The sequence below is a fragment of the Pseudopodoces humilis genome, chromosome 10 (genome assembly GCF_049639895.1).
Source record: "Pseudopodoces humilis isolate 2021_Gansu_Grassland_sample_001 chromosome 10, ASM4963989v1, whole genome shotgun sequence".
Lineage (NCBI taxonomy): Eukaryota > Metazoa > Chordata > Aves > Passeriformes > Paridae > Pseudopodoces > Pseudopodoces humilis.
Window position 1 is genome coordinate 30,792,759 of NC_142209.1, and position 57,886 is coordinate 30,850,644.

Below are 57,886 nucleotides of genomic sequence, written 5' to 3' on the forward strand. Positions count from 1 at the left end.
TATTTGACTTGAATGCTGCCACAACAGGAGCTTAAAAAAAGGAAAAAAAGGGGTTTTGCTGCCGAGGTTTCCACATTCCTGCAGCTCCTCCCTGGCAGGTGATTCCCTGGAGGAGGAAAACCTGTCCCGGTGTTTCCTTGCAAAGCCCCGGGATTTGTTCGCACCCCCAGCTCCCGGTGCCAGGCTCCTCTTTAGTGACACAGGCAGGTGGCACAGGTGCCACCCTGGGACAGGAACATCCACACCCTCTGCTGCTGCTGGCACTGCCTGGGGCACCCAGCCCGAGCCCAGGGCTCTGGGGACAGTGGCACGGGGTCACTCTGTCCCCAGCCCTGCTGGGAGGGGAGGCTGGACCTGTTCTCCCACTCCTGGGATGCTCCAGCACGAGGCCACCCTGTCCCTGTCCCTGTGTCCAGCTCAGGGCTCAGCCCAGGCAGGTCCCAAAGAGGTGACACTGTCCCTGTGAGGCCACCCTGTCCCCAGCCCAGGCTCAGCCCAGGCAGGTCCCAAAGAGGCCACCCTGTCCCTGCCCCTACCCCTGTCCCCAGCTCAGGACTCAGCAAAGGCAGGTCTCAACAAGGCCACCCTGTCCCTGTTCCAACGAGGCCACCCTGTCCCTGTCCCTGTCCCCAGCCCAGGCCCAGCACAGGCAGCTCCCACCCTGTGCCCAGGGACATGACAGCAGCACCAGATTTATTTCTCCAAGCTCAGATTCAATCCAGACCCCTCTGGTCTCTCCCAGTGTCACCCCCAGCCCTGTCCCCACACCACACAGTGGGGGGGGGCTGGGGGGCACCTGGCCCTGCACACAAATTCTCATTTTTCTCCCCAAAGCAGCTTGGCCAAGGACAAGAGGGGCAGAGCAGTGATGGGGTCTCACCGTGGGCTTCTCCCAGCACCTGTGGGTGCAATGCTCTCACTTCTCCTTTTGTAAAAAATTCTCTGAGGGCAGAGTCTGTATTTCCCCCAAATTTTACAATCCCTGCTCCTTCTGGGGGTATTGATGGCAAAAAATGAAGTGCAAATGTAATCACTGCATTTTAAAAAAAATTAAATTGTATTTTGTATTTTAAAAATGATGAGTTTACCAAAAGTCTCTGGATTAAAATGCTGTCAGATTTGGGCAGTGGTGCTGGATCTCCACCCAGGATCCCACATCTGGATCAGCACCACAAGCTTTATTTAAGGGCAAACACCAAGAACATCCCTGCAGCCACACCAGGGAGCTGGGCTGGGGAACAGGGAGCTCAAACCAAACAAAAACTCCAGCTTCTTCCCAGATTCCTGGAAAAACAACAATCAACAGCACGAGGCTCCTTCCCTCCTCTCAGCCCTGCACTGAGCAATTAACAGAGCTCATTAATTCTCTCCAGGTGTGTGACAGACACAGACACAGCAGAAAAACAATCAGGGCAGAGCCACGTTGTTGGTTTTCTCCACTGCCACTAGAAAAATATTCTGATTACAAAAATAATTTGCACAACAAGCACGGGATAAGCAGCAGGTTTCTCTATCAGGCTGATTTTTGGAGCTCTGCCAAAGAGATTTGTTAAACAAAGTTGATTTTTTTTTATTTTTTTTTTTTTATCTATATCAAAAGTGGGTCTATAATTTCATACAGAAATGACAAATATGTAAATGTAAATGACAAGTGGTTCATAAATTCTGCAAATATCCTCCCAGAAATGTAGGGTTATGGCAGATCACTTCAGCTGCCTGCACAGAAGGACATTTGCAGCCAGCTGAAGTCAGGACTATTTCTGAACCCTTCAAAATTTACTGTTAATATATAAGGTTTATATATCTACACACACACACACAGAAAGACTTTTTTATTATGTGTATATATAAAATATATACTAGATGGATAGGCCCTCCAATTATAAATGCATAACCACAAGCTGGAGATAATTTGGCATTTTTCCTGTTTAAAAATGAATTATTTTTTTTTATAAAAACAAGTTCTGCCTCCCTGCACAGAACCCAGCTGGGGTTGGGAGTGAGGGCAGCGTTCCTCCAGCTCTGCCAGGGCACTTCCAGCCTCCTGTTCTGGCATTTCTTCCATGGCGTGTTTTATACTAACACAGGTTTTTTTTATTCAAGAAGAAAATGCAACAGAATCCAAGGTGGAAATTCTGCTTTTTCAACTCTTGGAAAGCAAGGAAAGCACCTCTGATTCCCAACTCTCATCCTTTCAAAGCCCTGGGAAGAGAGGCCAGCGGGAGGAAGGCTGAGGCACAGCTCCCTGGAGCTCCCCAGCAGCTGCTACAACCATTTGCAAGGTAGTTTTGGCTAGAAAATGCACTTTAAGCCTGCCTGGGCACAAACAGGTGCTGCCAGCACAGGCACAACCCCCCCACACCCCCCCAAAACAAAAAAAAAATTATCCATAATTTTAAAAAATGTAAACCCAGTGATTCCATCTCTACAACTTTGCTTTTTCTGCAAAGCTCAGGCAACTTTGGTCGTGATGGAGTTGGCAAATCGCCACCAGGACCCCTCCATGCAGAGAGGCCCTGGAGCCCATTCCCTCAGCCAGGAAAGGCAGGGATTGAGTCAGAAAGCTCCTGACAGAGACAGGGATGAGCAGGAATGCCTTGGGAAGCTCAGGGAATGGTGTGGACAGGGTCGGGGTGCAGGTACCTGGAGGAGCGGCGGCGCTCGGCCCGGCCCCGCTGGGCTGCAGGGGCTGGCCAGGAGGAGCTGCCCCTCTCCTATAACAAAATGCAGGTTTTCTTGTCCTTGAAAGGGTTCTCAGAAGCTGGAATTCCCATCAGCAGAGGGTCCTTCTTGGCGTGCTCCTCACAGTACAGCATGAGGTCTGCCGAGGCCTTGGACACCTGCGGGAGCAGGGGGAAAATGGGCACCAAAGGGGGTTTTCCATGGAAATGGGGATAAAATGCTGAGGGCTGGGAGGGAGCCAGGTGGGATGGGAGAGGTGCTGGGAGATGGACTCGTTCTCCAGGGATCTGCCTGCTGCTTTGATCCACGGGGAATGAAGGAAAGGATGGAGCCCACACCAGGCAAAGGCTCCACCTGGCTCCTACAGGAAACTGGAAACAAACAGGAGGGGCTTCAAAATAATTCCAGAGGAATTTTTATCTCTCCTGGAGTGACAGGACAAGGGGCAACTGCTTCCCTCTGCCAGAGGGCAGGGTTGGCTGGGATACTGGGCCACAAGAAGTGGATTTATTTGGATCTGTTGAGCTTTGAGAGGGGGAAGCACTGAGCTGTGTGTGCACAGAGACACAAAACACACACAACCACTCCGTTACCTCACTGTCCTACAGCCAGGAGGGGAAAAACAAGGACAAGGAGGGGGAAGGAGGCTGTGCCCTCACCTTTATCCTCTCGATGGAGGCCTCTATCCTGAGCTGCTGCACGGTCCTGCGGGCCTGGGCGATGTTGTTGGTCGTGGTGGCTGTTTTGCCAGACATTTTCAGTGGAGCAGGGAAGTTCTGCTTGGAAAGAAAGGGGGTTGTTATTCCAGAGGGCAGCACAGCACCCTGAACTGCTTTTACACAGAGGTGTCCACTACACACTGCAAAAAGGGGTTTTTAAAAATTATTATTATTATTACTATTATTATTATTATTATTATATCCAACAGGATCAAGCAGCTAAAAGCTTGGAGCTGCAGGTTTCTGGGCTTGTGGACCAGCTTTGGCCACTTGATGCCCCCCATCTCCAGCTTCCCCTGGGATTCCAGGGATCCCAGAGGATGCTGGAAAGCCACAACTTCCCTGTGAGCTGCCCCAAGGAAGGGGACAAGGTCCTGAGCCCACCAGAGAGTGAAAGCAAGGAGTGAACTGGGATGGAATCACACAATATTGAGGTTGGAAACGTTTTTTGAGACCATGGAGTCCAACCATTCCCAGCGCTGCCAAGGCCACCCCTGCCCCACGTCCCCAAGTGCCACATCCACAGGGATTTTAAACCTTTCCAGGGATGGGGATTTGTCACTGCCCTGGGCAGCTGGGCCAGGGCTGGAAACTCTTTCTGGGGAGAAATAAAATCCCTGGCACAGGCTGATCCCAGCATCCCTGGCTGAGTCCTCAGTGTCCAAGGTTTGGAGCAGCCTGGGACAGTGGGAGGTGTCCCTGCCATGGCTGGGGTGGGATTTTCTCTTTCCCAACCCAACCCAGTGTGGGATTCCAAATGATTCAGGTCTGCAGGGAGCCCAAGAGCCCAGCCCTGTCCCTGAGCTGTGTCCCAGTCTCCAGCAGGACCCTGCTTGTTCTGCACAGCTCCAGGAGGAGCTGCCTGCGGATCCCTCCTGCCCATGCCCTGAGCCCAAGGCAGCTCCGTGACCTTTCTGAGCAGCTCCTGCAGGATTCAGGTTTCCCTCAGCCAGCCTGGCAGCAGGGATGATTTCCAGCTGGTGCTCCTGCCAGCCCAGCCAGCTGGGAGCAGCGTTATCCTGCTCTGAGTCCTCACTTCCAGGGGAGATTCCTTGGAAAAGCTCTGGGCAGAGCAATTCCCAAGCGGCAGAAAACGCCTGTCCAGGCACAGGAGGGACATTCCCTCCTCAGGGCTGCTGTCACTAAAAACTGATTTCCTGGAATAAACAGCAAGAGAATCCTCTCCTGCAGATCCATGGATGCTCCAAACCCATCCAGCCTGGCCTTGGGCACTGCCAGGGATCCAGGGACAGCCCCAGCTGCTCTGGGAATTCTATTCCAGGGAACGATTCCTGCCCAAGATCCACCCAAACCTTCCCACTTTCACCTTACAGCCATTCCCTGTGTCCTGTCCCCTCCACCCCTTGTCCCCAGACCCTCTCCAGCCCTCCTGGAGCCCCTCTGGATGAAAAATGAATCTTCCAAGCAGGGAACTCCAGCAGGCACAGCCAGAGCTGCTGGGTTCAAACCCATCATCTCTGGAATATCAAGAGATGTTAGACAAAAGCACAGATCCACCATAAACTGAGCCCAAATTCCCAGTCCAGTCCCTGCAGTTTCCCCTCACAATATTCCAAACCCAACCCAAAGGAATTCATTTTTTATCCAGTAACGACTGCAGCTCTGAGAGGACAGTTCAGGAGTTGCTGATTTCTGTAATTTTAGTACTTTTTGGGGTTTTTTTAAGGGTTAAAAAAATTAAAAGATAAACCATTATCCTCTCATTTAACTGGGGAAAGGCCACGCTCAGTCTTGCCTGCCCCAGCCCCAAACCCCCCATTTGCCACTGGAGCTGTTGGATTCTCTGGATCCCTTCCCACCCTACATGGATTGACCTCCTTAGGAAAGTTCCAGTGCTTATTTTCCCAGCTGCTTAGCTTTGTTAATTAATGAGATGTTTGGAAAAAAACGAACCAAAACAACCCAAACCATAAGATTTGAAAATTAAATTGCTGCATTTGCCCATCTCCAAACAAACATGAGCTTTAATAGCCCTCCTAAGATTACTAAATCTCTTCTACAGGGAGATTTACAACAACTAGGTCAGCTCCCAATAAATCTGTTTTTCTTCCCAGTTCCTGGCAACGGATCCGAGCTGCTGCAGCCATGGGATTTCTCACAGGGCAGCCTGGACTTGACAAAACTCTCCAGATTTAAACTGGAGGTGTTGGAATTCTGCAGAACTTGGGGGTTCTGAACCCTGGGCAGGGTTTTCTGGGGTAGGGAAGAGGAAGAAGTTGCTTCTTCTCCATCAGTTGGAGAGGGAACAGCTCTGATTTCTAGGAAATGATCCCTGGTGCTCAGCCCTGAGAGCCTCCCTCATCCCAACACTTTCCCTTTGGGATCTCTCGTGTCCCAGAAGCTCCTCCTTCCAAAATGCACCAAAAATCCATTTTCAAGAAGTTTTTCCATTCAGCACCTCAAAGAAAACATGGCTGGTGAGCCAGGCAGGCTGGACAGGGCTTGGAGCAGCCTGGGACAGTGAGAGGTGTCCTGGCCATGGCAGGGGTGGCTCTGGATGGGATTTGAGGTCCTTTCCAGCCCAAAGCACCCCAGGATTTTCTGGTTCTGCTGCTCAGAGGGGGCTCCCTGGAGGAACACGTGGTGACAACCTCGGTCCCCTGGGTGTGACAAGGCACAGCAGGGTGGTGCTGACAGAGATTCCCAAAGCCCAGAGCAGCTGCAGGCAGGGCTGCAACTCTCCCTGGGGTCTGACTCAGCCTAAAACCACACAAAAGGGTCAGACCCAGAGCAGCCTCCCCTGGCACCCCCAGCCATGGCAGGGACAGCTCCCACTGTCCCAGGCTGCTCCAAACCCATCCAGCCTGGCCTTGGGCACTGCCAGGGATCCAGGGACTGCTCTGGGAATTCCATCCCAGCCCTTTCCCACCCTGCCAGGGAAGAATTTCTTTCTCATTCACCCACTGAGCCCTGAGCCCTGCAGAGGAGGATTCCCACCGGCTGCACTTTGCCAGGGAAAGGCAAAACCACAGGAAACCTCCAGTGAGGTTCCTGCAGCCACACACCTGCACTTTATCCTCTCTTGAAACACCTGCAAACAGCTGGAGCTGCCCCTCTTGCCCAGAAAAGCTCCATTTTTCCAGGCCTTGCCCCATTTTCTTTCCTCAGGCTTTAGGTAACGAGGTTGCCATGCAGCAGATCCCCAGATCCGCCCGGGCTGCCTGCCAAACTCCAGCTCCAGTGGGATAATTAAACTCTGGACTGTCTTATTTACTCTTTCAGATCCAGGACTTGTGAAGCACCTGCTGAGTGAAAGGTAATTAAATCAGCACTGCTAAAGCAGGGCTGGGGATCTGCTGGAAATCCCAGCAGCTCTCTCTGGAAAACAGCTCCCAGTTTGCTCCAGTTATGCCAAGGCAGCTCATACTGGAGCAGCAAAGACTGGCTGGCAGCTGGAGAAAGGCTCAAAGGTGTCTTGGAACTGTTTCTTTGGAAATAAAGCACATTTTGAGGGGAGTAACTCAAAATTTGGATCGACAGAGCAGGTTGGGAAAAACACAAACCAACTCCAGTGACAACAACAACACCTACAAGTGTAACACCCCTCCACCCCTGGGGATCCAGCCCCTGGAGATCCAGCCCCTGGAGATCCAGCCCCAGGAGATCCAGCCCCTGGAGATCCAGGGTTGGCAGCAGGGATCTAAAGTTCTGCTGCTGCAGGGAATCGATGCTGGAGCAGCTCCAGCCTGGAAATGTTTGGATGCTGCTGGTGGATAAAGCAGAAACAATCACCACCGTGGGAATGATCCCACCTTTCCCAAAAACTCAGGAAAAGGGGGAAAAGAGGGAAATGAGCAGTGGGGTAAGCTCAGAGCTGCTGCTCCCAGCTCAGTCCCAGCCCTGAGCTTGAGGCTTTTGGTAATTCCACCACAAGTGCTGCAGGTTTCCAAGTTCCCAAATTCCCTGGGAATTTTTGCTGGGAGAGTTTTTAGCTGGATCTGCTTTGTCACCACCACTAACACAGGCTCTGATTGCTGCTCCACAGCCCTGCCTGCAAATCCCTTCTGCTCCCTCCTCATCCCTTCATCCCACTGCCTCAGCTGGGACCCTGCAAACAATCTGGGAACAACAGCAAACCCCAAATCCCAAATCCAGCTGCCCCTCTCAGTCACTCACACTCCCCAGAGCTCAGGGGAATAAAAAGAATAAAATTTTGCTTCTGAAAACGCGGGGATTTGTCGGGCAGGGAGGAGGAAGAGGGGGATGCAGGGAGTGGCACCAAGCTGAGGTAAATCCTTATGGAGAACAGGGAAAAAGAGGCACAATGCCCACCCTGGAGGGGTGGCACAAGCAGGGGGTGATGGCAGAGCCTGGGCTGAGGCACAGCCCCACTCCAGGGGCAGGGCAGGACGTGGGGAGAGCTTTCCATGGATCCCAAGGCTGGATCTCTGCACGTGCTCCTCTCCCAGGAGCTCTGTGGGAGCGCCAGGGCCGGCAGCTGGTTGGGACTTGAATGCTGGAGCTCGGTTTTCCTACAGGGCACCCTTGGGAGCAGGTTTGTCATGACTTGCAGAACCTGAAAATGCTCCGAGTCCAAGCCAGGAGGCCACTGCTGCCATTCAAGGTGGGGGCAGGAATAAACAACTCAATTCTGAGCATGCATTGGAGCACAGCCGGCTCCAGCAGCAGATAAAACAATTCCCCACGAGCATCACAAAGTCTCTGCAATTGTGATATTCCCTAGCTTTGATTTTTGATTATTTTAGGCCTCCAGTGGAAGGATCTGTTGGAGGAACCTCAGGGTGCCTGGCTCTATTTTCAGCCAGAGGATTTGGAGGCCCCCCAGATCCTGCAGACCCTGGAGCAGAGCAGGATTGAACAGGGGGACCCACAGGAAGGGTGGGAGAGGCACAGAGTCCCCTTTCCTGGGAGAAAGGAGCATCCAAAGGATTCCTCTGCCCACCTGAAACCTCGGGGGTCTCGGGGGTGCTGCTCCCCCCAACAGTGACAGGCAGGGGCTGCAGGAGGTGCCTTGCCCTGGCAGGCCCGAGGATTTTGGGAAGGACTCGGGAAGCCTGGATGTTTATTCAGAGTGGGGAAAGGAGTGGAAGGGTGGGCGTGGAGGGGGAGCAGCCCTGAGCTGTCCACGGACACCCCTGGAATGGGAATTCCCTGGGGATGGGAACGCTGCCCTTCCTGCTGCAGGCTGCTCCTGCAGCACCAGGGACCCTCTGTCCCCACTGTCACCTCCATCAGCAGCCCTGCAGCACCAGGGACCCTCTGTCCCTGCTGTCACCTCCATCAGCAGCCCTGCAGCACCAGGGACCCTCTGTCCCTGCTGTCACCTCCATCAGCAGCACTGCAGCACCAGGGACCCTCTGTCCCTGCTGTCACCTCCATCAGCAGCACTGCAGCGGGGCAGGGACAGCCCACAGCGCTCCTGCTCCCACCACTTGTCCTGCTGGGAGGAGGAAGGAGATTCCAGGCCAGCAGCTCCATCCCTGCTCCGGCCAGCCTGGTTTATCCAGGCTGGATCAGCCCAAGGGAAAGCCCAGGGCTCCCGCTGTGGGGCCGTGCTGACACCCAGTGGAAGAGCCGGAACCTTTTCCTTCTGCTGCGCTGCCAAAGAGAAAACAAACCCTGGGCAGCAGGAAAACACCAGGGTCCTGCCCTCAGCCAGGAAACCGAACTGAGAGTGAAGGGAAAAGGGGATCAGAGATGCTTTGGGGGCGTTTCTCTTTTTATGGTGCTTTTGTCCCATCCCCAGAAGGCTCCAAGGCAAGGCTGGAGCAGCCTGGGACAGGAGAGCTGGGACAGGGGAGCTGTCCCTGCCCATGGCAGGGGTGGCACTGGGTGGGCTTTAAGGTCCCTCCCAACCCATCCTGGAATCCATTTGGAATCCATCTGGAATCCATCTGGAACCCTCATTCCCCACACAACGAGCAGAGAGACGAGTGGTGCAATATCCCCCAGATTTCCAGGAGCACCCCGAGCCGCTCCCGCGCTCTGCAGACTGAACACAACATCCACAGTGCAGGAAACACAAAATCCACAGGGCAAACAGTGCAGGAAACACAAAATCCACAGGGCAAACTTCCCAGGAAAAACAAAATCCACAGGGCAAACTTCCCAGGAAAAAATGGCAACAGGGATCATCCACCCTGATCCCACCACGGGAACCAGTGGCCAGGAGAAGGATTTCTCCACACCTACCCCAAACCAAGCTGTGAGTAGCAGCTCCCTGGTTCCTGGCATGTGAGAAGGGCTGGGTTTTAAAACAGGTCTGGGTTTTAAATCAGGACTGGGTTTTAAATCAGGACTGGGTTTTAAATCAGGACTGGGTTTTTAAGCAGGACTGGGTTTTAAATCCAGACTGGGTTCTAAAACAGGACTGGGTTTTTTTTTAAGCAGGACTGGGTTTTAAAATAGGACTGGGTTTATAAAACAGGACTGGGTTTTAAAACAGGACTGGGTTTTAAAACAGGACTGGGTTTTTAAGCAGGACTGGGTTTTAAAATAGGACTGGGTTTCAAAACAGGACTGGGTTTCAAAACAGGACTGGGTTTTAAAACAGGACTGGGTTTTAAAACAGGACTGGGTTTTTAAGCAGGTCTGGGTTTTTAAGCAGGACTGGGTTGTTTTTAAGCAGGACTGGGTTGTTTTTAAGCAGGACTGGGTTGTTTTTAAGCAGGACTGGGTTGTTTTTAAGCAGGACTGGGTTGTTTTTAAGCAGGACTGGGTTGTTTTTAAGCAGGACTGGGTTGTTTTTAAGCAGGACTCAGATGAGATTTACAGCGGTGACACAAATATTTTATGTGTGCTAGAAAAAGTTTGGGTTTGGTGAAAGAAATCAAGATCCTCCCCCAAGGATCACACTCTGGAAAAGGAAAGCTGAAACATCTGGCAGCTGCAGGACTTGCAGTGGTTTTGGGGAGAATGGGGATGCTCTGGGCTGCTCCACAGCTGAAGGGACTGGGGCAGCTCAGATTTTAAACCAAATTTTCCAGCAGAAAAGATCCAGCAAAGCCCAGCTCTGGTCCCATGCCCCTCCTGGAGGCGGTGCAGCAGCCAGGGCTGGATGGGGAATGGGAATTCTGGCCATGCAGACACACCTGGCTTGCACAGGGTCAGTGCAAAATGAGAATAAAAGCCCCTTAAAGCACAGAACATCCCATTTGTGATGTTTCCTCCTTCAGAGGATTTACACTTGAGAGCAGTGAGAGATTCTACACTGGAGAATTTTTTTTAATTATAAATAATGCTGCCAGTGTCTTAATTGGAGATTAAAATCCTTAATGATGTGAAATGGAAGGAAGCAGACAGTTCCCAAGATCTTCAATTGGACTTGGTGTTCTGGGTGTTTAATTGAAGCTCTGTTCCTTCATAACCTGCACTTCAGAAGTAATTTCTGCTGATCAAACCTGGGCTGCAGCTCCCTTTGATTTTCAAATTCAGCCTCCACTGTGGGATTCTGTCAAGCCCAATGTACATTTTGGGTGAGGAGCAGTGGAAAAACCTGCTTTTTCTTTCCTCTGCATTCCTTCTGCCTTCACTTTTTGTACCTTTAACACACACAAAAAGTGACTTTTAGATCAAGGCTACTTTGAAAAACATCTGAGCAGCGTTATTTTAAAGACACCAGCCTGAAGTGACTGGAAAAGGCAACGAGCTGCAGGGCAGTTTCTCCACAGAAGATCCCTGCTCCTCATTCCCACTGGGAAAAAAGGGGAAAAACTCCAAAGAGACATTTGAAAAATGCCAAAAGAGGCTGAAAATCAGGAGAGGGCAGTGCTGAAAGCTCTGTCAGGGGATGCAGCCTGGCCCCAGGTTCTGTGACCTTCAGCAGATTCTCTGTCTGCTGCAGATAAAGCCCAGGACGCTGGCTCAGGATGCTCCAAGAACTGGGAAGGTGGGAAGGATCTCACCACCTCCTTCGCTCCAGGAATTTATCCAGGTGCCCATTTTTAAGGATGGAGGGAGGGAATATGGAATAATTTGCGTTTTTTGATGGACAAACAAAATACAGGTAGCACAGCAAAGACAGAAATGATGAAGATTTGCAGGCTGGTCCTTCCTAATCAGGGCAATAAACAAGGAAAACCTTAATTTCTGTGGGAAAAGTAGGTTTTCTGCCCCCTAAATTCAACACAAAAGCAGTCAGGCAGTTAAAAGAATGAGGTGAAAAGTGTCAGCAATCCTGCCAAGGACTTTATATTTGTTCTGCTCCAGAATAAAATTAAATCACCAGGGTTTGGGACCTGTCGTGCTGCTTTGCATTTTGCACGAAACAAAAGAACCAGAGTGGACTGGAAACTCACCTACATAGGCAGACTTGCTTCCTGACCAGCTTGCCTTGATTTTATCAGTGCAATGATCCTGAAACAAGAATAAAATTAAAATTATAAGGATTTTACAGTGCAAGAAAGCCAAAGCTTGGGGGAGGGGGGGGTTGGCACTTGTGGTTTAATGCACAAAAATCATATTTTGAGATTGGAAAATCTCAATTCTTCAAACCTGGAGCAGCTTGGGAAGTGGGAAGTGTCCCTGCCCATGGCAGGGGGTGGGACTGGATGGGATTTAAGGTCCCTTCCAAGCCAAACCATTCCAGGGTTACTTTGTCCCTGGAGACTCAGAGCTGTCAGCCTCCAGTGATGGGTTCTCACAGCTGGGTTTAAATCACTGCCTAAACAAATCTGAGAGCTCACATTCCCTATGGAGACCTTACACACCCAGAAAGAAACCTGGAATGGTGGCAGTCCTCAAATCCTGCAGGCACTGGAAGGGCTCTGAGCTCTGCCTGGAGCCTTCTCCTCTCCAGGTGAGCACCCCCAGCTCTGTGAGGGTGATGAAAACCATCAGGTGATGGGAATTCTGTGAGCAGGGAGTGGATTTACAAGTGAAACCATCTCTGCTCTCCTTTTCCTGGCTGTGCTGCTGCGGGGAGCCCGAGGGCTGCACAGTCAGCTCACACACAGGTGTGCAAACAGATGTGTCAGCTTCCACACCTCCAGCAGGGACTGGCAATTCCCTGCAGCTCCCAGGGCAGCTTCCCAGCCCTGCAGAGACAGCCCCAGCGTGGAACTGGGATCAGGAGCAGCAGGCACAGCCAGGGCACGGCCGGATCCGGGATTGCCACTGGAATGAATCCCAGCTCCGGCTGCTGAGGGCTGGTGGAGCTCTGGCACCCAGCCCTGGAGGAGCCCCAGCCATCCCCTTCCCTCACTCCCAAGGAGGGAAAAACCCACCTGAAATTCCCAAGGGCTGGTCCTGAGCAAGGCACAGAGGGGACAGGCAGCACGGGCAGTATTCCCGTTATAATCCCCTGCTGGAAACGGGATCAGGCTTTTAATGAACACTGCTCAAATCATTGTGTGGAGGAGGGAAATAAATTGTGTTAAGGACAGTCTGCCTTGCCACAGTCCTTGTCCCTGTGCCAGGCTTGTCCTGTCCACATCCAGCAGGGAAAGCAAAATAAATAAATGTGACACGTAACCTCCTCCACGGACGTGCGACCGCTGCACAAAATCAAAGCTGGGATGGAAAAGCTGCTGCTCTGTTTATCTGTGCAATATCCAAATCAGCTCACACCCCCTGGCAATTGTCAGGGAAAAATGAGAAGAAATTTAGAACTGACTCCTGCATCCTGGGGGGGATGAAAACACAGTCAAAACAACCACGGAGCACACGGAATGGTTTGGGTTGGGAGAGACCTTCAGGGATCAGCCAGTCCAAGCCCATCTTTAATGCATCTGAGGAGTAATTCCAGCTCCTGGGGCTGCCCTCCACCCCAGAGCCACGCTGATATTCCTGCCTAATCAAAGCTCCTATCAAAGCAGCCATAAAAACCCACAAAGCCAGCATTGCTGGCATAGTTTGAGGCTGGTGTAATGCACCCCCTGCAAAAGCCTCCACTCAGAGGCCAGGCCACGCTTGGGAAGGAATAAATCAGGGAAGGGCACGTGGGATGAGGAAATTCCACAGCTGGATGGGTCCCAGTCCCTCTGGCCAAGGCTGGCAGCACCAGGCAGGTCCTCCTGCACTGCAGGAGTTCCAGTTCCAGCTGGAGCATCCCTGCTTTGCAGGAGGAATCCCATGCAAGTTTTACAGCAACAGCAACCAGATTCAGCTGGGAAATGGATGGTTCCTCTCCCATAAAAGCCAGGGACACCTTCTGCTTATCCCAAAACTCCTGCCTTTGGGAGGGGGCTGGAAGCTACAAACAGAGCTGCAAATGTCATTTGGGATCTGCTCAAAATTATTCCCAGCAACCACAGAATCACAGACTGCTTTGGGTAGGGAGGGAGCTCAAAATTCACCTCATCCCTGCCATGGCAGGGACAGCTCCCACTGTCCCAGGCTGCTCCAAGCCCCAACCTGACACTGCCAGGGCCTGCCCACCCTCCCAGAGAGGGATTTATCCCCAAAATCTCATCCAAACCTGTCCCCTTTCTGTGACAACCACCAGTCCCTGATGTGTCCCTGGTTCAGGCAGCAAGGGCTGGGTCCCAGGGCATCCCCTTGGCATTCTCTTGCAAACTGGGAGGGAGAATTTTCTCTCCTCAGCTTAAAAGCAGCAGAAAACCTTCTGGTTATGTGCTCTGGGGGAGGTTGGGCACAAGGCAAGCCCTCATTTGGATGGGAAAACCAGACAAAATGTGCTCCCACTGGTTCTGCACAGGGAACAGCTCTGGAGAGCGAAGGGGGGATGGCACAGAGCAGCAGCCTGGGAATGCAGGCTGGGAATTCAGGCTGGAAAAGCAGGCTGGGAATTCAGGCTGGAAAAGCAGACTGCTCCCTTCCCAGCAGGACTGAGATGGGCTTTTCCACCTCCCAACACCCCGGAGAGCCACGCTGGAGGATAAAACCCACCCAGAGAGCCAGGGCTCGGAGCTGGTGCCGCACGTCAGAGCCGGGCAGGAAGGCTGGGATCACACATCCCAAAACAAAGTGTGCCAAAAAATAAACCCTGTCCCTGCACAGCAGGATTGGAAAGACACAGGAGAATGGATGGGAAGACAAAGGGGGTAAAAAAAAGGGGAAGCAAGGCTGGCTCCTGCCTGAGCTGAGCCGAATGTTTAAACAAGGAGCTGATCCCAGCGGCCACGTCCTGCCGGCCTCAGCTGCTCAGTACAAATAATCCTCACAACACACTTTTTTCCCTTTCCCTCCTCCCTCTGGAACTCCATCACATGCCAAGACGCTGATACGGACACAGGAAGCTGAATATAAACACGCTGCCTGTTTTACCAAATATTCAAAGGAACACAACTAAAAATACTCGGCTGCTGGTGCCCAGGAACATCCCAAAGCTGTGATCCACCCCCAGCCACGCTGCCTGGGGCTCCAGGGATTTGGGGCACACTGAACCCCAAGCCTTGGCTTTCACAGAATCCCAGCTGGTTTGGGTTGGGAGGGATCTTAAAATTCATTTTGTTCTCTTCCCCTGCCACGGCAGGGACAGCTCCCACTGTCCCAGGCTGCTCCAAACCCATCCAGTCTGGCCTTGGGCACTGCCAGGGATCCAGGGGCAGCCCCAGCTGCTCTGGGAATTCTATCCCAGGGCCTGCCCACCCTGCCAGGGAACAATTCCTGCCCAAGATCCCATCCAGCCCTGCCCTCTGGCACTGGGAAGCCATTCCATGTGTCCTGTCTCCCCATCCCTTGACCAAAGTCTGTCTCCATCTTTCCTCAGCTCCTTCAGGCCCTGCAAGGCCACACTGAGGTCACCCCAAAGCTTCTCCTCTCCAGGTGAACATTCCCAGCTCTCCCAGCCTTTCCTCCCAGCAGAGCTGCTCCATCTCTCTGCTCATCCTGGTGCCTCCTCTGGACCCTCTCCAGCAGCTCCAGGAGTGGATCCTCTCCTCCTCAGGGCCACCTGGCTGGAAGGGGTTCAGCAGCTCCCCAGTGAGGAATGTTACATCTCCCGGGAATGCTGGATCCCCCAGAGCCACGTGTCACCCCCACCTCCCTCCCTAAAATCCCAGGGAGAATCCCACCACAGCCCAGTCACCCTGAGGACTTCTGTCACTTCTTTCTCATCAATCCTCACAAAATACGGAATGGAAACTTTCTGCTCGTGTCAGCAGCGTTGTCTCACCCTTCCAAATTCCCCCCCAGCTTGTTCCTAAGAGCAGAAATGATGTGGGTCCTGAGCTCCCGACACCAAGGGCAGGATGAACACTGAGCTTTGGGAAAACGAGCCCCAAACTGTGTAATACTGCAAAATTCACCACACAGCTGCACAATTCCAGCAGTGCAGGAATCCCAAGGGTCACCAAACATCTGCAGCTCCCATTTTCCAAGAAAAAGCGAGTCTTTCAAGAACTGGGGGTGTTCCATCCCAATCAATGGAGTTGCACTCCAATTCCTGCCCCTGCCCTGGGATATTTCTGTGCCAGGACAAGGAGCCAGCAGCCTTCTCCCCATTCCCATGGTTTGTGTAAGCACAGATGGAGTTGCAGCAACTCAATCCTCCCTGGAATACGGCTCCGTGGCTCGGCCAAGGCTGTGCTGGTGTTTCCCTTGATAACTGTAAACCTTTGGAAATGATTCCCTCCGCCCCCTGCAGTGATCTATGCTCTGGCAAAGGGGACAAAGGGAAAGGGCGGAGGGGAGGATTTATGGGGCTGCACCAAGGATTTCTGCAGCAATATGGATTTGCTTTCGCAACAGAGCACACTCAGAGAGGGATACACTGGGATTTGGGAAGCTGTGTCCAGGGAAGGAGCACGTTCCCAACCCCATGGAGCTGTTGGGTTCAGCATCTCCTGCAGGGATGGTGAAGCCACAGGAAAAGGAGGGAGAGGGACTTTTTAAACAGGCAGGGAGGGACAGGAGCCAGGGAATGGCTGCCAGTGCCAGAGGGCAGGGCTGGATGGGATCTTGGGCAGGAATTGTTCCCTGGCAGGGTGGGCAGGCCCTGGGATAGAATTCCCAGAGCAGCTGGGGCTGCCCCTGGATCCCTGGCAGTGCCCAAGGCCAGGCTGGATGGGTTTGGAGCAGCCTGGGACAGTGGGAGCTGTCCCTGCCATGGCTGGGGTGGGATGGGTGGGATTTGAGGTCCTCTCCAACCCCAACCATTTGGGATTCCATAATCCTACAGTGTCACCCCAGGCCCTACTACAGAGAACTCGACGTGAATCTGGTTCAAATATTCCAAGTCTTTCTAGCAACCTATAAACTTAAGAACTTTCAGTACTTAAAAAGTCATCATATTGCCAAAGAAACATCACATTTGAAATAAAAAGATGTCTAAAGCCCACAGCACAACTCAATAATTTGATTTAACACCAGCAAGACGTGAGAGATCAGTTGCTCTGCTGCCTGGGAGCCCAAGAAACTCCTCCAGGATAACAGGAGAACTTCATCTTCCAGGGAAAAATCCTCCATCAGCTGGGTGATTATGGAATGAGCTCGCCCTCAGCCCCAGAGCCCATGCAGAGTTCCTCTCTGGAATTGATTGCTTCCTGATTAGAGATATCCCAAACGCTGTGGTGAGTCCCACACCGGGGTGAAATGAGGGATTGAGGAGTCATTAACTCCATACTAATCCCTCAATCTCATTTAGCAGCACTGAGCAGCACAGAATCCTGCCCTTTACTCCCAGAACTGTACTTCTAAACCAATTTACACCCCAAACACACACAAGCAACGTGTCCCTGATCCTGGGGGCTCTAAACCAGGTGAAACACCGGGTAATCACCTGGAAAATGCTGCCAATCCCATTTGATGTGCCCCATTAATTAAATCATAGAATATCCTGAGCTGGAAGGGACCCACAAGGATCAAATCCAGCTCCTGGCCCTGCTCAGGACAACCCCAAATTCTCACCCTGTGCCTCCCTGAGCTCTGGCAGCCTCAGGGCTGGGACCATTCCCTGGGGATGTCCCACCACTCTCTGCAGGAAGAACCTTTCCCAAAATCCAACCTAAACCCCTCCTGACACAGCTCCTTCCCAAAAACACCAGGATAAAATCACAATATACACTCAAAACCCTCTTCCCCCCCCCGCTCCCCAAAAAATAGTAAAGAATTTAAGCTTGCAATAGAGAATCTCAATTTAAAAGTTACTAAAGGAACTAAAAAAGTTCCAGGAGTTTGGCTCCATGATCCCTTCCAACTCAGGATGTTCTGCAATTCTACAATTCCAAGCAAACTTATTACTGTAACAGGGCGTGTAATCTCAGTATCAACACGAAACCTCCTGGAATAATGACGCTTCCCACTAATTAACCTCCTTCCCACACTCATCCCACAGCTCCCCGCACGTGGGAAACTTCCTCGGTCAAGCAGAGCTCCGGGATTCCAAGGAAAACCCAAGGTCTGACGGCTGGGAATGGGAAAATTGGTCAAATTTTAAAGGATTTAGCAGAAAGCTGGGGTGGCCCCCACGTATTTGGAGCTGCCAGCTCTGGGGATCCATCGGTGCCATGGGGAAGGTCTGGAGGGAAGGAGAAGGAATGGAAAAAAATATTGTCTATTTTAGAATTATTTTTGCCTAATTAAGCAGATTGGGTTTTTTTACATAATTAAGCAGATTTTGCCTCATTCCCGTGCCACACTCCACTTGTTGAACCATATCACACCTGCTCTGCGCTGCCTCCCGCCGGGAATCCTCCTCAGAACAACAAAAAAAAAACGGGGGGAAAAAAAAGAAATAATTAAAAAAAAAGCCCCAAAAGCTCCAAACCAAGCCCAAAACCAGCCAGGCACCGCTCGGGCCCGGCCCGCCCCGCCAGGCCCGGCAGCCAAAGGGGCCGGGCTGGCGCTTCCCGCTGTCCCCGCGGGGCCGGGAGGGCTATCCCGGGAGGCAAAGCTCGGTATTCCCGCTGGGAATCCCTCCCCCGGCCTGGGATCCCGGGATCCCGGTGTCCCGGTACTCACCGAGCGCCGCTCCCGGTGTCTCCACAGGCGACCGGAGCGGGAGCGGAGGCCACGCCCACAGAGCGAAGCTCCGCCCCTTTTCCTTCGGCCCCGCCCATCCCCGCGTGGCCCCGCCCCGCCCCGTTCGGGGCGGGGCGGGGCCACGCGGGGATGGGCGGGGCCAGGGGAATGGTGGGCGTGGCCACACCGGGGTGGGCGTGGCCACGCGGGTGTCCCAAATCCACGCGGAATTCCACATCTAAATCCGCTTTGTCCTGTTTGGGAAGGGGATGAGTGAGAAAAGCGTGAGGCCGAGGGATGGTTCAGGGGGTGATGGTGGTAGAGGATCCGGCGGGGTGGAGAGGTTGGAGCACGGATATCCTGGGAATTTTGGGGTTGTGGGTGTCGCCAGGGAGGGGCAGGTTTGGTATTTGCAGAGGCTTGTCTGCTGCCCGAACGAGCCCGGCGAGCCTCTGCTTGTGGGGCTTTGATCCTGGGATCACCTGGGAATACATTCGTCTCCAGAGGCAGGGGAGGGTGTGGATTAAAATTTAAATACGGGTTCTTGCCTGCGAGCTGCAGGAGGGGGAAGGGCTGGAAAATGACGGCCCTGGAACAGATTGTCCAGGGAAAATGCGGCTGCCCCATCCCTGGAAGTGTCCAAGGCCAGGTTGGACAGTGGGGCTTGGAGCTCCACCCTGGGATAGTGGAAGGGTGGAATGGGATGGGCTTTAAGGTCCCTCCCAACTCCAGCCGGTCTGGGATTCTATGAAATTCCAGGAAAACTGGGGAAGATGCTGCCCTCATCCCCATCACCACCTCTGCCCGGAGCATCCCTGCCCTGAGGGCTCCAGGAAAAGCTCTCCTTGCTCTTTTCCATGGTTTTGCCCAATGGCAGCACGGGCGGGTTGTTGCTGTCCCTAGCTCCAGCCTGTCTCCACAGCAGCTTTTATGGGAGAGGAGATGGGATCACCAGGCTGCTCGGCTCCTCTTTATTGCCATCCACAGGGATGCACGGGAGGACCTTGTCCTGCTTTATGCCCCAATATAAAAAAAAAACCCCAAAGGAAACCTTTAGGAAGACTGTTAGAAGAGAAGGAATTCTTCATTCGATTCCTAATTAAAAAGACAGGAATCCAGTTTTCCCCAGTTTTCCCCAGCCAGGAGGGAAGCGTTGCCCTCTCGTGGGCTAAAGCAGCAGCTCCCCACCATTCAGCCCTAACCGAGTGCTTAATTACCGGCGTTAATTAACTACCTGTGGCCTCACAGTGCAGCACTCTGCTCCTCCTTGGGTTCCCTGGAGCTTGGCAGGGATTCCCAGGAGCTTTACTGGGGCTCCTGTCCCGTTCCAGTTTGCCACAGGGCACACACTGGGAGGGCACCCTGGGCTGTGAACTGGGCACACTGGTTGCACTGGGGCTTGTCCTGTGCATACTGGGAACATGCAGTGCATGCACTGGGAGGGCACACTGGTTTGAACTTTGTCTTTTCTCTATTAAACATTTATTTTCCTTTCCACCAGGGGTGGGATAAAGACTCAGCAAGATGGGATCTCTTGTTTCTCCTTCCTTTTGTTCCCTCCCAGACATTGACCCAGTGGATGTCTCACCTTTGTCTGAAGGCAGGACTGAGTTCTTCAGATCCTGGTGATATAAGCACAGGTTTCCCTGTCTCCTAGAAACACAAATATATATGGAAATGTTTATTTTGATTGTAATTTTGTTATTATTAGTGTGTAGTAGTAGCCTAGATCAGGGCACTCACTCTTAGATATTGGGAGGAATTCTTCCCTGTGAGCGTCTGGCACAGCCCAGAGCAGCCCCTAGATCCCTGGGAATGTCCAAGGCCAGGCTGGACAGGGTTTGGAGCAGTCTGGGATAGCAGAAGGTGTCCCTGCTATGGCAGGGGGATGGCTCTGGGTGGGCTTTGAGATTCCTCCCAACCCAAACCAGTCCGGAGGTGAGATACTGGGAGCAGGACTGGGAGCAGTATCCAGGGTGGAATCCTGTCCCCCACCACCATTTATCTCTGTGAAATCTCGCTATTTCCTGCATGACTGGGTTCAGAGTTCAGCCAAGGGCTGCCTGCAGTGCACAGCCTGGGAGGTTCTGCAGCAGCTCTGCTCTCAGGGTGCACTTTGGTCAGAGAAAGCAAATCCAGATTTCTTCTGCCTGTTTGACACTGCTGCTCCTTCCCACCTTGGATGCTCTGTATCCCTTTCCAAGGAGGGGGGGAATTCACTCAATGAACTCGGGGGGTTTTCCCAGATGGATCATGGAAATCTGTGATGCTGGAGAAAATGAGCCACATCACTTCCAGCCCAAATGATCCTGGCAGGAGCCAGACAGGAGCAGGCAGAGCAGAAAAACTCACTTCTTGGACAAAATCATTAAAATTATACCATGTTCCCCCTCAAAAGCCAATGAGTTTTCCCCAGAATCTGTGCAGAGCAGGAATTTTGGTACGCTTTTCCCAAGATCTTTGCAGGATGGGAATTTTGGCTTTACTGAGCTTGTACTTAACCAGAAAATGAGGAAAAAATGATCCTGCAAATAGCTGGGAGCAGGCAGGGGCTCGCTCCTGGTTAAAGGCTGGTGCAGGGTGGAGGTTGTTGTCCTGCCTTTCAGCAACCCTGGGATTATCCCTGAGCATGGAGTCCAGGGTGACAGCCACAGAAAGGGACCTCATAAACAAAGCAGCCAGCTGTGCACAGCCAGCAGCCAAGGAAGGCTCTCCCTGGAGCACAGGAGTGAGCAGATTCCGTGTGGGAGAACCGGAGGTGCAGGAGCCGGCGCAATGGGATTTCCAGGACAGCCATTCCTCGTGGCTCCTCTCTGCAGTGCCTGGCACTGTGTCCCTGGCCAGGAGCAGCTCCTGCTCCCCCAGCTCCATCCCTGCTACATCAGCAGCTGCCATCCTTTCCTTCCAGTGTCATTGGAGAAGGAACGGGAGCCCAGGCTCCCCTGGCTTTTCCCACCCTTATCCCAAAGAACCAACCCCCAGGGATATGGTCTGAGCCCCCCCAATGCTTATTTTCCCTTACTATTTATCATGGATTCCTTCCACAAAGGAATCCCTTCAATCCCTGTTTCACTTAAATCCCCACCCCTGGGGCTGGATCCCATCCTGCTGGAGCCAGCCTCCCCTGGAAAAGGCTCTCCAAAAGGAGCACGTGTGATAAACAATCCTGTTTTGAGTGGACACCCCTGGGAAGAGCCTTGCTAAGGCTGTTTTGAGCAATCATTAACGCAACAAAAACGACTACACACCAAATATCCTTGTGTTCCACATAACAAACGCCAGCCACCCTTCAGCATCCTCTTTCTTGGGTGTAAAGACTTATTTTTCCACTAAAAATTAACCAAATGAATCAATGCTTGGAATTACGCCTGTGGGAATGAGTAATTTCCTACAGTTCATAGAAATATTTCCCATTTTTGAACCATATTCTGGTTTATCTTTCCAGATAATCACAAAACCACTCTCCCCTAGTTCCAGCTTGGCCAGCTGGTAAAGCATCTGACACCAGGAATGGCTAAAACACTCTGAGCATGAACATTCCCTTATTTATTCATTTCCTTCCCTATTTTTGAGCTTTGTGTTGTTGAAATGACGCAGCAGGAGTGCCCAGGGACAGACCTGAGTGCTGCAGCTGGGGTGTGCTCTCCCTCAGGGGCACAAGGAGTGAGTTCCATTGTTCCCTCACCTCCATATCAATCCCAGCCCGTCCATATGGACCCACAGAGGGCTGAACGTGGGTGCAGGCTGGGATCTGCTCCATCCCTGCTCCAGGGATGCTCCAAGCAGTCAGGAGGATGTGGGCAGCAGGATGTGGGCAGCCAGCACTGGCAGAAGAAGCCTTTTCATCACTCCCATCCCAGATGAGACCTTGGTCTTGATCCAAGGACTCTGTGTGATGGGTGGGTTTTTCCCTCCAAGGAGGGATTTTCACTGCCTGGGTGTGAGCTGCTCATCCTTCACCCACGGGCAGCCTGAGGCAGATAATGGGATGCAGGGGTTGGAGGAAAACATGTAGGAACAAAGGAAAACCATAACGTAGGAGAGAAGAGTTTTCGTATCTCCATCCTTAGATATTTTTAGTCTGAAAGGCACAAATGCATCACTGAGCTCTGGAAGGAAAGCTCCCCACTGCTCTCCATGTCAGACCCTTTGGAGCAGTGTTCTGCCAGGGCACCTATATCCAGGAGCAGGAAAACCACATCCCTTTAGCTGGAGGAGACATCTCCCACTATCCCTGACTGCTCCCAGCTCCATCCATCCTGGCCTTGGACACTTCCAGGGATCCAGGGGCAGCCACAGCTTCTCTGAGCACCCTGTGCCAGGGCCTCACCACCCTCAGAGGGAAGAATTTCCTTCCCAATATCCAATTTAAACCTGCTCTTCTTCAGTTTAAATCCAATCCCCCTTGGGAAAAGCCCCTCTCAGCAGATCAGCTGCATTTGCCCTCTGCTCAAGGCTTGGAGAAAGTTCTCAACACGGGCTGCCAGGAAGAGATGGGCTCTGGTGGGACCCCACATGCCCCTTCCCACCCGGATAAGAGCTGAGGGCAATGGTGGGAGCAGTTGGCATGGCTGGCTTGGAAGACTCTGGTTCTGTGCTAATCCAGGAAAACACAATCATTCCTTTCCCTCTAATTTTCAGACTTGCTGCAAGTGTGAAGAGGACAAAGAGCAGCAAATGGGATGGAGGCAGCAGCCCAAGCCAGACCCTGTTCTGGTGCCCAGCTCTGCCAGCGAGGTTTGGCTCCACCACCACGGGACTGTGAACAAACCCAACCGAGCCATGGCACTGCTGGGTTCCCCTCCTTCCTCTGCTCCTCCATCCTTTTTGCATTATTAAGTGTACTCCCATCTAATAGGATTTTATGTCAAAGTTTTTCCCCAAAGTGGGAAAAAAGGAAAAAAACAATGAGGCAGGTCTAGCCCGGCATGCAGCAACACCATTGAGCAGGACGCTGCTACGCTGCCGTTGGTCTGGAGCCCCTTTAGCATTTTCATTAGCTCTCCAAAGCTTTTGATGTCCCTAATTTATGCCACAGACACTGCAGAGGAGGCAGGCAATGATTAAGATGAGCTTTTACTCTTCTGGAGTGCGCCGGGTACCTCGTGGCTATGGACCCTGCATATAAAGCAATATTGCTTATTATTCCGAGCTGTTTGTTCCATTAATCATGAGCCTGCTTTGCTCTGGGAAGAGGAATTGGAATACAGCAATATTCTGTCTGCTTGTTTTTAAAATACATGTGTGGGTGGATACTCCAGCTACTGCTCACATTTTTCTCTCACAAGAAGAGCTGTTCGTGATTCTCCTCCCCAGTGTTTTCTCTTGACACTGATTTTGTTCATCGAACTCAGGAAGGGAACTGCCTCAGGCCTGTCAACGAGTGTTGTATGGAAATAAGGAGCATTAACTGAGAAATTTCACAGAGAGGAAAAGAATTTCCTCCTGGAAAGGGTGGTCAGGCTGGACATTGGAATGGGGAGGTGGTGGAGTGCCCATCCAAGGAAGGGCTAGATGTGACACTCAGTGCTCTGGGCTGGGTGACAAGGTGGGGGTTCGGCACAGATTGGGCTTCATCATCTTGGAGGGCTTTTCCAGCCTCAATGATTGCACAATTCTGTGATTCAGTTCAAAATCACTCACTGCCCTCACGGTCCCAGCCTTCAGCAGCCACCCAGGCAGCCGTGGGTCTCGGGATTCCTTCAGGATATCCCAAAGGGAATTTTCAGAGACCACGCTGTTCAACTCGTGATCCCAAGAAGACACTGTGGAGGCATCAAAAGCAACTCAACAAGTTGTGTCAGCATCTTCTATCACCTTGTCTCACCACATCTGACCTCGTGAAGAAAATTCCAGAAAACCAGAGAGTTCTGGGGTAGAACAAAATGAAAAAGGGAATAAAACAACCAACTTGAGAATTATTAATGAGTTCCCATCCAGCTCTCCAGACATGGAGAGCGTGTCAGGGTATGTCTCCAAGATGAAAGGTTTACAGGATGCGTGAACAGCTCCATAAAAAACACGTTGTCACCAGCTCTGGGAAAAGCACTGCTGGAAACAGCAGGTAAGGCCAGAGCAGCTCCATCAGACAGCACAGCTGCTGCTTCATCGCTGACAGATGGCTTCGCCTCAATGTCCTTCATCAAAAGATAACTGAAAAACTACAGGTCTGCTGCTTTTCTAAACTGCACTTATTCAATCCTTCCAATATATACCCTCAGCACAAAACACAGCATCCACTCCAATGGAATGAATTCCCCTTCCTGTAGGAACGATAGATGGCACACACCCAAGCCAGGTTAGTTCAGTTCATATGGAAACAGCCAATAATAGAACTTATTTATTAATACAGTACAATTGAGCTGCACACCCCAGGCATAGATTAGTTACAGAGCATGAAAGGCAGACACAGCAGGTGTCGCTTGTTCCCCTTCTGGTTTGGGTTTCTGAACTGGGACACCCTCAGGAGCACCCCAGCATCTCCACTGCCACACAGTCTTGGTCTCGTGGCAAGCAAAGGAAGCTTTGAATTGTGGAATTGTTTAGGTTGGAAAAGTCCACTGAGATGGTCCAGTTGAATCATCCCCCCAGCACTGCCGAGGCCACCACTGGCCCACGTCCCCAAGTGCCACATCCACACAGCTTTGAAATCCCTCCAGGGATGGGGACTCCACCCTGGGCACTCCCTTCCCATGTCTAACCACTCTTTCCATGAAGAAATTCCTGCTGATGTCCGACCTGAGCCCCTCCTGCCCCAGCCTGAGTCCATTCCCTCTCCTCCTGGGAGCAGATCCCAAATCCCCCCCGGCTGTCCCCTCCTGTCAGGGAGTTGTGCAGAGCCAGAAATTCCCCCTGAGCCTCCTTTTCTCCCCTTTCCAGCTCCCTCAGGGATTCTCCTGGGTGCAGGAATGCCTGGGCCTGTTTTGTTCCAATGGATTGTTGCTCTGACAGATCCCTTGGAGACCTCCACACCCCGCACAGGGAACACACAGCAGTGCTAATGACACATTCCAGAACATCCTGGCTGTGTGAGTAATTGCAGATCCTTCGCACAGGCATCTCCATGAAGGCAGTGGGAGTTGTAGAGACATTATTAGGTCTCCTGACATTTTAAAAAGGCTTAGACAGAAAACATCTTTGGGGGGTTTCAAAGGCTGCGATGGAACTGAAATAGTTTTTGCAATAATAACCAAACAACCCACGAGGAGCTTTGTGTAACTGCTTGGACATGAGAACAGAGAGGGAAAATCCATGCACAAAGTCAGAGAGGAGAAAGGAAGAGTTATGTCCAGGCAAAGCCATCAGGGCTGCTCCCACAGCCCCCTGACTGCCCCAGGAGAGGTCACACACAGGGGGCAACACCAGCCAGCATCACAGGTCCAGCACTGGGAGCTTGGAGGGTCCCTTCTCCAATAGGGAAAATCTCTGTGCTGGTTTTGGGGAGTGAGCCTAACCTTTTGGACAGCTCCAAACCCTCCTGCAGGAGCTGGCTTTCTGAAATCATAAGTAACAGGTTTTCCTGCTGAATGAAATGGTGTGATGGCTCCAGATGAAACCAGGACAAACCCCTGGCACACATGGAGCCATCTGACCCCATGAGTGTGTAGGGACAGCCTAAGGACACTGGAAAAGCAGCTCAGGGATAGCACAGGAGACAAGGGAGCACCAGGTGCCAAGAGCTGTCCAAATGTCGTGTGTTCACATGGATACAAATTTCATGTTTGTGTATTAGCCTGCAAAAGGAACAAAGAGGTCTGGGAGAAAAGGCCCTTCTACAGCACCTTCCACTGAAAGCCAGACTGGTTTGGGTTGGGAAGGACCTTAAAGCTCATCCTATCCCACTTTCACAGTAAGAGCCTGAAAGCCTCCAGCACCTCCTGCTCCATATTGTGTTCACCTTCAACAAGGAAATCACTTCACTAGAAAAGTGCTATAAAAAGCAGCAATTCCTCTCCTCCTGTGTCTCATGTGTCAAGACCACGGTGCTGTGTAAAAACCAAACCTACGGTGCAACACTGGGTTCTTACAGTCTTCCACTTGGGCTAAAACACACCCAAAATAGGAGACAGAATCATGGAAATATTTAGCTTTGGAAAGCCCTCTAAGATCCATGGAGTTCAACTGTTCCCCAGCACTGACCCACACTGCCCAATGCCACATCAACACAGCTTTTCAATCCCTCCAGTCCCTTCATTCACATGAAATGTCTGCTGAATGTTCTCATCAGAGAGGGGTTTGCTTCCAGGTGTAGATGCTCCTTCCCCAGGCAGTGTCATCTGAACTGACTCATCCCAGGTCTCAACTAGACCCTGGGTGACTTGGATGGAGCAGGGAAAAGAACTATCTAACAGAATTCCAGGAGAAAAGGAGCTTCAGACAGCAAAACCAGGGCAATGGCTGGGCAAGGAAAAGATAACCAGCTTCTGCATCAGTGGGCACTTAGAACCTGCCAGTTACCTTCATCGGGAGGCAGCTCCTGCTCAAGGACACCAAGGATCGCTCCTGGACTGGGAATGAGAGCACGTGGAGTCTCCTGCCTCAGTGAACAGAAGAAGCCAGAGTAAAGCAGGAATGAAACCCTGATTTTATACAGATACAGCTGTAATCACTCCCAGAACTGCCCTTGGGAACTGCACAGCACACAGGAAAACTTCACTTCTGCCACTCAAAAGCTGCAGCTTTGGTGGGCAAGCCAGGCTGTCAATCAAAAATTTAGGCACCCAGAGCCAGACACATGCTCATTTTTAGAGCAAATGCCTCACTTTGATACAGATTTGCTCTGGTCAATAGATTCCTGAAAACAATTTAACTCTACACATTATAGATTATTTCCTCTGAGTTAACAGGCTGGAGATATTTAAAAACTGGCATGTACTCACAAGAATAGGGAGGCTTGTTCTGACAGACTTTTTTTTGCATCTGAAAAACTTCTTGCATTAAAAACTTCTAGTCACAGGTAATTGCTAACATGGAACATTTATTGGTTTAAAAAAATAAACATGCAGAAGCCATCCTCCTTAAAAACAACACATACAATTACCCAGCTGGGATTTTAGAGGAAAGCAACAAGCCTGCAAGGCGTGGATTCCTCCAAAATCTCCAGCAGAAATGTATTTTCTGTGGGAGTCCATGCTCCAGCTGCGCCGTGCAGCAAGTCCAGCCAAAGGCAATCACATAACAGAGCATTTGCCTTGCAGTTTATCTTTCTTTTTCTGCTGTTTGGATTTCTTTCCATCCACCTGGAGACTGATAGTTCTCCTCTGCTCCAGATTCAAGAGCTCCTGGAAGAGCTCCTGCACGTTGTAGTTCATTTTGGCAGATGTCTCCATGAAGGCACACTTCCACTTGCTGGCCAGCGCTTGCCCCTCGCTGGCATCCAGCTCCCTCTGCGCGTCGTCGCTTTTGTTCCCCACCAACATTATCGGGATTTTCTGGATGTCGCCTTTGATCTGACAGATCTCATCGAAGATGGGGTGAAGATCTTCCATGGATTGCCGGCTGGTGACGGAGTACACCAAGATGAAGGCATGCCCTTTGGATATGGAGAGCCGCTGCATGGCAGGGAACTGATGGCTGCCCGTGGTGTCCGTGATCTGCAGGGTGCAGATGCTCTTGTCACAGCTGATCACCTGCCGGTAGGTATCCTCGATGGTGGGGATATAGGTTTCCCTGAAAGTGCCCCTTACAAAGCGCAGGACCAGGGAGCTTTTGCCGACCCCCGCTGCTCCGAACACCACCACCCTGTAATCATTGCTCTGCTCAGGCATGTTCGCTGCGCCGAGACGTCAGGGGAGGTTTTCACCCAAAAAGCCCGAGTTCCACCAAGTTTACACAGCCCTATGCAGAGGTGGGCTGCGGAGAGGGAGGGGGGAAAGGGTGCGTTACTGAAAGCAGCAATTAATAAATCACTCCCATCCTTTTCCCTTGAAATAAGTCACTATTCCTTCCCTACCTCAGCCATGCAGCCCATGCACGTTTAACGCTACGAGGAGAGAATAAGAATTCACCTGCAGCCATCAGCTCCACCGAGCAGCGAAACGGAGCTGAAACCGCCTGGCAGCCGCGGGGAAGGGGTGTTCGGGCTCCCGGGAAGCCGTGCTCCAGCCCCGGGAAAGCCGCGCTCCTGCCCCCGGGAAGGCGTGTTCCAGCCCCCGGGAAAACGGCACCACCCTCGCCCGGAGCGCCGCCGCCGCCGCGGGAGGGGGGGCTCCGTGCCTCCGTAAATCCAGCCTTCCACTCAACCTCCCCGTGAAAAGAAATAAATAATCAACACAACCGCCTGAATTAAAGCCGCCGCAGCCGAGCTGTGCTGCTCCATCCCTCGCCCCACGCACAAAGGCGAGTCTCGCCCTCCCTCAGCTCCCCACACCGCAGACCCGCAGGAACTGCCGGGCTCTGCCGTCTTTCATTCGCCCTGCACATCTCCCGGCTTAAATTTAGGGCTGATTTAATTTAAAAACTTTAAATTCGGGTCAGGTTTTCGCCCCCACTGACATTAAGAGAGGCAGGGATGCCCTGAGCAGCTTCTAAGCCCTCCCCGGGTAAGCCACCGAGCCCTGGGGCCGCGGCCAGCAAGGTCCACTCAGGACTTTGTCCGTGTAATCCCTTCCAACTCGGGATATTCTGTGATTCCACTGTTTGGTTTGTCTCCCTCACACCGCCGCATGAAATAGAGTAGCTGTGTGTCACAATCACAAGTATTTCTCCTCGTTTATTAGGAATTTCCCCCAGAGCAGTCTCTGCAAAAACGCCCTCATGCGGGTACACCGAAGCTCGCACCACGCGCTGCCTGACAGGAGCAGGCGGCCGTGTGTCCCCGCTGTTCCAACTCCGGCACGGCCGAGGAAGAGAGCCATCCCGGGTTCCTTCTCGCCCCGCTCCGTCCCGGCCGCCGCCGTGGGCTCAGCTGTGCCCTCACGGCCCCTTCCCGCCCGTGGGTTCCCGCCGTGGGCTCAGCTGTGCCCTCACGGCCCCTTCCCGCCCGTGGGTTCCCGCCGTGGGCTCAGCTGTGCCCTCACGGCCCCTTCCCGCCCGTGGGTTCCCGTCCCGGGCTCGGCTCTGCCCTCACGGCCCCTTCCCGCCCGTGGGTTCCCGTCCCGGGCTCGGCTCTGCCCTCACGGCCCCTTCCCGCCCCTTCCCGCCCAGGCACCGCCCGCCCTCACGCCCCAAAATGGCCGTCGGCTTCTGAGGGGTTCGGTCCGAAATTAAAGTATTTTATGAGGTGTTTCTGTTTGTGGGTCATCTACGGGCTGGTCATGTTGAAAAATGGGGAATGTGTAAAATTTCTTTAAGAAAGGATGTTCTTTGATGGTTGATCTTCAAGCCTAATCAACAAGAAGTGAGATTGAATCCGTGAAGCAGCAATCAACAAGCTCTAACTGATGCCTGTGTATTAAAAAAACCTTAAATGAATTGTTGGTAGAATTGCTCAAGTTAGGGCTGGACATGTGTCTCTGCTCTCAGACCTGGGGGAGTTTAACAAAGCTTGGGAAGAAGGATAAACCACTGATAGTGGGTACAGGGAATGCAGGATTTATGGACCACAAGGACATCTGGCAGAACTCCCAAGATGAGGAAGAAATTAATAAAAAACAACTCAGTAACTGTGCTGGAATCAACACTTGTGGAGGAACACTTCCCAGTCCTTCCCCAAGCTCATTCTTCCCAAACCATTTGTGGTTTTCCGGGTTATCCTTTCTTATTTCTCTGATCCTTGTTGCGTTCCTAACACTGTGGTATCTGTTTTAAATCCACTTCTATCAGTCTTCTAATGCTCCTATCCCAGATCAACAAAAAGTATCCCTTTAGATCTATTTTATAATGCTGTGGAGGTTTTTTTGTCTAATACAAAAAGCCCAGAGGAGTTTCAATCTTGACATGAGGCTGAAATACCTGAGGTAGAACTTGGACCAAATCCATCCCCATGCAGGGGGAACTAAACCCAAGACCTTAAAAAAGAAATGGCAACTCCAAAGCCAGTAGGGTGCCCATTTGTCCTGAGATGCTTTGAAAGCTCCTGTCTGAATTAATAAATGAAAATAGGAGAATAAAGCAGAATTGTGAAAATCCACTAATCAACATTAGTGGGATCAACATGGGGTCAGGGATCACCCCTCACCTTCGTTCTGCTGGAAAAAATTCCTGTTTATCTTACATTTGCTTTTAGGGTTCCCGTCTCTCCAGGCTGGCTGACTTGCCTGTGGCAAGGCTCACAACCTGCAAGCCACTCACTTTGCCCAAATCCCATCATTACTGGGGATTTTCAGAGCAGATTTACAAACCCTCATTTCTGGTGTTTATGGGGTATTTCTAAACCATCATTTCTGGTGTTTATGAGGTATTTATTAGCCACAATGAAACACTGGTTAGGAATGAGTAGCTAATTCTGCGCTAGCCACTTTTGCTCCATTATCCCATTTTCAGATATTTCCCAAGCTTTCCAATGGTTCTTTCTAAGAGGTGTTTTATTTAAACCTCCAGATCTAAAGCCTGGAGCTGGGATTGATTTCCTATAATAGGCTCTGACAAGGGAAGAACTCCGAGAGCTCTCGCACAGCATGGTGTCAGGTGCTAAGTGGGAAGCAGACCCGTGACACTTCCATGTGCCCACCACAGATCAAAACCTTCCAAAAATAAATCTGTTGCTGTTCATTGCTTATTTTACCCCAAAAAGTGTCCCGTCGAGAGCAGGTGACTGTCATTATAAGCAGAGCTGGAGCTCCTCTCCTGCCATTCCGTCCCCAGCAATGCACCCAATCCTTCACCGGCATCCTAACAAAATCCCAGAAAACAGCTCTGGGTCGCAGGATTTGGGGTGGGAGAGGGGACACTCAGTGTCCCACAACATACGAATTGTTTGGGGGCTGCTGGAAGTGGGATTAAAGAGGACGAGGAGGGAAACCCGGCAGCTCCCTGTCCCCAGCCAGCGCTGACACTCTCAGGTGGCTTTGCCCATTGCTGCCTGTTCTCGCTGTGTCCCTGCTCGGCGACACGGACTCACCAAACTCCAGGGCCAGCCCGGACCCCGAGCAGCACCTTGCAGGCAATTGTGGCTTCTCCGCATCCCCGAATTCCCCACATTTCGCTGGTTTGTGTTGTCCAGCCGGGAGCCGGGCTCTGGTGGCAGCAGGTGGCAGCAGAGCCCGGCCAGGACGGGATGCGCGTCCCGGCAAATACGCTCCTCCGGGAGAGGAGCGTGTGCCGGCGGCTGGCGGCTCTACAGGCACTGAAATCTCATTTAATTCGCTCCTTTAGGTCCCAAAGAGCTGCAATGCCTGTGGCGAGGCTGCAGCGGGAATGGAGCCACAGGCTCTGCCCAAAGCTCACACCCGGACCCTCTGTTAGGTGCTGTTTTATCAGGGCAGCCCCTCCTGCAAGGGGACTGCAGGCCTTTGATACTGAAATTTGTCTGTTTGCATCAAATTTTCCACTACTCCCTAAGTGCCAGTCGAAGAATTATGGCATTATTTAGGTTGGAAAAGCCCTCTCAGACCATTGAGTCCAGTCATTCCCCCAACACTGCCCCATGTCCTCAAGTGCCACATCCACACATCTTTCAAATCTCTCCAGGGATGGGCACTCCACCCCTGCCCTGGGGGCAGCTCTGCTAGGGCTGGACAACTCTTTCCATGAAAAAATTTTCCCAAATCTCTAATCCAAACCTCCCCTGGCATAACCTGAGGCTGTCTCCTGTTGTCCTGTCACTTGTTCCCTGGGAGAAGAGACCAACACTTTTTTAATAATTTATTTTCCCTGGATTATAGACAGCAAGACAGGCAGCAGCACCCTGAAATATGGGCAGCAGATGGACGGTGATGCCCAAATCAACACTGCAGTGGGGTGATGGCCAACACACAAAGGTCACAGCACAGCTGTGACAACTCCAGGGCTGGCAAGCAGGGACAGGAAGGAAAACCCTGCAGGGTTGTTCAGCCTGGAGAAGAGAAGGCTCCAGGGAGACCTTAAGAGCCCCTTCCCACAATTAAAGGGGCTCTAGGAGAGCTGGAGAGGGACTTTGGGTGAGGGTCTGGAAGGGCAGGACAAGGGGGACTGGCTTCCCACTGCCAGAGGAGATTAGAGATGAGAGGAAATTCCAACAACAAATCCACAATATTGTATATTTTATTTAAATTAACAAAACTACGTGTTTTCCAGGTTGCTGAAAGCATTCTGTAAAAACTGAACTCAACCTAAACAAAAAACAAAAAGATATATTTTAATAAGACCCAGGGACTATTTCCGAGACATATGAGTAGGGCTGAGGAAGGAAGAAATAAAAAACCCACACACGCACGCACACGTACACGCGCCCCGTAAACAAATTGTTAGTGTTTGACACAAAATTTGGTTTGAAAGCTGCAGCTCCCCATTCCTGGGGAGCCTTTACAAAACGCAATGCTATAGTCTAAGCTGGAAAAGAACCCACGGACACAGCTATGGGGACAACATAAATATCACGTAAGAACCCAAGGGAAAAGGGATGGTAAAGTTGCAAAGTCGAGTGTTCAGCTGGGAACGTTCCAGGGTTACAGGGATGTGCGTTGATTTAATTAACTTTGTAATGGAGTAACTACTACAAGTAGGAACACTGCTTGGACCTGCTTTGCCTCCAGGGGCAGGGGAAGCTGGGGATCCCGGGGAGGGCAAACACAACAAATGGAATTGCTTTAAGAAAATCCAATAGGAGCTCCAGTTAATACAGGGGGAGCAGGCCTTTGGCAGAGGTGTGGCACATTCTGACTGGAGGAGCCCCATGTGATGGTGCACAAACTGGGGTGTCCAGCAATCAAACCCATGCAAGGTGATCTTGTGGTGCCACCCTCTCTTTAGTCATAGTGTTGAGCTTTAATAAATAGATGAGGGTAAATGAATAAATTCTGGGATGGGAATCGTGATGGTACCTGGGCTGACAGGAATGAGTTTCCCCTCTCTGCCTCCTCTCTAACCCTTCAGCAACACACAGCAGCAGCAGATTCTTACCTTGCAGGGCCAGAACTGGGAGGGTGAGTTACGTGTACCAGCAGTTAACACAGACATTTATTCCTGCCAGCTCATGAGGCTCCCTGGACACTCCAGGTGATGGAAGCTGTGCCCAGAGCAGTGCAGGCCCTTCCCCTTCATTCACCTCTCTGAACTGGTCCCAGCAGGGCTCAGCTCAAGCCTCCACCCCGGATCAGTTCCCACTCCCCTCTCTTTGCCCAAGGCCTCTCTGCACGGGGCTGAGCGAGCCCAGCGCCTGCGTCTGCTCTGGGAAAGCACAGATCCACATTAGTGCGTGACCAGCGGATCCTTTCAAGTCTGATAATCCCTGGAAGAATCCAGCTCTGCTCCAGCCTGGCAGTGCACACAGCGAGACTGCCCAGCTCCCAGGGATGCACTGTAACAAAAGGGGAAGGTGAAGGAAGCCATGAGAGCACGGGAAGCCAAAGGGACTGAGAACAGGGAGGAGCTGGCTGTGGGATCAGCCAGCTGGGAACTCGGGTCAGGAGCGCTCTGTTCTCCTGCAACTCAGCTCAGCATCCAGGCTGGACATTCCCTGTATTCAGCAAACAGCTGTAAAACCTGCTGAGAAAGCAGTCACTGCTTCTACTAAAGCTTTACTAACAGCCTACTCCTCTCCCAGCTGCGCTTCATCCAGCGGCAGTGGCTGCAGAGCCCCACCAAAGACTCAGACAAGGGTCAGTACAGCTACAGTGGTGGAATTAAATGTTTCTACAAGGCTCCCTCCTGCAACCAACACCTTGTGTAAGTTGCACACAGGAGCAAACCCAGAGTACTGAGCACGTGCTCCTGCCTGAGCTGCCTGCAGCACCTTTATGCACCAGCACACCCAGCAAAATCAAACCAGCCCCACGGCAACTCTGCCCCGGCCCCACGTCCCAACGTGCGACTTTGCAACCTCAGTGCCCTTCCAGCAGGGTTTTACGTGCCCGAGTGTAACACAATATACACAGCCCTCCCCCCAGGAATAACTACACCATAGTAAAGAGTTACAAATGTTCTGCTCGCTGTCGCTGCTCTGTGAACGCACCAGGGACGGGGTGCTGGAGGAGCAGATGCGGCCGGAGAGCTCTCCAGCCAGAGGGACTCGTGTGTCCTCTGCTCCCCACCCCAGGCTGGTCCCTGCTGAGGCACCTCCGTGTCACTCCTGAGCCTCCTTCCGAGCCAGCTTGTAGACCTCTGTGGGCCCATCCACGTGGGTGATGGTGGTGGTGAGCTGCAGCTCCTCCCCGCTGTTCACCCCCAGGTCACCTGAGAAACAAACGCGTTCCATCAGAGCGGTCCCACAATAAAATATGGGACTATTCGGAAGGAAAGGATCCAGTTTATCCCTTCCAGCCTTTTCAGCCACGGACCAGCAACTTTCCTATCAATTATTTTATATACAGTTATTTAAGTAGAAGCACAAGAAACACATTGAGGGGCCATAGCACGTTCAGAGAAAGGAACAGAGCTGGGAAGGGTCTGGAGCACCAGGAGAGGCTGAGGGAGCTGGGAAGGGGCTCAGCCTGGAGAAAAGGAGGCTCAGGGAGGCCCTTCTGGCTCTGCACAACTCCCTGACAGGAGGGTCTATTTTCCCCACTCCTCATCCCTCCATCTGAGCTATGCAGCTCCATCTGGGCAGTGCTAAAAGGCACAAAAACCATCCTGAAGGCTCCAGCCAGCCTTGCCTAAAAGTCAAACCTGTCTAACCCAGACATTAATTCAAATACCCACCTGGAAACCCAAACCATCATTTGCAAAACTTTTCAAGGCACTGAGTGTGCACCTGGGCCAAAAAAAAAAAAGGCACAGAAGGCATCCCCTACTTTGTGCCTCTTTGTCTCCATGAGAGCCCTCAGGTCATTTGGGGACATTTACCATTGGACTGGTCTTCACCGTAGTTCTTGTGGGATGGCGCGTACAGGAACATGAGGGCGAACACGTAGAGATTCCACATCCCGTAGATGCCAGTGAAGAAGGCACTGTTGACCTGGATTGTGACTTCCCCCCACTTCCAGTGGCCTTCTGTCACCTGTCCAGAGAAAACAGACACGGACAGGCCATCAGGAAGAGCAAATACCATAAAAACACAGCCTTGGAGTAAATCAGTGAGAACAGTCAATTCAACAGGAGGGAGGAAATGTAGTGTAACAGGTTCAGTGAGGCAGAAGTCAGGCTGGGATTCTCCTCTTCAGTCTCAGTCTGCAGGGAAAAAATGCTCCTGAGAAAATGATTCCCTCAGGACTCCTTCAGCTCTGATGTCTCGTTTGCTGTGACCGAACCTCTGCTCTGTGGTACTCCTGCCACAGCACAGACTGGCACACGAAGGGCACTCCCTAACTGGGGACACCACTGACATCCCAAAATACCCCACTGCTAAAAACAGACCTTGTATAGCAGGAAAACCAGCCTGAATAATGGGGGAATCAATGTGCTGAGCATGGCTGGCTGAGCAGGGGCCAGGCTGACAGCACCAACCTGCCACATGCTGAGGGCTGTCAACATCTATGAAAATATCATCAATATTAATACTCCTTGAAGATACACAGACTGCTCAATCTGCAATGTTGCTTTCTGTTAAAGAGCAACAGAAAGGCCAAGAAGAAAACTAAAGTAGTTTAAAAAGAGAGCCATGGAGCTGCTCCGGGGCTGGAGCCCCTCTGGAGCCAGGCTGGGAGAGCTGGGGGTGCTCACCTGGAGAGGAGAAGCTCCAGGGAGAGCTCAGAGCCCCTTGCAGGGCCTGAAGGGGCTCCAGGAGAGCTGGAGAGGGACTGGGGACAAGGGATGGAGGGACAGGACACAGGGAATGGCTGCCAGTGCCAGAGGGCAGGGCTGGATGGGATCTTGAGCAGGAATTGTTCCCTGGCAGGGTGGGCAGGCCCTGGGATAGAATTCCCAGAGCAGCTGTGGCTGTCCCTGGATCCCTGGCAGTGCCCAAGGCCAGGCTGGATGGGTTTGGAGCAGCCTGGGACAGTGGGAGCTGTCCCTGTCCATGAGATGGGCTTTGAGGTCCCTTCCAGCTCAAGCCAAAGTGCGACTCCATGATTCAAGCAGCGATAAAAGCTCATTTGTACATCAGAGCTCAGGATGAACAGGTACAGCTGCTGCTGGCCACAGCAGGGCTGCAGTCAGCCCAGGGGAGGGTGGATGCTCTCATGTCTCTGTGGGCACACAAAGCCACCCAGGTGTTTCAGTGTGAACAGAACATTTTCCCCTCGCTGTGTTCTCAGAAATGACTAAAGCCAATTTCCCACAGTGCAGCCCCAACGCTCCCCGGGAGCCAAGGGCCTCTGTGCCGGCTCCAGCCTCAACAACTGCATGGCAGAACTTCAAATAAATGAAAACAACTTCTTCAAAAGCAACTTGTTATCAAAGGTGCTCAGAACAGGCCAGTCCTGCCTGACCAGCGATGAGCCGGCGTCAGGAGTGGCTGGAAGCTGATGCTCTCCGGGGAAGCCCAGAGCCATCCCTCACCTGGCTCACGATGAAGAAGATGACGGTCATGGCTGCACAGGCCAGGGTGATGAGCATCAGGAACTTGAACCTAAAAATCAGCCCCTGTTTAGAGAGAAATGTCACTGGTCACATTAACAAAATCCACAAAACCCATTTTTGGTTTTAGGATAGACAAGACACGAGGATAAAAAATAAAAAATAAAACAAGGGTCCAACCCACGAAACCCCAAAGCAAAACAACCTCCACCCACTCCTGTGCCGTGCTGAGCACAGCCCATATCCTCCGCTCCCCACACGTCTGCGCTCCTGCCGGAAGCTCTGCGCGGGGTGGGCACGTCTGGACAGCGCTGCCTTTCCATGACATTTGCCCAGTGACTGATTGAGCAGCTCTTAATTAAGTGGAAGAGGTGGCACGTCGGTGTGAGCCGGGCTGCAGGGGGGGATGGTAAAACAAACAGTGCTGGTGTCTCAGCGTGGGCTCGGGTCTCACCGCACTCATCCTCACCCCCAGCCCGGCTGGGAGGGAGCTGCAGCGATTCCAGCGTCTGGAAAACCTGGCTGGCTGTCACAGGATGGAGATTCCCAGATGAACTCCTTGGCTGGCAATCCCACTGCCCCTGCTTTCACTGCTTTTACATTTTTACTTACAAATTCTTTTGGTTTTGGGCGAGCGCGTGGGTTTTTTTAACCTGGTTCTGGAATTTAGGTGGAAATGTCAGTGTCTGCGTAATTACCCTGCCACACCACGACAACAAAGGACTATTAATTTAACTCTTCCACACCTGTTCCCACGTGTTTGGATGTGGAGTGTGGCAGCAGCAGCTCTGCACCACAAGCTGAACCCCTCTGCCTCCTGCTAGAGGGAAAAACCACTCACTATCTGCTTCAAATTCTTTCAAGTCAAATTTTCTAATTTTTTATGTGCATTTCTGAGGGGTGATTAGGACTCGTTTAAAGAAGGGACCATAATTTAATAGAACAACTTTGGGGATAAATATTTTCACCCCTGTAGAAGCAGGTCAAGCACTGAGAGTGAGCCCCTTGGGTTTGGCAGCAGGCAAATCAGGTAGGACAGAAAAATATACAAAATTATGGACTAAAAATGGGGATGACGGGGGGAATGTGTTGTGCTTTGACCCTCAGCAACTTCGTAAGGAAATGATAACCCCAAAAATCCAAATTTATACCATGAAAAACCAGATGGTCTTAGCAAGACCTCCCATTAAACACATAAATTAATATTAGAGGAGAAATGGAAGTATGAGGAAATAGCTAAAGGGGGGGGTCTCAGAACAGACTTTGAGGTCCAAAATGTGTTTTAGAAACAAATAATCTGTGCCCCAAGGAGGACCCTTACCTCGTAGTGAAGGCGGCGAGCCTTGCTCATGGCAGGGAGGCTCGACTGCTTCCCACTGATGTTTCTGAACACTTGGAAGACCATGAAACACAGGAAGAGAAAATAGAGGCACAGGCAGATCCCTGCTACTATAATAAAGGCCATCTGTGCAGAGGAAGTTAAGGAAAAATGGTACAAACCAACAAGAAATCCTAGAAAACATGATCCAGGTGATTCCCATATTCAGTTCCTCAGTGATCTCCTGCAGTGCCTGAGGCACCCCCTGCCCCCTAAAAGCAGGAGTTTGCCCACACCTCCCTCCCAGGGACCTGGCAGGAGGGAGCACCTCCCTCTCCCACAAAGCAGGGGAAGGATACAGCCAGCTCCGTGCCCACCTCGGTGGTCCAGATGCTGTAGAAGGGGTTCTTGAGCTGCACTCCCCTGCAGAGAGGAGAGACAACACCAACTGTCAGAGGGCTCAGAGGGCCCCTTGTCTGCTCTGCAGCCTGGGAATCATAGAATCAGGGAATATCCTGAGTTGGAAGGACCCCCAAGGATCATTGATCCAACTCCTGCCCTGCACAGACACCCCAACAACCCCACCCTGCGGCTGAGAGCGTTGTCCCAGCGCTGCTGGAGCTCCAGCAGCCTCAGGGCCGTGCCCATTCCCTGGGGATCTGCTCAGTGCCAGCACCCTCTGGGGGAAGAACCTTTTCCCAGGGTTCTGCAGGGGAAAAGCTGGCTGTGCTGCTTTCCCATGTGGGTGAGGAGAAGGTGAGGTGGGAATTGTTTCCACGGACAGCACACTTCAGAGCTCCCTCAGGAGCCTCTCCTGGCTCTGGGAGATGGGGCTGTGCACCCAGCCATGGGGTCCCTGCTGCAGGAACCTCTGCTGTGGGATGGCCGAGCCTGGGAGCGCAGCTGCACCCACCTCTCGCACATGTCGAAGATGAAGAGGCAGAAGGAGCCCACGGCAATGGGTCCAACCTGTTTCCAGTACCCCGAGAGCCGATTCCGCTCGTTCTGGTCCTGATCGCCGGGTGGGGAGGAGAAAAAGGAAAAGCAAGTTAGCCTGAAATCCCCTCAGCTGCTGCAAGTCCCCCCAGCATCATTTCCAACCACCAGCAAGGGAGCTGCCAGGATTTCCTGGAAGTGGGGCTGGAAACCACCTTCCCATGGGTGCAGTACCCACCATCATGTGCTCCCCGCAGAAGATAATCCAAAACGAGAGCAGCATGGCATAGAAGATGCCCTGCCGAATGTCTCCGAAGAGCAGCATCCAAGTCCAGTCAAATCCGATGGAAAACCACTCCACAGGGATGTTAATGAACGTCATGGAAATTCCCAGAGCAAAGATGACCCTGGAGAGGCACAAACACCATCTCTGTCCGGTGTGCAAGGGAAGGACAGAGCCCCCAAAGCCAAAGCTGGGCATGGAGAGCAACAGAAGGAAATCCAGCGCTGTTTGGGAAGTGTCACCTCCTGCCGCCAAACCCCCTAGGACTGAACTCCTCAGGGCAGCTCCTTTTTCTCCAGGGGTTTAACAAGAAAGGAAAGAGAAGCTGTGGAGGTCTCCAGCTCCCAGAGTGCCTGGGTGGAGGGAGGGGATGGAGAAGAGACAATTCCTATCTCCCAACCATGGGCTCCGGGAGCAATGACCACCATGGCCCCCCACTCACTTCTCCAGCAGGACGGGAGCGCGTGTCATCAGCGTGATCCTCCTCCAGTACCACACCATGATGATCAGAATGCTGGGCGTCAGGAAGGTCTTCATGGCAAACCACACCTTGGTGAAGCCTCCGTTTTGATGGATGCCCTGAGGAAAACCAGGGTACAGGGTTTAACACCATCACCCTGTGCTTCTCCTCATGGAGTGTCAGGAGAGGCACACACGTGGAAGTGCATCCCAACCATGGTTTGGCCAATGATGGACGGAGAACGGGTGCCCACTGAGCCCCCAGGCCACCTGGGCAGGTTCCAGATGGTCTGAGAACAAATGCCAGCAGACACGGCTTCCCTGGCGAGGGAGAGAGGGAATTCTGACACAGCATGGAAAAAAGCTGGTGGAATGACTCCCAGACAAGGAGATGCTCATGGAGCCAAGTCCCCCCGGTGGGAAGAGCATGGGCTCATCAATGTGTTTCTCCAGTGTCCTCCCACCGCTGTCTGCAGCCACCACAGCCGTGCTGGGAGAGTCTCCAGCTGGGAAAAGCATCCCTGCTCACCAAGCCTCGAGGGTGGGCAGAGCAAGGATCACTGACAGCTTTCCCAGACATGGCCACAGCCAACTCCAGCACACACCAGACCCCCTCTGAACCCTCCTGTTCCTCCTTAGCTCCTGCCCATAAGGACTCTGCACCCCAGGCAGACCAAGGTGAGGACACAGGGAGCTCGGAGGCTTGGGAAGAGCTCCTCAGAAGAGCAGGGAGGAGGAGGACAGTCCCCTGGAGGCAGAGGAGCTCCAGCAGAGGAGCTGCAGCAGCCCAGGCACAGATCTGGGTGGCAGGGGAGGAACAGGACACTCACCACGAGGCGGATGTCCTTGATCTCGCCGATGCCCACGTTGATGCCCTTCCTGTCGTTGACGGGCAGGCGGATGTTGATGAGGTAGTACTTGTGTGCCACGCTGCCGATCTCCATGAAGGGCAGGAAGTCACAGTCGTAGTGACGGCCCTCGGACTCCACCGTCTGCAGAAAGGACAGGGAGCAGAACCTCAGCCCCTGGGACCAGCACAGCACAGAGCTCTCCAACTGGGAGCACTGGGAGCACCCAGAGCCTGCTTGCAAATTCCAGCCCGTGGGGACAGTGGCTGAGGGATGCTTCTCCTGTTTTTGATTGTTTAGGATCAATGAGTAAGTAAGGTTTGACCTCAAACAGGTTCACATTTCAAGCTTTAATGGGACCTTCCAAGATAAACCCTCTCTGACAGGAGGTGGGAACCAGCTGGGGATTGGCCTTTTCTCCCAGATAAAAGAGAAAACGGTCTCAGGTTGTATATATTGGATATTGGGGAATATTTTTTCATGGAAAGGGCGATCCTATGGTTCTGTGATCTGAAGAGGACAACTCCCGCTCATCCCCACCACCAGGGTCATTCAAATTCCTTACTTTTGGAGAGCCAAAGGTGCACTTCAGCTTCCTGATCTCTATGGCATGTGCTATTTCCTCCCAGTCATCAAACATGTCGTCACGATAGGCCAGCGACAAATCCAGGGTGATCTCTGCGTTCTCCTCTGCAACAGCAAAGAGACAGGAGGCTCAGGAGGTTCCCAGAGCAATTAAAAAACACAACACAAAGTTCCTTTACGAAGACAATTAACAAACTGAAGTTGAGCTGTGCTGGGAAAAACCTCAGAACCAACCACACACAACAGCATTGATGTTTTCTGCACGTCTTGTTTAGCTTCAGTTGTCCAACAGAAGGTTTTTGGAGCTCTCCTTTCCACACCTAGAGAACATTTTAGAGCATTCCCCTGCTCCTCCACACCTGCCCTGACTTGTTCCTGCCTCTGCAGATGCTCCAGCTCGTGACACACGCGGAGCTCGTGGCCTGGCAAGGTCACACACCCATGTGGGACCAGCAGCTCGTCCCCTCCTGGCTCTGTGTGCAGTGACAGCCTGGGGTAGCTGCTGGGAAAGGTTCTCCTTGCTTGGCACTGCCAGGGGGTCCTCGCTGCTGGGGGGAATCAGGCTGGATCAGGCTGGATCAGGCTCACTGAGGAGCTGTAACCCAGCGAGTTCATGCACTGGAGCTGCAGCTGAAGCTGCCAAGGAGCAACACAACGCGGTTAAAAACCCCAGGCAAGTCTCTACCAGCTCCAGCAGCTGGAAAATCCTCCTGATTACCAGGCACAGATCCCAGGGAAGGCACTGAACGAGGAACATGCTCCAAAACGAGCATGTGCATGTTACAGCCCAGCCTCCTGTTGTAGGGCACCAAACTCTGACAGCCACAGCTGCTGGAAAACTCCAAATCCATCCACTGTGGAGAAGTGTGGGGAGATGGCTCCAGAACCATCCACGGTGGAGAACTGTGGGGAGATGGCTCCAGATCCATCCACTATGAAGTGTGGGGAGATGGCTCCAGTTCCATCCACTGTGGAGAAGTGTGGGGAGATGGCTCCAGACCCATCCACGGTGGAGAACTGTGGGGAGATGGCTCCAGAACCCATCTTCAGCTGTATTTTTGCTGGGAATAGGTGGTGGCACACTCATCCCACCGGATGGGAAGGGGCGGGGATGGGATCTGTGGTTTGCGGTTCTATTTTTACGCCCTTCGGAGGTGGCCGGGTTGAGCATCTGATGTGGACACCTCAGGATTTTTCTGAGCATTTTTTGGTGCACGTGATCTGCACCATCCAGATCCACATCCAGTCCCTTTCCAGAGCTGCCAGGAGTTGGGTTTCCATGAAACACGAATTTGCCATCTCAGATCCGCTGTTTAGGAGACCAGCAAAACAGATAAATGGGAACATAAGGTTGAACTTGGCCCGGCTAAAAAGAACCATGAACTCCATTTCAGAAGCCATAAAACCAACTGGAATGCTTGGGATTAAATCCAAGAAAAACAGCTTTCAGTATTTCATCTTTGCAGTCCAAATGTTGCTGCTGCCATCGAGTATGAAAAGCAGAAGGCAGAAGATGAACTGCTGCGTGCCTTTCCAGGCCAATGGATTAGAGGCTCCCTCTGGAATTCTATCAGTCTCTCCGCTGGGGCGACACCTCCCCTTGGAAATGAGTTTTGTGCAAAGACCCTTCAGGGCTGTCAACATAAAATACAGACATATCCATATATCCATATATCTCAGCACAGCAGACTGATGGCAGAGCTGGCTTAGTGGTTGGACTCCATCTTAAAGGTCTTTTCCAACCTAAATGATTCCATGATAATCCTATGCCAGCCTTCCATCAGCAACTCCCTTTGTCCCTGGGAAAGCAATGAGGACAGTGACAGAGAACCAGATCTAAAGAAGATTTGTGCCTTATTCACATTCATCAGATGGTGAATAGAGAATTTCCTGGGGAGGGGAGGGTGCCCTTTTCCTGCACAGCTTATAACAGAGAGGGAGCAGGATCAGATTGGAGCTCAGGGATAAATCCTTCCTTGGCACAGGGTGCCCAGAGCAGCTGTGGCTGCCCCTGGATCCCTGGCAGTGCCCAAAGGCAGTGGAAGGTGTCCCTGCCATGTCAGGGGTGACACTGGATGGGCTTTGAGGTCCTTCCAGCCCAGATGAGGACAAGACACACTCCTGGAGGTTTCCCAGCCCTGAGCTCTGTGACTCCCCCTGAGGGACTCCCTGCTCATGCTCCAAGCACCACCAGTGTCATTTTTCCCACTGGTATTTCACTGCCCAGGAGCTTTTCCATGAATCACTTTACAGGACAATGCTTGCCTGGGATATCTTTGCTCATATTACAATGGCCTAAAAATAGTGGAGTTGTTTTAGGAGGGGGCTCTGTGCCAGCTGCACACTAACACAGCTGGCTGGGGAGAAGCCTATGGCAGGCAAGCAGAAATGCTGGAATTATTTCCATTACAATTCCATGCTTCACCAGCTCCCTAAAATTACAAAACCTACCAAAAAGCCCAAGGCTGGATGAATTAGAAAAGGAGGCTGCAGCACTCTGCCCTCTCACTGTGTTGCTTTCCAGCTGCAAAGCAACTCCATCTCCTTCCTCTGGCCCCCTCCTTTCCCAGTTCTGGGAAGGGGTTTTAATAATTGAGTGCACAATGCATCAAGAAAGGAAAGGGACAGCACAGAAATAGACTCTTCCTCAGAGGAACAGTCTGAGTCTCTCCCAGCTTTCTGGGAAGGATAAATGCAGGGAAGTAGCTCAGCTTCTAAACATCTGCATTCCGAAAAATCTGTATTTCAAAACCACTGGAAGTCCCGAGGTGGTTCCCAAGATGAAGGTGATTAGGGCTGGTTGCTCCTCTGAAAGGTGAGATCCCACAGGGTATTCCAGGAGGCTCAGCCCCTGCCACGGCTCTCAGGGCACCTTACCAGGGCTGCCCTTCCCCTCTGCCCCAGCAAAACCCTTCTGGCTGGATGAGAAGAGCTGACCAGGCCATGGATGGGGAGAGCTGACCCAGGCCATAGATGGGGAGAGCTGACACAGATTCTGGATGAGAAGAGCTGACCCAGGCCATAGATGGGGAGAGCTGACACAGATTCTGGATGAGGAGAGCTGACACAGGGCTGACTCCAGCTCTCAGTGGATGAGGAGCCAGCCATGAGTCACTGACGTTTCCCAACAGACACAGCCCAGCTGCCCCTGCCCCAGGAGGGTTTTGGCACCCAGCACCCTGGAAAAACCAAATGCAGGTTTTCTCTGTGTGTTGGCAGGGGCCTTTGAGGAAAAAAGCAGGAGACAGTTTGATGTGGCTCAGCAACATCCCTGGTGAAGGCCAAGGGGAACTGGCAGAGCCCAGGACCCTGCACAGCACCTTCAGAGCCTGGAGTGCAGCTCCAGGGGAGAGCAGCATGTGCTCCAGGCAGCAGCTTCTTCAGGAGGAGAGATCCTGTGCAGTTCCCAGCAGGGCTGCCTTCCTGGATCATCTGAGGCAGCTCCAAGACAGTTTTCAGGACAGTGACCAGAGGCTCCAGCCGCTGTGGCACCTTCCAGGAGTGGCCCTGGTTTGGCACCGGCTGCTGCAGGAGGCCTGGAGGGCTCCAGAGAGAAGAAACTTGAATTGTTGCTTTAAAAGAAGAACTGAGGTTATTTCACATCCTTGTCACTGTGCCTTTAGAGGAGCTGATCCCAATCACCTGGTCAATGAGGCCCTTTCATTTAACAGCAGGGGACAGACACAGATGTAATTAAATCAGGTTAACAAGTCTTCTGTTTATTTCTTCAAGAGCTGTTAGGACACAATCTAGCAGGCAAGAAATGTGTTTCAGGTTCCTGAGATTCTAGTTAACTTAACCTACCTTCAGCTTGGCACAGTGTTGGAAAACCCCCCAACCTCCTTTTTATTAGCCAGGGGGTAGCCCAAGATGAGCTTTTCTGCTTTGAGATCTCAAAAAACCCCTCGTACCTTTGCAGAACTCAGTCCCTGAAGGGCACAGAGCAGAAGCAAAGGCTCCGCTCGTGCAGCAGAAACGCTGCCAGAAGCTGGGTTAGCATTCCAGCAGCCTGCTCCTCACTCCAGCACGGTGCTTCAACTTGAAAATCCTTGGAATAAAGAGCTGTTTCCCTAATGCAATCACCTATCCAAGTGGAAGGAGGCACAAAGCTGCTCTCTCTGTATTTTAGAGATAATTACAGGGATAAGAAGACAGGTGAAAGCTTTCTACAATCTCATTTCCAACTTATCTTAATGATAATGCATTTAATCATCCCTGCAAGTGCCCAGGGTTGGACAGGGCTTGGAGCAACCTGGGATAGTGGAAGGTGTCCCTGCCCATGGAGCTCTGAGATCCTTCCCAACCCAAACCAGTCTGGGATTCTGGGATAAATGGCTGGAGGAACAGTCTCACGCTGAGCAGGAAGGGGGTCAAGGACACAAAGCTGGCTGAAAAAGCTCCTAACCCCGACTAACTCCCTGAATTGATCCCACCCCACGGATCCCTGAGCGTGGAGCCAGGCTGGAGCCAGGACAGGAGCTCCACACACCCCAGCTCAACCAGTCTGGAAAGCAAATTGTTCATTCATTGGAGCTTAGAGAGGGATTTCCCCCAAACACTTTAAAACATGCAAACACATGGACAACTTCCCTCCAGGGAGGGCCAGAGCAGTTCTACCCTTGCTGCTCTCAACATCATTTTGCAGGTTTTATTGCAGGATTATTTTTGAGTTGGTGGGGGCAGTTGTGTGTTTTGTGTGTGGGGGCGAGGGTGTTATATATTTATTTAGTATTTATATATTACCTTCAAACTGAAAGAGGGGAAATTAAAGTTAGATATTGGGCAGGAATTGTTCCCTGGCAGGGTGGACAGGGTGCCCAGAGAAGCTGTGGTTTCCCCTGGATCCCTGGAAGTGTCCAAGGCCAGGCTGGAGCAGTGGGAGGTGTCCCTGCCATGGCAGGGGTGGCTCTGGGTGGGCTCTGAGGTCCCTCCCAACCCAAACCAGTCCAGGATCACCAATTCCCAGATTCAGGAAGTGCTCCAGCACCACCTCACAACTCAGGGCACAAGGTGAAAATCCCTTTAGGGGAAGCACCTCCCGGTGCCAGTCACTTACTGAGGTCGTTGTCCATCTTGAAGGCGATGTCCAGCTGCATGATGAAGAGCATGAACTGGAACCAGGGGCTCATCTCCTTGCTGGGCAGCGGGATGTGAACGGCGAACACGATGTCGTTGGCCTCGATCTGCTGGCTCACGGCCTCGTCAAAGTCCTTCAGCTTCTTGCAGTGGTTGGGTCCCCAGGGCATCAGCCACTTGGTTTTGTGGTGGTTCTTCCTCACATCAATGCACTTCACTGACGTGTAGGGAACGGCTGTCGTGGGGCTGGGAGCTGGGAACGCAAGAGAACCGCGCTTGGAGCATCTGCAGACATCTGATCCAGCGGTTTCCCCACCAAAACTCGCAGCTCCCCGCTCCACTCTTTGAAGGCAATCTAAAACAAATGCACCCAGTGCTGCTCCTTCACAGCTCTTTGATCTCACAGTCAAGTAATTAAGTTTACTACATCCACAGATGTATTACTGATTTTGTAGTGGGATCAAATTAGGATTAATTGAAGAGCTGGGATCTCCTGGCTCAGTCTCAGATACCTCGGTCACACAAAATCATCCCCATTTACTGAAATCTTTTCCTGTGCTCACTCAAGCAAATCCACACAGAAAGCATGTGCCCAGAGAAACCTGGAATGATAAACTAATCCCAAACCTCGTGGTCCTGCAGGGCAAGGCAGGATTTACCATGGGGATTTATTTGCACCATGCAAGGCCACACATCTCTTTGGGCAGGAAGATTTTCCTCCAGGGCAGTGAGTGGCATGGCAAATGACACTCTGCAGAAATTTTCATGTTGTCACCATCCTCATTCTGATCATCCAGGACAGATCCCAGCCCCCACAAAAAAACTCCAGCAGCAATAACACCACCCTACAAACTCCCAATATCCCAAGGAGGAACACGACCCCAGAGGGAGCTTCACCCTCCCGCTGCCCCCAGCCCTGCGCTGATGATTCAGCCCCGGCTCTGTTGTAATTTGGGCACAGCAGGATCATCCAGCAGCTCTGGAGCTGTTTGGGATGGCAGCCAGGAACCCTGTGGAGCACCTTGCCCAGTGTGCCACCTCGGCACAGGGTGACATCCACACGGCTTCCCACGGGCAGGGAGAGGTGACTCAACACCAGGCGGGAGGAAGTTGCTCTAAAGCCAAATGTTTATAAACCGCATTTTTTCCATTTTTTTCACGGCACTGAGTTTCTTCCAGCTCCAAAGGCACAGGGGTGAGGGTGGGCTCCAGGGGACTGGCACGAGCAGGTGGGCAGCGCTGAGTTAATGGCTGGACTCGCTGGCCTTAGAGGGCTTTTCCCACTGAAAGGATTCCAGGAGTACCCCCAGATTCATCCCAGCTCTCTGGGATGCACTGCAGCATCCCAAACCCTCGCTGCACTCAGGAATCACACCACACTCAGACATTAAAGCAACCCCAAAACTAAACAAGTTCTTGATGTTGGAATCAGGACATATCCTGAATTGGAAGGGACTCACAAGGATCATTGATCCAACCCCTGGCCCTGCCCAGACACCCCAACATTCCAACCCTGGGCATCCCTGGCAGCGCTGTCCAAACCCTCCTGGAGCTGCTCGGGCAGCCTCAGGGCCGTGCCCATTCCCTGGGGATCTGGGCAGTGCCAGCAGCCTCTGGGGGAAGAACCTTTCCCAAAATCCACCATAGACACTGCATCAAGAAACAGCAAAGTGGAATAAAACACAGCATTCACACACAAACGAAGCTGCGAGCCCAGGGTTACAGAGCACTCGTGACGTGCCCACAGTGCATAAAACACTGCAATAAATGTTGATTCCTCCACCGTGCCTCGATGCAGAGCCCAGTAACCACAGCTAAAACTGCAGCTGGAAGGGAATATCAGGAATATTGCTGTGAAATAAGCCAGGCATTTCAGCCGAGCTCTCTGAGCTCTTTAACTCTGACACATTCTGGGTGATTTCGAAGGCATTTCTGAATTAAGAGACAGCGTTCCCTCTACAGAGAAGCCGAATGTTTCTTGCTTTGATGCAACTCATTATAGCCATAAATACATGTTTTCATCACTGCCTGATTATGATTTTAAACACTTGGCACGCTCCCTGCAGCCTCCCCTCTGCCAAAGTTACAGCTTTGAGGAGCATGAGACAATTACTATACATATTCCTCGTCGGGAATCGCGCACCAAACAAACGCCGGCACTTGGCTTCCATTACTGATTTGGCTCCTGGCCCATTAAATCCAAGTGAGCGTTGAACCAAGTGGAAAAAAAACCCAAAAAACCTGCTTTGTGGAGCTGCAGCCAAGCCAGCCAACAGCATTACAAAGTGCTATGCAAAACAAAGCTCGCAGCGAGGGATTTGGGCTGTGCTGCGGTGCCAGGGGCTGCCCCCAGCCCCCAGCCCCAGAATGCAGCAGCTCCCCAGATCCCAGGATCTCTGTCAGCCTGTGAATTATTGTAAATTATTGTGAATTATTGTAAATTATTGAACAGCAGTGGATCAGCCTTATGCTCCAGGCTGCTCGCTGCCGTGAGAACTGCAGGAATGCAGGGACCACTCGGGGTAAGGGGGGAGCAGAGCTTCCCCAGGAAGGTTTGGCAGGAGCCAGTGGAGCGCAGCTCTGGGAGCCAGCTCAGCCAGGAGCCTCCAGGAGGGGTCCTGGCCCCAGGGACTGGCAGCAGCCATGGGACAGAGACCCCTGGTGCCAGGGGGCTGGACAGCAGCAGTGCCAACAGCCACGGGCAGGAGGTGCTGGGGCTGCCAGCACTGCCACAGGATCACAGACTGAAAGAGACCTTCAAGTCTGTCTCATTCCCACCCCAGCCACGGCAGGGACACCTCCCACTGTCCCAGGCTGCTCCAAACCCACCCAGCCTGGCCTTGGGCACTGCCAGGGATCCAGGGACAGCCCCAGCTGCTCTGGGAATTCCATCCCAGGGCCTGCCCACCCTGCCAGGGAACAATTCCTGCCCGAGATCACATCTAAATTTCTGCCTCTGCATCTCCTCCAGCTGGGTCTCCAAAGGTGCCCAGCTCACTGCAGAAACCTCAAACATATCCCAAAGTACCGGGGCAGAGCAGATCCTGCTGCTCCCTGGGATGGATTTAGCCAGCAAATGCCTGGAAAGCTGGACACCTTCACCACTGTGGCCACCACTGCCCAGGGAGGGCTTCCCATGGACTGCCAGGGCCACCTCAGCTGTGCCTCACTGACTGAAACAACTCCTGCACACAATTTCATCATTTCTGCCCAGCCAGGAGCTCAGGGCAGGTGCTCAGGGCCTGATCCCACCAGGACAGAGGGAAATGGGGCTTCCCTCAGGAGCTGGTCCTCAAAGAAAAAAACAAACCACACCTCTTCTCTGGTTTTAGACTTAAATCTTTAAGTAAGAAAGATTACTGAGACAAGTGAGCTCAATTTTTCAGCATTTTTGGGGGGATATTACGTACACCTAGGTTTGGGTAAGAGCCACCATCCCTCACTATTTTAATTTCAATAAATTAAGCAGATCTTCACAAAGCTCCCGTGATGAAAAGCCTCAAACACCTCCTTCCTACGGGATTTCCATCCCCTCTCACCCTCACCTTGGGAATCACATCCTGCACCTTCTCATCCCAGCACCTCCAGCACTCCCATTAACCACCGACCCTTGCTCCAGCACCATAAACAAGCCCTTTGGAAACTCTCAATTGCATTGTGTCCACATTGATTAAAGCCTGAATCCCCCTGACCTCGGGGGGATTTAACTTCTCCCGGCACCGGGAGCATTCTGCTTTTCTACTCAATTACCCCCTTCGGAGCCAGCCAGCACTTCCCAGCGAGCACACACAAAGGGCTTCTGCTTCATTACCCTAAGCGACTGCAGGGTAGGAATAAACAAGCTAATTTATCATGGACAGACCCAGCTTTTCCAACTGGAACAGCCAGAACCTGGATAACACCATATATACACTCAGGATTATAAAGATGTATTTATTGCAGCGTGAATTTTTCTGCCTCCCTCTTTCCTGACCTCGCTGTTTAATAAATTTTGAGTGACACAGAGACTTTTAATTGCTATTTCTTTGATAGTTCTTATTTCACAAAGCTTTGCAGCAGCTTTTATATGCAGAATAATTGTATATTTGAATAACCCCACTGCCTACTGGAAGCCCACTCCCTTTGGGAAAGGTTTTTCTTCTTTATATTTGACTTCAAGCCTTATCCAGACCAAAATCCTTTAAAGCCCCAGGGCACCAATTCCACCCTGATTTACAGTGGGAGTTCCCAGATATCCTGTTGCAGCAACACCCAGATTTCTGCTGTTTCCAAGACTTTTTTTTCAGTACTACAGGTTTTCTCTACCTTTTTTAGACCCTAAGAATGAACCTGTCCAAACCATCAAACCCAAGTTTGCTGGATCAGAACAGAAAACTGTTTGTGGCTGCCCCAGGATCCCTGGAGCAGCCTGGGATAGTGGAAGGTGCCCCTGCCGTGGCAGGGGGGGACTAAAATGGGATTTAAGGTCCATCCAACCCAAACCATCCTGGGATTCTGTGGCTCTACAATCCAGTCACAGATTGCTGGGCACTCTCATGGCCCAGGTGTTGTGTTTTTCCTCAAGGTTTGTTCTCCTTTTGCAGCAAAGCCTCCTCAGAGCAGCACAACTGCAGGGAATTCCCAGCTCCCTGAGAAGCAGCCAAAGGGCTCCTGGGGAACAGAGATAAGGAATTACTCCCTCAGCCCCAGGCAAGTCACAAAGCAGGGAAATCTTATGAGGCACAACTTGCTGGAAGAACTGAATGAATGATCTCCATAATTCACATCCATATTCAACAGCAGCAACGAATACAAATGAGGTGAGCATGAGCAGAACTCCCTAAATGCAGAAATGGATATTCAAAAATATTTTATTTAAAAGAAGAAAATAAAAATAAAAAAAAGAGGTAAGACTGATTTGGTAATTGCCACAGAGAGCCTGATCTTCTTCCCCATCAGTTTTCCAGTGAGATGAGATGCATTTCCTGCAATGCTCAGCCAAGGTATGAAATCCCTGCAAACAGATCCGAAGGAGCCAGGAAGAGCTGTTGGTATCCAGCAGCTTTTCTCCTGAGCCTGACACTCCCCAAGATAAGACACCTTGGAAACTGTGCTCAGATATGTGAGGAATTTCATCTCCATGTGAATGGGCCGGCCCAGGCCCTTCCCCACCGGACACCTTGAGCCCTTCAAAGGCTTTCCCAGGCTATCAGGGAGTTCTAGCCCGACTTCAAAGGCCATAAATGTTATTTGCCAAGGAAAAGGCTTCCTGTGTAGGAGCTTTCCCTCCCAAAGGGCTGGGAGGCAGCGGGAGCGCTGCTTGGGAAGTGCTCAGGTCACATCCAGATCCAGCAGAAGGACTGAACTCATCACCAGAGCTCTCCCAGGTTTGAGTTTGGAAGTGATGCAGCAGTGAAAAGATAAAATCCCAGCACCTCTGATGATTCCTCAGCTCCTCAGGCCCCAACACTGACATTCCTGCCTGGGAACTCTCCATTTCTGGCACTTTTGCCCATTCAGCTACAGTTACAGCTCTTCAAAAGAAGAATTGAGCAGACCTAAGCTAAACAGAAGTGACCTTTGGTGTCTGCTTTCTCCTGGGCTCCCAGTGCCTCTGCCAAGGCTGCAGCACTGCAGGAATGTGTCTATACAGAGGATCCATTGGCATTCATGGCCACGGAGCAGCTCCTGGAGAGGCCCTGGATGAAAGGAAGTCAGGCACACAAAAATGTTCTTTGTCCCCAGCCTGAAACACTCTTTCCTATCCTTACCTTGGAAATCCGAGCGCTTTCCCTGTCAAAGGATGGGCTCAGCCCGAGGAAGGTAATGAAATCCCAGGAAAGGAAATGAAATCCTGGAAACTCGGGGCTCAGGAGCCAAATCAGACATTTAGATAATGAGCTGGGATTGTGGAGAGCTGCTCAGCCATGGCCACACATGACTCATTATCTCTCGGGCCAGACACACAAGGAAGTTTGAGCTCCTCCAGTCACAACAATTCTGTTTTTCCAGCCTAAGCCAGGGAAGGGAGCAGTGAACCTGCACCTCCTTAAATCCATCCTCTCAACCCAGAGGACTCATGTGCTAAATAAATCCCTCCACTTTTCCAATCAGTTAAATTTGTCAAATGTACGGGTGGGCACTTCCAGCTTTTCCCTGCTCTGGGTTTGCCTGCAGCTCAGAGTTTTTCTGCACTTGTCTGAACCAAGGATCTGTGATTTGGGATAAGGCAGAAGAAGTTCAAGTTGGAAAGGGACCTTTAAAGTAACTCACATAAAATAAGTCATTAAAAATTCCCTTTCAAAAAGTTTCCAAAGCTGGGATGTTGCTGCAGAGAGATCTGGTTGGTTTTTATTCCTTTTTAAAATATTTTATATATATAAAAATTCCAGGATGAAAAGGCAACTAAAAAGGGACACCCATCAGCTTCCCACAAAGATAATTTTGTAATCAAAAGTTTTGCTTTCAAAACAACCAAGAAGCATCAAACCCACATAAATCCAGTCAGATTCTGCACACACTGCTGTGTCCCAGTCAGCTTTGGCCTGGAGCACTTGTGCTGACCTCCACTGGAACATCCCAGTCAAAATTCCCAGCTACAGACACAGCCAGGTGGATGCTGCAGCTGGTCCAGCTGTGGGAATCATGGAATTGTTTAGGTTGGAAAAGCCATTTTAGGCCAGTGAACTGAACATTTCCCAGCACTGCCAAGGCCAGCCCTGCCCCATGTCCCACTTCCACAGGGCTTGAAATTCTGCCAGGGATGGGAACTCCATCTCTGCCAGGGTGGGCAGCCCTTTCCAGGAAGGAATTTTCCCAATATCCACCCTGAGCCTGCCCTGGCCCAGCCTGAGGCCGTTCCCTCTCCTCCTGTCCCTGTTCCTGGGAGCAGATCCCAAATCCCCCCGGCTGTCCCCTCCTGCCAGGGACTTGTGCAGAGCCAGAAATTCCCCCTGAGCCTCCTTTGCTCCAGGCTGAGCTTTCCCAGCTCCCTCAGGGATTCTCCAGCCCCTTCCCAGCTCCCTCAGGGATTCTCCAGCCCCTTCCCCTGTCCTGAACATGCTCCAGCCCCTCAGAGTCTGTCTTGTCCTGAGGGACCCAACGCTGCCCCAGGACTGGAGGTCCAAGGTTTGTCCTCGTGCCTTGTCCAGGGCTGTCCCAGCTCCAGTCTGGTGGCATCCCAGGACAACCACGCTGGATCCAGGGAAGGCAGAGCAGGCAGGGGCTCCCGGGAATGCTGGCGTGGCTGTAAATCATCATCAGCCTCATCCCTCACAAACGATAACAGAAACCATTCCTGGTGATCCCATTCTCCTGTAATCCACACATGCCATCATTTACAGCGGGATAGTGGAGACAAGGCTGCATTAGGATTAATTTTGTGGATCATGTTCTATCTCCCACTGCTGCATCCCGCGTGAACACATCACACACAGCCCAGAAGCGTGACCTTTAAACAAGATGTTTTCCACAAAGGGAGCAGACACCAGGGATTCTGTGGGGTTTCAAGTAGTGACAGCCCCACTTCCTGGAGCCAGCACTTCATCACCACAGCACAGCAAAGAAACAAACCAATAAAATTCGCTTTTGGGGCGTTTGCTCCCTTCTGAGCTTTCAAAGCTCCCTCCAGGCACGGGGACTCCACCACTGCCCTGGAGAGCCTGCAGCAGGGCTGGACAACCTTATCCACAAAGAAATTTTCCCAAATATCCAACCTAAAACTCCCCTGGCAGAACTTGAGGCCGTTTCCCCTCATCCTGTCCCTTGTTCCCTGGGAGCAGAGCCTGTCCCCCACCTGGCTGCACGCTCCTGTCAGGGAGTTGTTGCCACTGGAGCTTCCTCCTGCCACAGGAATTTCTCCTGTCCATGTGCATCTCATGCTTTGCCAACAGACAGCTCTGAGCAAATCCCACCTGAGAGCTGATAAGGTTCCTGCTGCTAAATAAAAGAGAAATGTGGAAGTCACATTAAAACTCCGGCATCGCACACTGACTGCCCAAAAGCGAGCTGGGAAGCAGCAGTGGCAGAAAGCCCTCGGTGTGAGGAAAACCAGCCTTGTGGTGGTTTATCAGGTACCAACGTGCTGCATCTGGGTGTTTTGGACTGGCACGAGGGATCTGTTAAAATAGAGCACTTAGTCATTGTTTTGAAACATGACCTAAGTGCCTGCGAGGGGAAAGGCTGGCTCGGCTTTGCAGCCCTGTCCCACTCGTGTACGTATTTTGGGTTGTCTAGACCTGGGCACACCAAAATAACCGGATTTTGGTGTCTGTTGGGTGCACTGGATCAAACCAGAGCAGGGCCACTGTGTCAGTGCCACCTCTGCTCCCTCCCCACCTGGTGTCACCCCCGGGAGCTCTCCCAGCACGGCTCTGATCCCTTCGGAACGCCGGCCACCGAGGCACGGCTCAGCACGAGGAGTCTCCTTGGAGGAAACGCCACATGCTTGGGGATCACTGAAGGGGTCAGTCCCAAGCCCCTGGAGCAGTTTCCAGGGATACAGGGAGCCCAAAGCAAGGCAGGTTCCTGGGGAGAGCTGCTCAGCCTCCCAGGCCGTGTGTTACCCTGCCAGATGTTGGGGACCACACCTAGGTTACACATGGAACTTAATGTTTCACAAGCACCAAATATCCCTGGATTTCCACTCCCAGGAGGCCTGGCTGGGAGCTGCTGGCTCAGGGAGGAGCCTCAAAACTCCTTAAATGCATCAGAAGGGGTAAATGCTGCAGAGGAAAAAACAGTTTGGATGACTGATTAGAGCAGTTTGATCTGAGGGAAGATCCAAGTGGGGATTTCCAGGAATTAAAGAACTTTTGGGGCAGCTCCCCCTGGGACTTGGCCACAGATAGAAGATGCATTTACTCCAGCAGGACTGGAGTGACTGAGCCTGTGCAGGGCATTGAACTCAGCCCCAAATCCCTGTCCCTGCTGGCCCCAGCCCATCCAACCTGTCCGTGCAGCTTTCCAGCCCCACCTGGGAGACCCATCCGGGATGGGAGGGCCCAAGGTGGATGCCCAGCAGCAGCAGCCAATAAAGCAGGTCATAAACCAGCTGGAAAGCTGAACTAACATTATTTAAATTCTTTAATCTCTGAATCCCTTCAGAACTGAGCAGAAACATTTGTGTTTTCCCTGTAAAGCCAACCATAAACATCTGTTTGTCACATCTGTCCCCAGATGCCAGCACAAACAGGGCTTTCTGAGCCACACCAGCCTTTGGAACAAGCAACTATTTTAGTTTAGCAGCAAGAAACTGCTGGAAAAAGCCTTTTAAGATGAAGTCTGGCTTCTCTGCACAGCACAGGCCAAGACATTTTATCTCAGGAATCAGTGGCGGGTTCAGTAACCTGCTCTTGAACCAGCTCTTAAAGAGGAAAAAAAAGGAAGGAAAAAAAATGAATCCAGATAAACTTTGTGTGGTTTCAGGCCTGCAAGGGCAGGAAAAAAGAGTTTTAGTCAATATGTGCCAGTGACTCCCTTGTGATGGAGCTGAAGAAATAAGAGAATAAGGGAAACTAAAGTTTTCCAAAACTGTTTAGTGGAATTTTCTGGTTATTAGAGGCTGATAATTCAAGGCCATGAAGGCAGAGCCCTGATGGGCACCAGGAGCACAGAGCTTCCCGAGGAGTGGCTGGGGCTATTCCCTCAATCTCTCTCAGAGAGAGAGAACAGCCCAACTTTATTCTCCCAACAAACAACAAAGTTTCAGAGGGAATTTGACCCCGATTCTTCCTGAAACGCCCCCGAGCTCCGCAGGGATCGTGGCCGGGAGGAAAGGATGGCCCTGCCCCAGGGAGTGGGGGCTGCCCCGCAGGGCTGGACAGTCCTTCCCGGACAGAAAGGCAACATTCCCACCCTGGAAATGGCCAAAGCAGCCACATCCGTGCGCCCATCATTCCAAGGAGCCAGCGCAGAACTCAGCTGCTTTCTAGTAAAAAAAAAAAAAAAAATTAAAAAAAAAGAAAAAGATTTAAAAAATCCTAGGACTGCCCCAAACTCACTCTCCTCCATCTCCCTCCTTCCATCCCCCAGGGAACCCAGTTCCCATCTCCCTGCCTTTGGGAATGCTCGGGGGTAAATAAACAGAATCTGGGCTTTAAAGTACCCGGTGCGGAGATTGGCGTGCGGAGCCGGGGGGCCCTGGGACAGGGATTAAATCCCTCCCTGGGCAGCCACGAGGGTTTTCCACGGGCAGGAACAAGCCCAGGCCGAGCCCACGCGGGTTTGAGCTGCTCCTGGAAGAGGGTCGGGAATGGGGGGGTCCCTCCTGGAGTGGGAGGTGCAGGGGAGGGGGCTCCTCCTGAAAGAGGATGGAGAGGTGGAAGGGAGGGGACCTGTCCTGACAGAGCTGGGGAGGTGGGAGGGAGGAGAGGGGACCCCTCCTGGAATGGGATCGGGGGGGAATCCCCCGCAGAAACGAGCCCGGACAAATCGCGAGTCCTAAAAAAACCCCAGAGCCGGCACCCCCCTCCCACCAGTCATTCCCCTTTTTCTTTCCTTTTTTCCCCCCTCCTAGATTTTTCATTAATATTTTTTTGTTCTCATTCTGGTAAGGGGGGAGGTTTCCTCCCGCGGCCGATTCGGAGGCCGAGGCACGGGGAGGTGCAGCGCCAAGAAGGGAGGAAAAAATCCTTTTAAAAAAATAAATTATTATTTTTTTCTAAGCCAACTTTGAAACGCGAGGCTCCCTGCGCGTTCCGTCGCCATACTGAAGCTTTCCCACTTCCCTCTTTCTTTAAATCCAGGCTGAAACCAGGCCAAAAAAAATAAAAAAATAAAAAAAGGAGAAAGCAACACAAAAACTTTTCCTTGGCCGGTTCCCCCCGCAGCAGCCGCGGGACGGGCACAAAGGGCCCGGAGCCGGGATCGCTCGGCTACAAAAGCGGATAATGAGATCATGGGAGCGAGTCAGCGATACTGTAACCAGCGCTAAACAAGCGGGCAGGAGGAGGAGGAGGAGGAGGAGGAAGGCAGCGGCCCCCGGCACTCACCGATGAGCCCTCCCACCAGGAAGGCGATGACTTGGAACACGAGCAGGATGCCCCCGACGATGCAGAGCTTGCGGGTGCTCATGTTCTCGATGATGGCCCCGGCCATGCTGGCGGGGCTGTGCGGGCCGGGGCGCAGCGCCGGGAGCGGGGGCCGCGGGCAGCGGGCGGGCCCCGCTCGCCGCCCCAGCCGTGATTGTGCCGCTCCCGCCGCCCGCGGCCGCTTTAACCGGGCGGCCACACGTGACCGCCGCCCCTCCCTCGCCGCGCCCCGCCCGGGCCGCCACGGCAATGGCAATGGGAGCGGAGATGGGATCGGGGTCGGGAACGGGAGCGGCACCGGCCCGGGCAGCAGCCGTGACACGGACACCTTCCACCGCCTCCAGCCTGGCCTTGGGCACTGCCAGGGATCCAGGGGCAGCCCCAGCTGCTCTGGGAATTCCATCCCAGGGCCTGCCCACCCTGCCAGGGAACAATTCCTGCCCAACATCCCATCCAGCCCTGCCCTCTGGCACTGGGAACCATTCCCTGTGTCCTGTCCCTCCATCCCTTGTCCCCAGTCCCTCTCCAGCTCTCCTGGAGCCCCTCCAGGCCCTGCAAGGGGCTCTGAGCTCTCCCTGGAGCTTCTCCTGTCCAACCTGAGCTCACCATCACCTTTTCCCCACTGCTCTCCCATCCCCATGGCTCTGGGCAAT

At 52.2% G+C, this 57,886-nt stretch overlaps 3 protein-coding genes across 8 annotated transcripts; all 3 read right to left on the reverse strand.

The window, feature by feature from the left end:
- Positions 1-1,817: 1,817 nt before the first annotated feature.
- Positions 1,818-18,329, reverse strand: GNG12 (G protein subunit gamma 12). Of its 5 annotated transcripts, none has more exons than XM_005521243.3 (4): positions 18,246-18,329; positions 11,681-11,738; positions 3,342-3,458; positions 1,818-2,840 (listed from the first exon to the last, which is right to left on the reverse strand). In XM_005521243.3, the coding sequence occupies exons 3-4, from the start codon at positions 3,435-3,437 to the stop codon at positions 2,715-2,717; spliced, it is 222 nt and encodes a 73-aa protein (XP_005521300.1). In that variant the 5' UTR covers positions 3,438-3,458; positions 11,681-11,738; positions 18,246-18,329; the 3' UTR covers positions 1,818-2,714. The 5 variants fall into 5 exon arrangements, with proteins under 5 accessions (XP_005521300.1, XP_087916820.1, XP_014106100.1 ...); XM_088060694.1 differs by having other exon boundaries at positions 3,342-3,461; XM_014250625.2 differs by lacking the exon at positions 18,246-18,329 and adding an exon at positions 17,948-17,969.
- An 8,880-nt stretch (positions 18,330-27,209) lies between these two features.
- DIRAS3 (DIRAS family GTPase 3) lies at positions 27,210-28,475 on the reverse strand. 2 transcript variants are annotated; one of them, XM_088060452.1, is made up of 2 exons: positions 28,198-28,475; positions 27,210-28,097 (listed from the first exon to the last, which is right to left on the reverse strand). In XM_088060452.1, the coding sequence occupies exon 2, from the start codon at positions 28,010-28,012 to the stop codon at positions 27,416-27,418; it is 597 nt and encodes a 198-aa protein (XP_087916578.1). In that variant the 5' UTR covers positions 28,013-28,097; positions 28,198-28,475; the 3' UTR covers positions 27,210-27,415. The 2 variants fall into 2 exon arrangements, with proteins under 2 accessions (XP_087916578.1, XP_005521301.1); XM_005521244.2 differs by having other exon boundaries at positions 28,253-28,473.
- A 3,873-nt stretch (positions 28,476-32,348) lies between these two features.
- On the reverse strand, positions 32,349-57,372 carry WLS (Wnt ligand secretion mediator). The gene is made up of 12 exons (XM_005521245.3): positions 57,195-57,372; positions 46,205-46,477; positions 41,129-41,253; positions 40,546-40,707; positions 39,699-39,835; positions 39,212-39,380; positions 38,951-39,048; positions 38,397-38,460; positions 38,041-38,184; positions 36,702-36,785; positions 35,106-35,259; positions 32,349-34,496 (listed from the first exon to the last, which is right to left on the reverse strand). The coding sequence occupies exons 1-12, from the start codon at positions 57,298-57,300 to the stop codon at positions 34,387-34,389; spliced, it is 1,626 nt and encodes a 541-aa protein (XP_005521302.1). The 5' UTR covers positions 57,301-57,372; the 3' UTR covers positions 32,349-34,386.
- Positions 57,373-57,886: the final 514 nt, after the last annotated feature.

Coding starts and splice junctions, on each gene's coding strand:
- GNG12 (XM_005521243.3), bottom strand. CDS start 3,437: ATGTCTGGCAAAACAGCCACCACGACCAACAACATCGCCCAGGCCCGC. Junction 2,841..3,341: donor CCTCCATCGAGAGGATAAAG/GTGAGGGCACAG, acceptor CTGCTCCCGCAG/GTGTCCAAGGCCTCGGCAGA.
- WLS (XM_005521245.3), bottom strand. CDS start 57,300: ATGGCCGGGGCCATCATCGAGAACATGAGCACCCGCAAGCTCTGCATC. Junction 46,478..57,194: donor CCTGGTGGGAGGGCTCATCG/GTGAGTGCCGGG, acceptor TTGCGTTCCCAG/CTCCCAGCCCCACGACAGCC. Junction 39,836..40,545: donor TCAAGGACATCCGCCTCGTG/GTGAGTGTCCTG, acceptor GGTTTTCCTCAG/GGCATCCATCAAAACGGAGG.
- DIRAS3 (XM_088060452.1), bottom strand. CDS start 28,012: ATGCCTGAGCAGAGCAATGATTACAGGGTGGTGGTGTTCGGAGCAGCG.